The 72089-nt window shown below is 38.5% G+C and overlaps 2 protein-coding genes, 1 long non-coding RNA gene and 3 pseudogenes across 3 annotated transcripts; all 6 read left to right on the top strand.

The window, feature by feature from the left end:
• Positions 1 to 23654: 23654 nt before the first annotated feature.
• On the top strand, positions 23655 to 24811 carry LOC120566553 (annotated as a pseudogene).
• A 125-nt stretch (positions 24812 to 24936) lies between these two features.
• On the top strand, positions 24937 to 25416 carry LOC120566468. Its single transcript, XR_005640408.1, has 3 exons — positions 24937 to 25024; positions 25170 to 25228; positions 25318 to 25416. It is a non-coding gene; the product is annotated as an uncharacterized LOC120566468 (long non-coding RNA).
• Positions 25417 to 27175: 1759 nt separating this feature from the next.
• LOC120566276 lies at positions 27176 to 47274 on the top strand (annotated as a pseudogene).
• A 5224-nt stretch (positions 47275 to 52498) lies between these two features.
• LOC120566552 lies at positions 52499 to 54975 on the top strand. Its single transcript, XM_039813075.1, has 4 exons — positions 52499 to 52543; positions 52689 to 53018; positions 53580 to 53936; positions 54893 to 54975. Exons 1-4 carry the CDS (start codon positions 52501 to 52503, stop codon positions 54973 to 54975), a joined length of 813 nt encoding a protein of 270 aa, XP_039669009.1. The 5' UTR covers positions 52499 to 52500.
• A 1430-nt stretch (positions 54976 to 56405) lies between these two features.
• LOC120566275 lies at positions 56406 to 58301 on the top strand (annotated as a pseudogene).
• Positions 58302 to 63539: 5238 nt separating this feature from the next.
• On the top strand, positions 63540 to 70767 carry LOC120566551. Its single transcript, XM_039813074.1, has 5 exons — positions 63540 to 63580; positions 63794 to 64140; positions 64226 to 64564; positions 65022 to 65138; positions 70748 to 70767. Exons 1-5 carry the CDS (start codon positions 63540 to 63542, stop codon positions 70765 to 70767), a joined length of 864 nt encoding a protein of 287 aa, XP_039669008.1.
• Positions 70768 to 72089: the final 1322 nt, after the last annotated feature.

Genomic DNA, 72089 nt, shown 5'->3' with positions numbered 1-72089 from the left:
TATTCAATAAAGGACAAAAATTCCTCCCCAAAAATTGCTAAAACGGAAAATGGCAAAGTAATTAGTGTTTTCCAGCAAAATCTGTCTATGACAACTAGGACAGTCTCAATTTTGCAACAAAAGATAAAAGAAACTAAGTTTCCGTTAAGATGGACATTACATATAAATAATAAGGTTTCTACTGTAACTGGGAGTAATTGTAAATATGGAATTTTCCACTGGAAAGAACACTGATTTTGGACTAGTGCTCTGTATCAGCCTGTAACCTGTATTTTTGTTGTTGCTGTTTAACTATTTGTAAACATGATTTGTAACTCTATCAAACAATGTCAATAAAGAAAACACTGCTTTTTTTGCCAAACTGTTGCTTTTGGTGTGATCTCTCCAAAAAACAAGTGTTGGTTCTGCTGCAGATTCTCTATCATTTGCCAGAATCACTGAAAACCCTCCAACATTTATTAAATGATAACAAAACTGAATTTACCAAGTCTCTAACCTTAACAACCTAATAGCTACAGTATTTCACCGGCAAACTGCTGCTCTTAAAGTGATGAGTGAAGATGCGGTTACTCCATATGAAAAGACAATATAAATATACATTTTTATGTCAACAAAACAACAAAAGCAAACACAGACATGTTGACAACAAGCACCATCACCCTTCTAAAAACTACGTATAATCCCACCCAAGATGAAGCTCTCTGTAGAGACTCAGGAACCGTAGAGAGCCTGCTCTGTCTACAGCAGAGGTCTCAAACTCAATTTACCTGGGGGCCGCTGGAGGCAGAGTCTGGGTGAGGCTGGGCCGCATCAGGTTTTCCACAAGAAAAGCTTTGTTAAAAAAATTCCAATCTTCTCAAATCTCTTTATTTTTATTATTTATATTCTTTTATCCCGCCGCGTACGCATCACTTTGATTTACTTTGTCAGAGAGAGAGACCTCATATTAACTCTCTAAGTGCCATTGACGTGTTTGTATAAATATATATATATATATATTCTAGGGGGGTCCGGGGGTATACCCCCCCCCGTGAAAAAAATTGAAAAATAAACCGTTAAATGGCAGTTTCTGGAGAGTTTTGGAGAAATTGAGTCTTACATGATATGTGCAAAACTGCAAGGTTAAGAGCCTATACTCTGCATTGTTGTAGTATCAACAGGTATTAGGGCATTTAGCATTTGCATTACTGTTAATTAGTCATCACTTGATTACACATTGTATTACCTTGTTATGATATAAGAAGTGACCCATACAATGTGCCAAACATAATGTGCCACATGAAGAGACAGTGCAGCATGACAGTAGCAACAGCTGAGAAGATTTGGGTCTGTGGTGACCAGGTCCACCTCACACAAACTTCTTCTCCCATTCTCTCTCTTTACACACACACACACACACACACACACACACACACACACACACACACACACACACACACACACACACACACACACACACACACACACACACACACACACACACACACACACACACACACACGCGCGGCACCGAGTGGGGCTCTCTGATGCTCGGAGGCGAGCCGTGGCCGGCTCGGAGCCCTACCGCTGGCGGAGATGCGACAGTGAGGACTGGTTCAACGGCTTGGTCAGCGACATGAACTCGTAGCGGCCGGTGGAAGTTGCGAACGGGGTTTTTAGCTTTATGAGAAGGCATTTTATCTGTTAATCCTAACGACGTAGACACTTTGGCGTTATGTAGTTGACCCGCGGTGGTGAAATGTCTGCAGTTCTGGGCTGGTTGTTGCCTTGTTCTGATTGTTCTCATCTCAGCTCCGCCGAGACAAAATAGACATGCCATTTCAAAAAAATTTCATTTATTCATGTATCATCATCATTCAAATATCATGTTTTCAAAAGCATCACTTTCATCAAATTTTTTGGACATATTTAGACTGCAAGCAGGCACATCTGGACAAACTAGCAGGCTTATGTGCGGGAGCTGAACCCCAGGAGAGCCACGGCCCAATTTAACCCCTCGTTATATATATATATAATATATACATATATCTATATATATATATGTATATATCTATATATATATATATATATATATATATATATATATATATATATATATATATATATATATATATATATATATATATAGATATATAATATATATATATATATATATAGATATATATATATATATATATAACGCGAGCTATATAAATGTATATACATATAGGCTACGTATAATTTCCTGGGCGCAACTTAAAATAAGTGAAGTGTTGTGAACGCAGCGCTGGGACGAATGACCGCTGTGCCCAATAGAAACGAGGCAGCCAGCCAGGCACGGAAGAAAACACTTCATGGCAACGCGGCTGTAACTTTCACTCATTGAGGAATGTTTCTCTGCTTGCATCAAGCCCGGCCGATGTCCCGCCCCCGGAGGCCATATACCCCACCGTGATTGGTGGGTTCGTTCAGCTCCGCACACAACACTGTAAAGTACCATACATATCAAGCTCGCGGGGCGCACTAACATTAAACTTTCATATTAAGGCGGGTGCCACAAACTATCGTCCCGCGGGCCCGCAATTGGCCCGCGGACGCGGAGACCCTGCTCTACGGTGATCTTAACATAGTTTCTTTTATGTCATTTCTCAGTCATCATCTTTTTACTTTAAACCCATTTATCATGCAGTAACAGATGTACCAGCTTAATAGTCAGTTTTATATTTATTTTTCTTGTGTTATGAGGTATAATATATTTCATGTCCAGAGAATCTGATAAATACAAATAGTAACGTTCCTTCCACACTGAGTCCGAAATTTTCACAATATATAAAAAAGAAAATATAAAATATAGGCTGAAATGTGTCCGTTATGAGATGAGGTACTGGGGATATTTAGATCCTCACCCCTGGCTGGGACAGTTGGCAGGTGGTAATGTCTGGCAGGGTTATCAAGGTTGACATAACATGGGCGAGGGAACAATATAGATACTTTATTGATCCCCAAGGGGAAATTCAAGGTCCCAGTAGCTTACAGACATCACACACAAACATACACATACATCATAAACAGAATGATAAAATAACAAATAACAAAAAAGAAAAAGAAAAAAACAAATCCACATGAATAATATGGACAATAAAAGAAAAGATACTAAATAAAAAATCCACATGAATGTACTAAAGGATGTATAAGCATGAGACGCTTGCAGTTACAGGGCAGGTAAGGTGCTCTATGGTAAGGTGCTCTATGAGAGTGTGTTTCATGGTGGTAGTGAAAATAAGTCCAATAAGTGCAAGGAATGTAGACATAGTAATATAAAAACTATATAACAGTGCAAGGATAAAGTTTAAAAACAGACAGCATTAAATATGTGCATTCTATGGGAATAAAGTGGACAGTATACACAAATCAACAGTCAATATTAGAGGTTTGAAGTAATAGGGTTACAGCCATTGTTCAACTATTAACTATTTTCTATACAACACTGATTCTTGAAACTTTGGAAAAACATGTCCCACTAAGAAAAGTGCCAATTCTGTTGGACATTAATAACATTTTCATTAATAAAAAGAATCAAGGTTATAATCAGGGGTCCTTTGCACATATGTAAGGTTCTTTTATAGGTTTATTTAAAATTTTTATTAATTTAATGATTATTTGCTGCGCGATTGCCTACAAAAAGCAGTTGTCCTCAGATAGGAGATAATCATTTCAACTTGATTACAAAAACTAAAAGTAATAATTGAATTGAAAAATATCTTTACCACATGAAAGAGTATTGTAATATGTTTTCAAAACTACAAACAGTGAGTTTTTAACAATATTTACTATTATTTTGTGGTTGCTCAAAATGTGTCCCACATATTCGTCACCACTGTCAGATATTTTAAAAAAGCAATAAAATCAGGCAACTACAAGGTCAACTATATTCCTGAGGACCCCATTTTCAAACCTTCAGCTCTACTGCATGCTTCAAGAGATCACCCAAGCTTCCTTAAGTTTGCTATTTTCTCTTAAATTTGTTCATATTTTGGACACTGCTACTGTTGCAACCATAACATGTCAGCACCGTGTCTTTTGTATAACAAATATTAGATTAGATTATGACATAAATGTATACTTTTTAAGAAGAGGTCTGAAGTAGCTAGCAATAGAGGGGAAACAAGATGGCTAATGTGAACAACTCATGCATATCATGTGAAAGAGTAGGTTTTTGTCACCACCGTCAGACGTCACCACTGTCAGGTTTTGGGGTGTGGGGGTTTCACGGGCTGTGGTTCAACCTCCAGGTTGCGGCCGAACCACAGCCGTGAGCCCGTATTTATTGTGATCAACAATTATATTCTAGCCTCCGTAAGGACTATTTGGAGGTTTTTGTCACCACTGTCAGACTGTACGTCACAGAAAACCTGGTGGTGATATCTGATGGTGGTGACAAAACTTACTCTTTCACATGATATGCATGCTCAGGATTGTTATTTTTGGACCCAATAGTTAAATTAAGTTGTTAAGCAAGAAGCCATCTTGTGTGGTATACATTTTGGAATTGTATGTTGTTATGAGGCCACTGTCACCAGATTAGTGTCACTACCCTCAGTTCTAAAGTCATCAGAGGGAGTTTTATTTGTTTTAAATGAATATGCTTACAATATGTTTCTTCAATGCTGTTGAGTTATTAAAGTATAATAGTCTCTTTTAATACAAATATATGTTTGTTAAATAAAAAAACATTACTTTTTTTATTTAGGATTGAAGTAAACTTATGATGTTAGATATTTTAAAGGAGTACCACGTGAAACGGTATAAAAAATTAACAAATGTGAATATTCAACATTTAACAGCATATATGTGTACTACGTATTAACAGATAATGATTTAAAAACTCTAAATACATATTAGACCAAATAAATAAAACATAATTTTCTTTTATTGTGTCTGACGGTGTTGACAAAAACAAAGTAATAACTGGAAAACGTCTATTTTATGAAAAAAACACAAAATGAGGAGGTTGCACCAGTATATTGCTGAACAGCCAAGACTTTGGTCTATAATGATATACCTTCAGATTTTGTAATTTAACTAACTTTTTATTTTCAAAATTAAAACCTGTTTTATCCAAATTCCCAAGAATCAGTAAGTGTTTTGTAAGCTGGAATCTGCTACTGGAAATCCAATTTCCTTGCGGAGTCATCCCAAAAAGATCAATAAAGAGAAGTCTAAGTCTAAGTCTAATATAGCCAGTAAACAGTGTAAGCAGTAAACAATGGGCCAGTGGACAGTCAGTACATAACTTTTGTTATAGGAGGTAGTGGAAGTGGTGGAGAGGGGAGGAGAGGCAGAGAAGTCTATCTCTTCCTCAGCATTGTAGGGTTGTATGGCCCTTGGGACAAATAACTTTCCCAGTCTGTCAGTTGTGCATAGAAGTGTGTGTAGTCTTGAGCTGATCATGCGCTTCTGCTTTGTGATAGTGGAGTGGATGACGGTCATTGTCCAAAATATTGAGCAGTTTGTTCAGGGTCCTTTTATCTGATATTGAAGTGATGCACTCCAGTTCAGCGCCGCATAGAAGAGGACGCTGGCAACACCAGACTGGTAAAACATCCAGAGGAGCTTGCTGCAGACATTAAAGGACCGCAGCCTCCTCAGGAAGTACACCGCGCTCTGCCCTTTCTTGAGTGCTTCAGTGCTGGCTGACCAGTCCAGTTTATTGTCCAGGTGTATCCCCAGATACTTGTAAGTGTTTACCACCTCCACATTGACCCCCCTCAATGGAGACTGGCAGCAGAGCAGGCTTAGACCTACTGAAATCCACCACCGTCTGTGAGGGGTGTCTGGTGGCTCAGGTTGCAACCCAGTCTCATGTCAGTTCGTGATGGCATCATGAAAATAAATCTATTAGAACGTGATACCATCATCAATTCCGGGGTGCAGTACCCTTGAACACAGCAACAAATTTGCAGTCTGTAACATAAACCGTGATAGGATTTGGTGAATAAATGTTGATTAAAACAGCGTTATTGTGCTAAAAATACCAATAATATCAAAGCTGTATACAGCTTCTCTATGGGATTAGTTTTGTGACTTTAATTCCAAGCAAAACTTCTTCAGTATCAAACAAAAACACTAACTCAAGCAAAAAAATTGTCACCTCAAAGGTAAAACTTAAAACTTGCAAACAAAACATTTGTGTAGTTGTAAACTATTGGTCTTTTATTTGTTTGATATTATGTCCTTTTGTTTACAGTTCTCTCTGCTTTTTTCTCAATGATCAGTCTTTTGCTCTCTCCATCACGTTTGCAGTCATGCTCCCAGCTTTCGTTTAGCTCCCTGAGTTTTTGCTTGCGATTCTGACACAAATATCTCGCGTGGGCGGTCTTACAGGGTGCGTCCCCATTGGCTAATGAGAGTTAAGGGGAAAGTTTGAGTACAGCTCAGCCTCAGTGCAGGTAAACTAACGTTAGAGACTCAGAGTCTGGTCTGGAGGACACACAAGCCACTCCACAGGGGATTCCTACAAGATTAATAAAGTGTAAGTATTATTAATATATATATTATCTGTGATTTACGTTCAAGCATGGTTGCCGAGACATTTGTTGTTTCGTTGTGTTAAGTGACTAGCTAGCTAGCTAGTAAAGCTTTTAAGTTAGCATTTAACATTAGCTATAGGCTACTTCTCTCTGTAGAGACCTGCAGGACCCGAGCAGAGCTACGATGCTCTCCCAGGTAACCTTAGGTAACGTAGCTATATTATGGTCTATTAGGAAAAATTATTATCCAGCTAACTACTAATTGTTGTGGTTGCTATTGGCCTGATAATACACAATGCTAGGGTATTGGTTAAGTTGTACAATGTAGAAGCTGTGAATATAATGTATTATATCTAGAGGTCGACACATACTGTACAGTACAAATGCAGTGTTAGCACTGCTTAACTGGTTCATCTTTATAGTTTTGTGCTCATCTGTACTTTCCTAGTTAAGACTGGCTATCCTAACTCTAATTACATGTCTTCTGTTGCATTTGCAAGCAGGTCAGCATAAGGAAAGTGTTCATAGTGTTTTTAAAGCCTACACATTTGCTAATGGCTACTTAGAAGCAAGTTATTTTAATTGTAAATCACACAACCTTGGAAGCCTCAGTTATCAGTAAGAACTTTGTTACCATTTGATTTGTGTAAGAAACTTTGTTATAATTTTTCTATCACAGCTCACGTCAGGCAGCAGGCAGACCAACCAGGAGGACGTGGAGCAGCAGAGGGAGAGGAGCCTTTAGTCTCTCTGTGGAGGAAACACTGTGTGAAGGCTTCAAACAGCCAGGGTATAGACCAATAGTGTATGTATTGATCATATTTTGCTCAGATACTCAATTAACACTTACAATAACCTTTTTCTTAAGTTTTCATTGGTGTACTTGTAGTTTCTTAGTCCATTGTATGTCAATATATCCTACTACAGTATACTGTCCTGTAATTATATTTTAAAATGCACATAATATATTAAAAAAAAATTACATTCACCCTTGTCTGTTTGGTTCATTATATAAAACAGGAAATAAGGTTGAGACTATTATAATGCTTTATTTTTAGTCCAATATAAAACTTCACATACATAATGGATATTTGAACATATTTAGCTGGGGCTCGGTGGTAGAAGAAGCTGGAACTCAGTGTCAGTCATTATTTGCAGTACATCACAGGTCAGGGTCAGTTTTTCATCACCAACAATACACAAACATACTGAGTAATTGGGTTATGTATATATTTCACATATTCAGTTTCACCTAAGGCAAGCTGTATTTCTCTGCTGACTTGTGTCTGCAACAACACTTCTGAGGGTGGTGCAGGAATATCACACAACTCCTGGACGCCTGGGATCATCTGGTCTCCTGAGCTCACTGAGGGCCCACCGCTCCAGTCTGGACGACAGCCTTTTCTGCAGGACAGTTCTCTGAAGGGCTGGGATGTGGCTGCGGTCCTTCACTTCCTTGACTTCTTATTGTAAAGCTTGAAGTACCTTATTGGATGATAAAAAAGTGTTTGAAATTAGCTCAATAATAAATAATTGTAATAAAGCCTGCACTCTAGTAACATTTTTCTAGCTTTCTGAACACTACTGGAACACTTATTTCTGGAATATTATTGATCACACTTTCTAGATTCCTACCTCCACGTTGACTACATGTGTAAAGTAAGATATGGCCAGCCACCAGGACACATATGCACATCACATCAAACCATAAGGATCACTAAGCAAAGTATTTGTCAAGGGCCTGGTGTGTTAGTTAAAGTACATAGTTTGGACAGTAGTAACACTATGCATTAATTCTAAATATTGTTGACATTTACAGCGCAAAAATACAAAAAAAACGTCCGTCGTATCTGCCATCTTACGGTAGTGCAAAGAAAGAACAGTGTGTACAGATGGAACATTATCTAATGTATGTGTCGAACTCTATATACTGTATATTACATTCACAGCTTCTACATTGTACAACTTAACCAATACCCTAGCATTGTGTATTATCAGGCCAATAGCAACCACAACAATTAGTAGTTAGCTGGATAATAATTTTTCCTAATAGACCATAATATAGTTACTAACCTTAAGGTTACATGGGAGAGCATCGTAGCTCTGCTCGGGTCCTGCAGGTCTCTACAGAGAGAAGACGATAATTAATACAGCTCCATTGAGTAAGGCCGCCCCGACTAAAGAATACATGATTCCCATGGTAAATTAGCTCAGTAAGGTAGCCGGGTGCTACAAGTTTTAGATAACGTTTGCAGTAGCTATAGCTAACGTTAAAGCTAACTTAAAAGCTTTACTAGCTAGCTAGCTAGTAACTTAACACAACAAAACAACAAATGTCTAGTAACCATGCTTGCAACGTAGATCACAGATAATATATATATTAATAATACTTACACTTTATTAATCTTGTAGGAATCCCCTGTGGAGTCGCTTGTGTGTCCTCCAGACCAGACTCTGAGTCTCTAACGTTAGTTTACCTGCACTGAGGCTGAGCTGTCACTCAAACTTTCCCCTTTTAACACTCATTAGCCAATGGGGACGCACCTCCTGTAAGACCTGCCCACGCGAGATGTTTGTGTCAGAATCGCAAGCAAAAACTCAGGGAGCGCAAAACGAAAGCTGGGAGCATGACTGCAAACGTGATGGAGAGAGCAAAAGACTGATCATTGAGAAAGAAGCAGAGGGAACTGTAAACAAAAGGACATAATATCAAACAAATAAAAGACCAATAGTTTACAACTACACAAATGTTTTATTTTCAAGTTTTAAGTTTTACCTTTGAGGTGACAATTTTTTGCTTGAGTTAGTGTTTTTGTTTGATACTTGAGAAGTTTTGCTTGGAATTAAAGTCATAAAACTAATCCCATACTTCTCTGCTGCAGCCCGACTGGCTGAAATATTTGTGCTGTGATCAGGTAAGATGCTTCCCATTGAAATACATTAGTTTAAAAAACGTGACTCCACCCCAACACGTAAATCTTCACAATATCGTGATGGTATCACGTTCTAATAGATTTATTTTCGTGATGCCATCACGAACTGACGAGACTAGGTTGTCCTCCCACAGCACAGATAAAAGCTGACTTAAGTAACTTAACAGCAGAGACATTACTGTACTGTGTTATCACAGGTTATTTCAGTGCAGTGATGTCAACTGTTACATGTTAAGACTATGGACATGGCAGATTTGTACTCATTTAAAACACACATCCCCTTACGGCTATCCAAAATACTCAGGGTTTAGATAATAAATAATGCGTGATTAAAAAACTTGATTTATGAAATAAGGGAAAGATGGCGATGAAACAAAGAGATAGAAAGATTGACAGTGGTTTTAAGCAGCTGTATGTATATTTGTCTACCAACATTTCCCCCAATTACAGATGAAAGATAAATAAGCAGGAGGATTTTTTATGTTAAGTAAACCCAGTCTTTCTTTCTGGATTGTTTGAAAAATACAGTTTAAAATAAGATTGACCATAGATGACTACTTTGCCTTTCTTGCCTCGAAGTACTTCATAAAGGCAATCATAATTTGTGTCTTGAAAACATGCAAAGCCACATGAAGAAGCTACACTGACTGTGGTGGGCCATTTCTCTCGCCATTTCACCAATCACCAAGGCTGTTTACTCAGAACAGACCTGATGATGGGCTTCAACAGGATATGGTGAGGTTAGGTAGGAAGAGCTCCTGTAAGCTTTTATGTTGAAAATAATAATAATTAGTATTCCACTTGCCTCGCTGAAAAGGTAAAAAACACCTTTCAAAATGGCAGAAATATAAAGAAAATGTTTACATTATGAAAATTAGCAAAATCTCATTGTTGGCTTTATAGCTTACGGCTTTTTGGCATTGAGTTGTAAATCTGTTTCAAATTTCAAGTCAGTCGGACTCACGTTGTGAGGGGCATGGCCTTTCAAAATTTTCACTTTTTCATCAGTTAATTTAAGCGTCACCATCAGACAGTTTGGGATCATATTTTATGAAAGTAATAAAGTTATTTCCAGTTATGATGACATTTATTTTTATCTCTCTAGCTCATTCCAACTCACAGCAACTTGAGCAAAGGCATAATAAGGCATATAACAAGGACAAGTTAGTGCAGTGGCAGATTATTGATATTAAAACAAATTTAAAGCAATATTATGTGTTATGCTGACGGAAGGATAACTCACTTTCTCAGCTTGTACAATGCAAACACTCAGCTCATCGTTTAAATTTCTTAAAAATAAATGCTTTTGGTCGCCCTTTACGTCTGTAGGTTTTAAAAAGTGCCATGGTGATTTTGTTTGACTTTGAGAAAAATAGCTTCATAATATTTAATATTTATTAATTTAATAATAATAATTTAATTTATGTCAACATTTCCTGAAAAGCAAAGATTTTGTACATACAAGGTTTTTGCCCCACGGCAACGGTATAATGTTTTTGTGTATCTTTGAAGAAATATAATTCCAGCCTTAAGTGTAAATTAACAATCCAACATCCAATCATATTTAAAGTTAGCATTAACACACATTTTATCCATGCAATACATACTGAGATGGCTTCCTTACATATAAAGAGCTGAACTCCTTTTCTTGACAATCGGTGGATTTCACCCAAACAAAAAGAGTACTGTTTCTCTTTTTCATCCCTCAATTCCAGTGATCCAGTAGTTCAATGCCTCTGCATCACCATCCTTAAATAATATTTTTTATTGTCAGAGAACAAAACAATCTGTGAATACATGATATGTTACTTGTATATATTTTAAATATTTGTTCTTGTATTCAATCCTATTATTATTTCATGTATATTCTGTATGTGTGCTGTGTGTCTGATATTTTGCTGCTGTAACACTGTAATTTCCTATTTTTGGGATCAATAAAAATCTATCTATTACGGTGGCCCTGAGAGGCCACAGCACTAAATAAGACAACACGTGCAAATAAGACAACACGCGCGTAAATAAGACAACACGCACTAATAAGACAACACGCACTAATAAGACAACAAGCACTAATAAGACAACACGTCGAAATAAGACAACACGCAAATAAGACAACACACACTAATAAAGACAACACGCACTAATAAGACAACACGCACTAAATAAGACAACACGTGCAAATAAGACAACACGCACTAATAAGACAACACGAATAAAACAAACGAAGTACAATAAGCACAACAACGCAAGACAACACGCACTAATAAGACAACACGTGCAAATAAGACAACACGTGCAAATAGAATATACGCACTAATAAGACAACACGTGCAAATAAAGACAACACGCATGCAAATAAGACAACAACGCACTAATAAGACAACACGTTGCAAATAAGACAACAAGTTGCAAATAAGACAACAACAAGACAACCGCACTAATAAGACAACACGTTGCAAATAAGACAACACGCGTTACCAATAAGACAACAGCAGCACTAATAAGACAACACGTGCAAATAGAGAAAAAAAAAAAAAAAAAACCACGCAAAAAAAAAAAAAAAAAAAAAAAAAAAAAAAAAAAAATAAAAAAAAAAAAAAAAAAAAAAAAAAAAAAAAAAAACAAAACCAAAAAAAAAAAAAAAAAAAAAAAAAAAAAAAAAAAAAAAAAAAAAACAAAAAAAAAACAAAAAACACCCAAAAAAAAAAAAAAAAAAAAAAACTAAATAAAAAAAAAAAAAAAAAAAAAAAAACAAAAAAACACAAAAAGGGGACACTTTTAAAGTGATGCACATGTGCCTCAACCATTGGCTTGCGGTACATAGACAGACCAACAACAGGACAATTTTAACAATTTTCGCCATTTTATTCATCACTAAATTCACTTCTGAATACGTTTAGGCGAGAAATGAACTCTTTAGATTTCGATTATAGGCAGTCTTGCGAAAATCGTTGCCGAATTGACAATTTGTTTCAAAGTTTTCGGAATTGAGGAGCTCCATAAAGTGACAGCGACAGCCAGCTAGCGCCTGCCGGGTCCGGCTAGCTCGCTCGAACAGTCCTGCTCAGAGACCCCGTTCTAAGATGGAGGTCTCTCAGACCGCTCTCATAAATAAGAGGCTTTTATTTCGCCCGTTGATGGATTATTTGTTTAAGTATCACAACACATGTCCATTTTAAGAGTAATCTGTGGTTAGCTGCATTTTCGAGTTAAACTCCACAAGCGCTTAGGTAAACTTAACAACCTCGCCGCGGCCGTCACACACACGCACACACACACACACACACACACACACACACACACACACACACACACACACACACACACACACACACACACACACACACAGCCATAGCGCGGGAGATACCGGTTTCTCTTCAGGAGAATTGTTTAATTTATTTATTATTAATTAATATATTATTAGCTTTAATTTTATTGTTTATGGTTTAGCTCTAACACCCCTAACTTATTCAAAAGAGTGGAACACGATCCGACTAGTGTATTAGTTTATGTCAGTTTAAATTATAAAAAGAAGTAGGCCTATGCACTGGCGTGTCCTAGGTGTCCCTATTAGTGTTATGTGGAATTATCATTTATATATTATTGTAGTGCACTGTAAATGCCTAGGGACAACAGATGGAAATTAGCAATTCAAATTATAAAGGTTGGTGTCTCCCCTTTAGTCTACATAACATGTCATAGCATGTTACCACTTTATGTACAACTGTTCATTTATCATACAGACTGAAACTCAACTTCTAATAAATCAGAAAACAAATACACCAACAAAAAAGTATGAGCTAAATACCAAATCTAATGTATATAGCCTATGTCATAATTTAAACAAGTCTCCCGCATCTGCCTGCTGCGCTCTGGCCGTGTGTGTGTGTGTGTGTGTGTTTCTGCATAGGCGCGGATTTATGTTTTCCAAAGTGGGTGCTCCGCGGTACACGCCCTTCAAAAAAAAGGAGTCAAAAATTGTTTCAAATTGTTTGAACGTTAGGAAATGGACAGCGACGTCACGAACACACACACCTATTAACTTCGATAATAAAGCCTTAAAATAGGCTTTCAACTCAGGACAGCGCCACTTCTCACAAATACAGATAGGATTGGAGATGAGTAGTTAAACTGGCACGTAACGCGATCAGCCGTTGGGAAATTAAGAATCAATTCCACCAACATAACCAATCACACCATGACTCCACTCAGCACCAACTGCTATGTTTAATTTTAAATGAATGTAGCCTACTGGTAGTCTGGCACATGTAGGGTGCTCAGTATTTTATTATTATGTATCGGTGGTGTGTGTGTGTGTGTGTGAGTGTGTGACGGCCGGCCAGCGAGGTTGTTAAGCCTACAAGCGCTTGGAGTTTAACTCCGAAAATGCAGCTAACCACAGGTTACTCTTAAAATGGACATGTGTTGTGATACTTAAACAAATAATCCATCAACGGCGAAATAAAAGCCTCTTATTTGAGAGCGTCTGAGAGACCTCCATCTTAGAGCGGGTCTCTGAGCAGGACTGTCTGAGCGACGAGCTAGCGGACCCGGCAGGCGCTAGCTGGCTGTCGCGTCACTTTATGGAGCTCCTCAATTCCGAAAACTTTGAAACAAATTGTCAATTCGGCACGATTTTCGCAAGACTGCCTATATTCGGAAATCTAAAGAGTTAATTTCGCCTAAAACGTATTCAGAAGTGAATTTAGTGATGAATAAAATGGCGAAAATTGTTAAAATTGTCCTGTTGTTGGTCTGTCTGTACCGCGAAAGCCAATGGTTGAGGCATCACTGATGTGCATCACCAAAAGTGTCCCCTGGAAACACTTCCGTTGTGGTGTGGGCTATTTGCATGTGTTGTCTTATTAGTGCGTGCTGTGGTTTATTTGCAGGTGTTGTCTTATTTGCAGGTGTTGTCTTATTTGCGGTTGGTCTTCTATTAGTGCGTGTTGTCTTATTTGCGTGGTTGTCTTATTAGTGGGTTTTTTTATTGCGCTGTTGTCTTATTCGTGTTGTCTTGTTTACGCGTTTGTCTTATTAGTCGTGTTGTGTTTATTTTACGCGTGTTGTCTTACGATGCGTTATTATGCGTGTTGTCTTATTAGTGCTGTTGTCTTATTCGCGTGTTGTCTTATTAGTGCGTGCGTTTATTAGTGCGTGTTGTTTTATTAGTGCGTGTTGTCTTATTGCCGCGTGTTGTCTTATTAGTGCGTGTTGTCTTATTAGTGCGTGTTGTCTTATTTGCGCGTGTTGTTTATTAGTGCGTGTTGTCTTATTTGCGTGTTGTCTTATTAATGCGTGTTGTCTTATTGCGTGTGTTGTCTTATTTGCGCGTGTTATTTGCGATGTTGTCTTATTAGTGCGTGTTGTATTGATTACGGTGTTATCTTATTTGCGCTGTTGTCTTATTAGTGCGTGTTGTCTTATTGCCGTGTTGTCTTATTTGCGCTGTTGTCTTATTAGTGCGTGTTGTCTTATTTGCGTGTTGTCTTATTAGTGCGTGTTGTCTTATTAGTGCGTGTTGTCTTATTTGCGCGTGTTGTCTTATTAGTGCGTGTTGTCTTATTTGCACGTGTTGTCTTATTAGTGCGTGTTGTCTTATTAGTGCGTGTTGTCTTATTTGCACGTGTTGTCTTATTTGCACGTGTTGTCTTATTAGTGCGTGTTGTCTTATTAGTGCGTGTTGTCTTATTAGTGCGTGTTGTCTTATTAGTGCGTGTTGTCTTATTAGTGCGTGTTGTCTTATTTGCGCGTGTTGTCTTATTAGTGCGTGTTGTCTTATTAGTGCGTGTTGTCTTATTTGCACGTGTTGTCTTATTTGCACGTGTTGTCTTATTAGTCGTGTTGTCTTATTAGTGCTGAGTTGTCTTATTAGTGCGTGTTGTCTTATTAGTGCGTGTTGTCTTATTTGCACGTGTTGTCTTATTAGTGCGTGTTGTCTTATTTGCGCGTGTTGTCTTATTAGTGCGTGTTGTCTTATTGTTGCGTGCTGTGGCCTCTCAGGGCCACCGTAATCTATCTATCTATCCATCTTTGCCGGGTACCAAAGCTTACCTTCAGTTTCGGTGAGAAAATAAGAACGGCAATCACAATCATGCAGAGAGCCAACAGTATCCCTAGGATGATGACAACTGGGTCCCATTCTTGTCCTGAAATTTAATTTAAAAAGTCAGTAGACACTTAACTCTCCTTCTTTTACTTTGAGTCAAAACCTCAAGATGTATTCCACTTTTATGTTTTTCAGGTTTTCAAGTCTAAATGTTGTGCACCTTTCAGGTTAATTTGAGAAGAGAACAATAGCAAGTTGTGAGATGATCCATGAATTTAAAAACTATGGTTTAATTTTGGTAGTTCTGGACTTTTTTTCTATCAGTTATGATACCATTGTACTTAGCACAGTAATAGATCTCTGAACATCCCAACATCACTTAAGATTTAACGGGTCAAGAACCATGAGCGATCAGACCGGTTGTAAACATGCCGACAGTTTAATCAGATGAACTACCACTTTATTTGGAATTAAAACCAAAACTGAGTGCACCTGTAATGTTGCTAATAATTTTACATCACAGTACCATGTTTTCCTAATTGACAGAACTGTAACAGTCCGACAAGATATTTTAAATGACTAAATGACTTGGAAATGATTGGAACAACCATCATCATATAAATTATATATAAAAATGTCGTTATTAATATAACTGTAAAACATACTTGTCTCCGATTTGGTTCCTTCACCAAACAGGATCTCTCCCACCGTGACCACAGCACAGTAGTCTGGACACTGATCTATGTTTCTTTCGTTCTTGGAGAGTAGTGAACACTGGAGAGTCACTGAGTCGCCCGGCTGGACTGACTCAATATCTGGGCTTTGTTTTACGTAGACAGATTTCTGCAGAATTTTATGATGATCTGTGTGATTCACAAAAAGGGGTTCATTGTTGGATTGTTTGGTATCGACAAAGCAGCAAACAAGGTCACTGAAATGAACATACTTTACCATTCACAGCCAAAAGTGTGACGTTAATAAATTCCATTTCGTATGCCGATCCTGCTTGACACAAGTATGTTGCTTCATCTTCTTTGCTTACATTTGTGATGTTGAGAACATGCTGAGCATTCACAGTTGTTGCTGTGAATCTTGAGTTGGTAAATGGTTCTTGAAGTGTTATTTTGTCAAACGTTCCTGCTGCAACTGTTTGGACCATATGTCCAAACTTCAGCTTATACCAGTAAAAACAACCCAGCTTCAATCCCAGAGACTGAACATGTCAGAGACAAACTATCTCCAAGTTCACCCACAGTCAAAGAGATCTGATCAGGAACCTCTGAAGTTTGAATCAGGGCTAAAGAAAAGAGACAAAAACTATGAAAATTGTAACAGAAGACAATTAAACAGAAATGTAAAGAAAATGTTTACATTATGCAAATTAGCAAAATCTCATTGTTGGCTTTTATTGCTTACGGCTTTTTGGCATTGAGTTGTAAATGGGTTTCAAATTTCAAGTCAATCGGACTCACGTTGTGAGGGGCATGGCCTTTCAAAGTTTTCAGTTTTTCAACAGTTAATTTAAGTGTCACCATCAGACAGTTTGGGATCATATTTTATGAAAGCATCAAATTATTTCCAGTTATGATGACATTTTTGAAATAAGAAAGTACATAAATACAATCCAAAAATAGCATTTTGTCATATTTGTACACATTATTCAAAACAAACTTTTTGACAGTAGTACTCATCTTAGAGTAGAAAACTAAAGTTCCACTTACACAATGTACTTAGAAGAATCAAAGCAGCCAGTCTTCCGATCATTGTGGTACAGAGCTCTTCTCTTGCACAACTGATGTCTTCCCACTCAAATGGAAGCTTTAGTTACAAGGTGATCAAAGTTTACAAAGTGGAAATCTTACTGATTGGCTGAAACATAGAAAATGCACTTCCTGTCAAATTTTTAGTGAATCTAATATGTACAGTTTGTTGTTTTACACGGATAGACTAGCTAATAAAGCAACATAAGCAGGGATGCACCAAATCCAGGAATATTGGGCTTTTTGACAGTGTTTGATTTCTGCCGAACCTTTGAATTGTTTTCCACCGAACCGAACCCTACGCTTGCACTACGTGAGCTACACTGGTCAACGTAATGCGCACGCCGTTCATCATGGGAAGTTGTTTACGTAGGTGGACCGTTCAATGCAGTAGGCTGTGAGAAAGTGAAAATGGAACAGAAGTATTATTTGGCAGTACTTTCAGTCAAAAGAATGCGATTCAAGTCGAGCTACATGTTCAATTGACTGAAAAGTGTATTATATATGAGTGTATATAGTAAAACAATCATACATAAATACAGATAAAACAGTACATTAAAACTAAGTTTTAGTTTCTGTATGATTTTGTGATGCTAATAGCAAATGGAAAATAGCCTGGAGATGTAAACACTAGAGACGTCTGCTTGCATTCATATTGTATTATATATGTATAACACTAATTTCATTATCATGTTGTGTTTTTAGTCAAACCAATGTGATGGGGTTTAGAGAGCTCAGGGTAAAAAAAGCACAAAGCCGCCTGGAAGAATTAATGGTGTGTATCCAGCCATGAGACCGGGCTGGTGTATCAGGGCTAAAGAACAAAGACAAAAACAATGAAGACCATTAAATACAAATAGTTTGTCTCAAAATCTGGATGACCTAAAATGTTTTTATACATTTTACAACATTTTACAGCAGTACTCGTCTTACAAAATGTACTTAGATAAATCAAAGCAGCCAGTCCTCCCATTGTGACACAGAGCCCTTCTCCTGCACAATGTGTGATGTCTTCACACCCAAATGAAGGATGTAGTCACGAGGTGATCGTACTGTGGCCTTGAAGTGCAAACCCGGCAGCAAATCCCACAACTTATAAATCCTATAAAGTTAGGTTAGGAAATGTCACAACGCGACAGCAAATCCCACAACACAACAGCATTTCGCCACAATATGACAGCATTTTGCCACGGACCCATTTGTAAATTAAAGGCAATGGAACCAATCAGGACGAGGATCAGTGTCCAATATTTACCTAGCCTTTCCATTTCAGTCTTGCTGATGCTGTCGTGTTGTGGCGAAATGCTGTTGCATTGTTCAGATTTGCTGCCGTGGTTTGCACTTCAGGACCACAGTATGATCAAAGTTTACAAAGTAGAAGTCATATTGATTGGCTCAAATGCAGACATTGCACATTGCCCTAAATTTACCAAAACCATGATCATAATAAACTGAATCAGACACAGTTTTAAAAAACTAATTAGCAATATTGATGAAGCTATATTCAAAAATACCTTTTCTTTTTATTTATTTTTTAAAACTGTATAAAATTAACATCTACTAAATGGACCTTTAGTGAGATGGCTTTCTTATCCTCAGGGGGAGCAAAAGACTCCGTATATGCAACCAGGACATCAGTTAGGCCTGGGGGGGGTTGGGGTTGGGCAGTGATGGGTTACTTAGTAATGGAGCTTTTTATGTTGTAAATACATTTTAATTTCAGAATGTTTGCAAAATAATGTATTATAAAACTTGTTTGGGGGTCTCTTTAGTCTCACAGCACTTTGTAAAGGCAATTTGCATTGAAAACAACAAGCAAGGCCATGGCGTAACCGCGCTGCACTGACAGACAAAAGTTGTGGCGGGCCATTTCTCTACCTTTGACCAACCACTGAGGCTGTTTACTCAGAAGAGATCTGCCTCTGCGTATCAACAGGATATGTAGTGAGGTTAGAAGTGCAAGAAGGGAAAGCGCTACAAGAGGAAGCTAATTTTAGTTTAACCAGTATTGATAGGTGATGGCGACCACAGGGTCATCTCCACCCTGGCCCCTTTTGTCACATTCTTGCTTTTCAGTCTTGGTACTGAACTGCAACTCCAGTTCATCTGTTGAATGTTTCACCAAAGTACTTTTCGGACATGAGTGACATTATTTCCTTAATGTCAGTCGCTGATCATGCTTCCATCATGTGCAGTTGAAAATCTGCGGCCCCTCTCTCTCAGCTGAGCCCAGGATTCGTAGTTCCAGTTCAGCTTGTAATTGGTCCTGCAGCTTGGGGAACTGTGACGGCCCGCTCTGACGACACAGAGGCCCTCAATAAACACAAAACACAACTCCTCCAGAAGCATTATTTGTACTTTAATCATACTCATTTTAGTTTTCTTGATTCTCTTTTTACGTTGTGACCTATGACATTGATTCAAAATGTTGCAACAAAACAGTAATATTAATAGGAACTTCATTATGCTAATTCAAAAGTACATTTATCTCTCTATGGCCTATAAAGCTGTTAATCATTCACCTTCTTTTTTCTTTTTCTTTTTTTTTTTGTTTCCCCCAGGCCTGAGCCTTGTTTCACATACTTTATCCTCAAATATTTCTCCTTCTTAACTTATGCTTCAGAAGCAAACATAATTAAGGCACATCTTGTTCTGGTTTTCTTTGTAATGTTAGGGTCTGGCACAATGGCTTTCTATAATTTTGATCCATTTTCAAATTGCAGACACACAAAACAAATAAACAAGACAAAACAAAACTCACAAACAAGTATGCTGCACCTGATCCGAATTTGGAGTGGGTAATGGTCAGTTTTGAATCTTTACTGGCTATGTCCCCTCATCAAATTCAACTCCTAAACGTCTATTTTCCTGTGTAACTAAACTAAACATGCACCCAAATTCCCCTGTCTTCTTCTTCAACTGTCTACAGGGCATTTCGAAAATAATCTTCTTAATCAAATCTGCTCTTTATCTCATTTCCATATATTTCCCCATATATAAAGTATACCTGGTTGTTTTCATTTTACTTGCCTTTTGGTATCTTACTCCACCAATGCACTTTTTTTGAACAAAAGTATAGGTTCGTTACATGCACTGTGCATCACACTGCTAAGGAAAGGAAACAAGACATTTGAGTCCACCACACAGCGATAATGTATTGATAATGTTTCCTGCTCCCTGCAGGCACATTGTGTGCCTCTGAGAACGATATATACCAAAGATCAGTTACCTTGCTGTCTTTTCCTTAAACTGCATGTTGGACTCTGAAAAATATGTAAAGGCCAAGGAAATTATGAAAGTCATTCTAGGAAGACACATCATATATTTGGGTTGTCTTTGTGGCATGAATAATTGATGTAGAGTAAGAGATCAGGATTCTGCAGCAATAGAGTAAAAAAGATTTTCTGCACCTTTTATAAAGCTCTGGATTAAAACATTTAATGTGTAGCATTCCCCTGTCTCTCCACAGCAACCAGCAAAGACAGAAACCTGGTGCACTGAAAACCACAGCTCACGCTCCACTGGCAGTGCTCGACTAAAATACTGTACCACTGACCAGGTGTGGGTTTGTGTAACCCGCCTGCACAATGAAACTATTACTATTGCACACGCTTTGCTGTCTTCAAACCCCCCTCCTAAGACTAAAATGGTGAGAATGACAGGAAGAAAAAGGGCTTTTGAAATCACACCTTGTTTTGGCAGCCCAACCACAACCAAGCTGAATTTTCCACGCATCATTTGTTTGTCAGTGGCGATTGTTAATGTGTGTCTGTACACACACATTCAAAAGAAAATAAAGGGCAGCATACAAATGTATTTATCGTTAGTGTTTGAATTATATTTTACAGTTTCCATCCCGGTTCTTCCCCAGTACTTTTCATGTAGTGATAGATACAAGATCAACAATACAATACAGTATCAACAGACTCCTATGCAATGTTATAATCTTTTGATGAGTTTGAGGTTGTTTACTGGATTGCTTTTAGTGTTATGAGGGTGTCCCTATTACTTCCTCCCCCCAAGAACACACATGAATCTCAGGTGAATCTGAAACTAAATTGCACATAGTGTCAACATAGCGGACAGTTTAACAGCCCTGCTGTACTCTTCCTGCTGATATGATTCACAACTGATGACTGACAGAGTGGGCGAGGACATCACTCATGATGTGGAACCTCTCGTTTTGTCCTGGGTTATTTAAAATGGCTCTCTTTCAATGTGACAATCTCTGTCTTTTTATTTAATTCACACAAATGAATCTGATAAATTTAAATTAAATTTATCTCAGTGGTAGTGACAACCCGTTGGGTTTTAAATTGTCATAAGAAAAATAGTATTTATAATTAGGTTATATGAGCTAATGAACAAAAAAAGTATGTAAATCTATTCTGCTGTTAAACGAGTCATGTAGTTTTCACCAGCAGATGGCAGTGATGTGAAGATGATTTGTAGTACCGTCCAGTGCTTTAAAGGTGCCCTGTCACACAAAACCGTTTTTCCTTGTATTTTTGAAATATGTTAGGTCCATATGTGTTTGTGTTATGTGGTGAATGTGAAAATGAACTGCTACCTTCTGTGTCAGCTCTAGCCACTGAAAATAAATAAGCAGAGAAAGCAGGACAATTACAAAGCTGGTCAGTCTGACATCATGTTGCCTGAGCTTATTACTATTTATGATCTCATCCAGTTGCGCGGGTAAAGGGATGCTGACAGCCAGACTCTCATTGGCTAGCTGTTAGTCAATCAGATTCAAACAGCTTAGCTTGTTGAATATTAATGAGAACTGGCAGAAATCGAGCTGAGTCTTCCTGCAGGCTGTCTATACCAAACTAGAATGGCTTGAAACAAGGTAACCAAGGCATTTTTTCAACAAACAATGTTACAGAGTCCATGGTAGAACTTCAGACATCACCACAAAGTAATGAAATACATGTGGCAGGGCACCTATAAAGGCTCAATATACAGACAAGTGACAATGTGAAAGACCACAAAAAACAGACAAGGGCAGGTTAATGGTATTACATGTAAATTAATGGAATTACTGACTTTCTGGTTTAGCATTGAATTTTAACCATTAATAGCACCACCCCAGTATAATTCTCTCAGAAACTGTGTCTTGTAACAGTGGGCTGCACACATACCTAGATAAGTGGAATTCCTTGTAATTTGCTGAATGGAAGACTACTACCAGGCAGTTGTAGGGTGCGGCGCAGTGAGCAGAAGGTTTGTGGTGTCACTGCTTTGATAAATGTGTGAGTGAAAAAGGTGTAGAAAACTTTAACTGACGGACTGACCGCACGAAAGTCCAGACCAGACCAGATGATACCATTACCTAAACATAGCCATACAGAGAAATACAGAGAGTTTTGTGGAGCCGATTGTCTTAAAGGTGCTCTAAGTCATATGACGCGTTTTTCAGGCTACAACATTGTTCGTCACATACAGCAAACATCTCCTCACTATCCACTAGCTGCCTGTCCCCTGAACACACTGTAAAACAATGCAGTCTCTGAAGACAGCTCAGGCTCTACAAATGGCAACATAAACAAACTGCGCCAACCTGCCCCACGAACCATAACAAACAGTGTTCCAGCAAATAACCGACAAGAAGGAGCTGGTTGAGCTGTCACTGCAGCAGTGTTAGCACGTAGGCTACTTCCACAATGCCTATGACTCTACCAGCTCTTTCTTGTCGGTTATTGGCTGGAACACTGTTTTAATTGTGGTTGTTGCAGCTATTGAAACTAGGCTGTCTACAGAGACGCATATATTTCGTACAGAAACCCCTTTAACTAGCTTTGAATCAACTCATTTGGCAATGGCTTGAACGTAACGGACGTTCATTAATATGAAAAAAAGTTAAGCTCTAAAGCTTTAATCATACTGTAGCTGCCAAGCACAGATATTGTAGAAACTGATTATTTCAAACCATTGATATTGAACTATTTATTTTAAAATCAAACAATTCTGGGTTTTTCCGAATCCAGCATGAGTATTGTGTCTGGAGATTGTTGGTTTCGTAATATGGACCAATCTGCAGATGGAAATCAAATTATGTTATGTCGAGTGTGAGAAATGAGTTCACTTCAAGATCAAATGACATTAGGGCCATGAGAAATTTGCATTTGCTGTTGTTGATTTTCTTCAAAGGAGAAATGTTGTAAATAAAATATGTGTTTTGTTTACTGTAAACGTCCACCCTGAGAACCAAACATGAGATGACAGAAGCTGGTGTTGTTTCATGTCTTTAAGTTGGAAAGTTTTGGTTGACACTGTGGTAGTACGGTTAACGCCAACACAAGGAAAGGCCAATCAGATCGCTCTGAAAAAGTTCCCTCCCATTTGATATAATTACAATAAGCTAAATCATCTTTTGATATGATCTAAAATAGGTGCAGTCTCTCATGTGGAAAGAACAGAAAATGCTTATCATATGTTATATGCTGCTCTTGCTCAAAATTGGACGTAAGTATTAAGGTCACATTGAATTCAAATATATATTTAAAATACATTTGTTATCTTCATAGAGAGGGCATATGAATGTATCTCTGTTGTTAATCATTGTCCTGATTTTATTTCTTTTCAGGATGCACAGACGATCACACTTTTGAGACAAAGACTGTTGGTGTTGGACAAAATGTGACTCTAACATGTACCCGCCAGAAAAATTGGCATTCAACAAACTTATTTTGGATCAGACTTGCTTCTGGAACCTTTCCAGAATTTTTAGGAGGAACAATAGCCTATGATTTTGATGTTTTTGAGACTCGTCGCATTACAGCAAAACAAGAGCCTGGCGCATTTGTTCTACACATTACCAACACACAGATAAGCGATACTGCAGTCTACTACTGTATCAAAGTCAGAAAAAGCAACATGACATTTTCAAAAGGAATATTTCTGAGAATCAAAGGTAAATACAGCAACAGAAACTCCAGATGATAAATCAGTGTTACAGAATTATACATAATTTTAAACAGCAATTACATTTTAATGTTTTCATTTTTCTCACTTGTACATATTAAGTTATTGTATGCTTGCATGATGCATATATTCACAAGACACTTATTACTATTTATAAATAGATAATTGTAACTTACATCCCCCTCTTTGTAATGTAATTGAATTGAGAAAAACTTGTTTATTATAGTGTATGTTGTTTTTATTTTCTAGGACCAGAACCTGATATCACTGCCATCAATCTGGACTTTCCATCTGTTCCAGTCGGTCCACGGAACTCATGACTCTCCAGTGTTTAGTCCTCTGGCTCTGCAAGAACAAGAGCGTGTCCAGAAGAACACAGTGTGTTCTGGTTCAGAGCCGGATCAGATAAATCTCATCCCAGTTTAATTCCCCCAAGGAAACAATAATGATGGATGTGAGAAGAGTCCCGAAGCTCTCTCTCCACAGAAATGTATCTACAGCTTCTCCAAGAACGTCAGCTCTTCTGACGCTGGGACTTATTACTGTGCTGTGGCCACATGTGGAGAGATATTATTTGGAAATGGAATAAAACTGGACAGTGAAGGTAATGGCAACTATTTCTATGTTATGGTTTAATTACCACCATTTTATCTAATGCGCAAATTATTTACTACTATTTCTTAACTTTGATAATGTGTTTCTCTTCATTAAGTTTCAGTTGTTGCGCGTGTGATTCACAGAACAACAACACAATTCTCTTTCTGCTGTGTGCTGCTTTGGCTATAGGTCTAGTAGTTATAGCCTTCCTTGTTTATGCCATCAGGAATAAATCCTGTAATTGTTGCAACGGTAAGAGACATTACTCATCAATCTATTAAACTGTTTTTCCCAAACATAATTGGATTCACATTTGTGCTGTGTATAAGACAAGTACAGTATTGTGTATCTTCAAGAACAAGAGATCCAAATAATACTTATTGTTTTAATATTACAGCTGCCGTGACTCTGCAAACAAATGCTGCAACAGCCAGCGATAATCAGCAAAGTGAGCAGGTGAGGACTTTAAAGATGCTGCTATACTGTATATGTGCATGCATTGGAATCTGCTCTCTCATTTTAAATTTTGAACTTTCTTTCGTCAGAGCCATGATGACTCTTTGGTTTATTGTACACCGGAATTTACCAGGAGAAAAGCCGGCAACGCAGGGAGAAAAAATGCAACAGCAAAGGATGAGACGATCTACAGTGATGTTAGGGCTTTTGCAACGATTAACAATCAACATAATGAATTTTCTCATTGATGCTAATGCTATTTTTCTGTGGCACAATGTGTGGAAAATGTACTGCTTTAGCAGCACTGGCGCTTGCATTTCACCTTAGAATATATGGGATATACCAAATAATATAGCAATGTATCCATACACTTAAAGATGTTTTATGCATAATATGCATACTATCAATATATTTTGTCCAAACTGTTTGCAAACATTTAATAATATGTTTGAGTCCTGTTACTTCAGAAAAGAAAATGAAACAGTATCATGCAAAAATAACCTCATTTTGGATATACTGTAGGTTGTAGAATTGTGTTCCTAGCTATTACATTTATTATTTAGTTTTTGTGCAGTTTATTATTAAAACTCAAAAGGGTTATGATGCATCTGACCTAATCTGGCTTTTTGGAAGATTCATCTTGAAAGAGAACTGTGAGAAGGTTGACGGGGCAATCACATCCCTAAACACTGTTTAAAATGGAGTATTTGTTAAGCTCAAATAAACTTGAGATCTAAATAGCGTTTGAATCAATCAGGGCAACAACAGATTCCACCGAGCACAAACAAAGTTTATTTTGTACAGACATTCATGGCCCCCCAGAGGATGCATTATAAATTTGGTGTTCCCATTACTTTTCATCTAGTGCCACTAGCAGGTTAACATGTATGGTGTAGTGTAAAGAGACTGTCCTCATACAAAAAACACCCAATGGGTACAACCAGCAATTATGACCCAAATTTACGTTTTCCAGGTGTATTGTTGGGTGTTGCCCTTTAGTGGCCATTAATTATGACAGGAGCAAAGCAGGAAGTCATGTAACGTGGTTAAAAGGCTGAGAAAGTAAGAGTGGGCAACAAACAATTCCTAGAACTCTCGTTGACTCCCTCAGTTTATCTCCTGACTTGAAGAACTGAGTTCCCTTCTGGACTGCTCCACTTGACTCTCCTCCCTTCCTGTATCTCTTTTAAATTTGTCTATCTTTTTACTTTTATCCTTTGGATGTTGTGTGCCCTTACCGGTGTGTGTTTGTCAGTGTGCATGGATCCGTGTTGTGTGTCCCCATCTGTTTTTAGACCTGAACTGGGTTGGTTTGTGGGTGGGTAGGGGACTTGAGGGGAAGTGACACACAGTTTTCACTATGCTTTGTTGTGTGCTGTTTGTCACTTGTTGTAAAAATTTTAATTAAAAAGTAAAAAAAAAAAGAAAAAAAAAAAGGTGGGCAACACAGGAGCCTGGCGTTACGCGTCTCCTATACACATTAAACAGTGCTGTGGTTCTGAAAAAAACGCGAATGATTGTCAGATATCGTCCGATGATGTCATTTAGAGGGCAGTGAAATGTCCATGCTGGTCTCTAAATCAGAGAAAAATAATCATTCCTGGTTGCAGATTTGCAAGATGTTAGCAGCTGATCAGGTAGGAAAAGGAAAACAAAATGATAACTCCAGAGTCAAAAGTTTCTCAAAAGGTAACTGAACTAAAAAAACAAAACAAAACAGGCATGTGTATTAACATCAAATAGTTTAGTGAACTGATAAGAATGAGAGGTGATACACTTCACACAGAACAGGAAAAACCCAGTGTGGCAGTAAATGCACTTTGATTGTATGTTTGTGATAACCAATCAGATGCAAGATGCATTGATGATCTGACCTATCAGGTTCATCTCACCTCCTTCACTCATAAAATAACCAACAAGTCTCCTCCCACAAGACACAATGTCAAGATGATCCTGTTATGGGTTACACTTCTTGTTCTTCATCAAGGATGTAAGTGCTATTTTATTCTGTGCAAGTATTCAGTTAAGAATTTGCATGCCAACTAGCTACTGCATATGGAGGTTTTGCATGATAAATATTATGCATAATACACTAATTGTCATTTACTTTTTGTGTATTGTATGTTTTCATTTATTTTAGATCGCTAGTTCCAGTTAACACAGTTCGACTTGGTGAACCTGCAACCTTCACGTGTGCTCTCCATTATAAGGAGACTGGCCGTCCACCAGCTCGACTGGTACAAGCAGAGTGCCGGGGAAACTCTGAAATTAATTGTGACAAAGCGTGAATCTACAAAACCTGAGTATGCACCAGAGTTTTCTGAATCAAGAATGAAAATTAACAATGACAACAATTTTAGCAACCTGACCATTTTGAGGACAATCCAAGAAGATGAGGGAATGTATCACTGTGCATCCACGGGCGGTATACAAGTCCTGTATGGAGTGGAACATATTTGTTAATAAAAGGTAATTATGATCTACTTTTATAGAGTTTGGCAAATGCCTCAGACACTGATCCAAACCTTCACTGCGGTAATGTTTAAGAAAAATATTTGTTTAAGGATCACAAACCTGTTTTGAAAAAATCTAAAAACTTCCCATGTCAGTCCAATTAAATATACAGACACAGGTCATCTAATTATTACCAAATATTTGTGAATACCTGATTGTCGCTGTGTATGTGTTGTCTTAATTATTTGACAAAATAATCTTTTCAACCACTTAACACTAAACATGTTCCTGTGTTTTGTCCAACACATCCTCATATCTAAACCTAAAAATCATATCTAGGTTGATTGTCAATGACTCCCGTGGGGTCCAATCAATGTTTCAACAACTGTATTTTACTCTGAGAACACATGCACTGGACTAAGTTGGCCTACATTTCAGCAGAGTATCATGTCAAACTACTAAAGTTGCATTTTGAGATATACTTAAATTCTACTTTGGCTTTCGAAATGTGCTTTGAAATCCTTTTAACACAGTTTTGTATGACGCAGGAAACACTCAGAGGACATCAAACTACACTGTTGTTCAGTGGCCGACAGTATCAGATCCAGTCCTTCCAGGAGACTCTGTGACTCTCCAGTGTTCAGTCCTCTCCGTCTCTGGGAACAAGATGTGTCCGGGAGATGATAGTGTGTTCTGGTTCAGAGCTGGATCGAATAAATCTTTTTACTTGAACTTATTGTTTTTCCATTTGATAATATTGCAGGAACCAGCGTGTGGTCACATAAGGCCAACACAATTATTTTCTTGGTTATCTCGCCCCATAAGTCTGATTGTTACAGCCTTCCTCATTACGCAATCCAGAGAAACAACGGTAATGCAACCTACTCATAGTTCTCTGTCCAACAGTATTACATAATAACTACTGCATCTGTATTTATTATCTATATGTTTTCTGTTTCATGATTTCAGCTGTTGTTGCCGGGCAAAAACACAGTGGTGGTCAGAAAATTCCACAGGTAAAAAACATAACAGTACAGTAGAAGTAACCTTATTAAAATAGTTACTTTAGTTATTTGACTTTGTCATCTCACATTTCCTCAGAGAAATGAAGACACAAGTATATATTCTGCTGTCGTCTTCACTGTGATGAAAACTGGAAGTGGTGCGATAAAGGATTCAAAAGCAGCAGAGAGACAGAGGAGCTACGCTGCTGTCAAGGCTTTTGGGTTGGATTAGTGAGTTAACAGGTCTGTTTGACATCAGTTGGTACTGTATGTTATTCTGTTTGGAGCTAAAGGGTTTATCTGAGGTAATGCTGTAAGCATTAGGCTATATATCACTTTGACTAACATTTTAACTTGTGTCTCTTTCATGCAAATGTGCACAATTAAAAGTTACATAGCAGGGTGCCCTGATGACATATGGATCAGGTAAAGAACACGAACAGCAACAGCCCTGATTCATGTCCAGCTGGAAAACTTTTTTTAAATGTCAATATTAATCTCTCCCTCATTTTCTATCCTCTCGCTACTATTGCTATTCAATAAAGGACAAAAATTCCTCCCCCCAAAAATTGCTTAAACAGAAAATGGCAAAGTAATTTGTTTTATTTCCAGTAAAATTTGTCTATGACAACTAGGATATTCTCAATTTTGCTAAAAAAGAAAAAAGAAACTAAGTTTCCGTTAAGATGGACATTACATATAAATAATAAGGTTTCTACTGTAACTGGGAGTAATTGTAAATATGGAATTTTCCACTGGATCAGTGTTGGCACAGATATATCACAAATTCTAAACTTCGAAAAAAAGAACACTGATTTTGGACTAGTACTCTGTATCAGCCTGTAACCTGTATTTTTGTTGTTGCTGTTTAACTATTTGTAAACATGATTTGCAACTCTATCAAACAATGTCAATAAAGAAAACACAGCTTTTTTTGCCAAAAGTTGCTTTTGGTGTGATCTCTCCAAAAAACAAGTGTTGGTTCTGCTGCAGATTCTCTATCATTTGCCAGAATCACTGAAAACCCTCCAACATTTATTAAATGATAACAAAACTGAATTTACCAAGTCTCTAACCTTAACAACCTGATAGGTACAGTATTTCACAGTATTTCACAACTGCTGCTCTTAAAGTGATGAGTGAAGATGCAGTTACTCCATATGAAAAGACAATATAAATATACATTTTTATGTCAACAAAACAACAAAAGCAAACACAGACATGTTGACAACAAGCACCATCACCCTTCTAAAAACTACGTGTAATCCCACCCAAGATGAAGCTCTCTGTAGAGACTCAGGAACCGTAGAGAGCCTGTTCTGTCTACAGAGAGGGCTGGTGCTGGTTGTGGTAATCTGCTCTAACACACTCTGCTGGTGACTCTCTCTTCTTCCTCGTCCCTCTTTTCACTTTCCTTGTTGAGAACTTCAGTGCTGCAGAGTTCATTCTTTGCTTTAGCATCTGGCAAGATTAGGTCTGTTAACATCAAGACCAGATCTAGAGTATAAATTGCTCTACATGAGGGGTCTCAAACTCAATTTACCTGGGGGCCGCTGGAGGCAGAGTCTGGGTGAGGCTGGGCCGCATCAGGTTTTCCACAAGAAAAGCTTTGTTAAAAAAATTCCAATCTTCTCAAATCTCTTTATTTTTATTATTTATATTCTTTTATCCCGCCGCGTACGCATCACTTTGATTTACTTTGTCAGAGAGAGAGACCTCATATTAACACTATAGTGCCATTGACGTGTTTGTATAAATATATATATATATATATATTCAAGGGTCGGGGTATACCCCGGTAGAAAAAAATTGAAAAATAAACCGTTAAATGGCAGTTTCTGGAGAGTTTTGGAGAAATTGAGTATTACATGATATGTGCAAAACTGCAAGGTTAAGAGCCTATACTCTGCATTGTTGTAGTATCAACAGGTATTAGGGCATTTAGCATTTGCATTACTGTTAATTAGTCATCACTTGATTACACATTGTATTACCTTGTTATGATATAAGAAGTGACCCATACAATGTGCCAAACATAATGTGCCACATGAAGAGACAGTGCAGCATGACAGTAGCAACAGCTGAGAAGATTTGGGTCTGTGGTGACCAGGTCCACCTCACACAAACTTCTTCTCCCATTCTCTCTCTTTACTCACACACACACACACACACACACACATACACACACACACACACATACACACACACACGGTGCACCGAGTGGGGCTCTCTGATGCTCGGAGCCCTATCGCTGGCGGAGATGCGACAATGAGGACTGGTTCAACGGCTTGGTCAGTGACATGAACTCGTAGCGGCCGGTGGAGGTTGTGAACGGGGTTTTTAGCTTTATGAGAAGGCATTTTATCTGTTAATCCTAACGACGTAGACACTTTGGCGTTATGTAGTTGACCCGCGGTGGTGAAATGTCTGCAGTTCTGGGCTGGTTGTTGCCTTGTTCTGATTGTTCTCATCTCAGCTCCGCCGAGACAACATAGACATGCCATTTCAAAAAAATGTCATTTATTCATGTTTATACCATGGTCTGGGTGAATACTCGATTCTGATTGGCTGCAGGGTGTCCATTAAAAAGTGATGTAGGACACCTAGTAAAGGAGTTCGGACGGTTCACGCCTCGCCGTCGTCCATTAATACCTGACAATGGACACCTCGTCGGGCATTAACCCTTACTTATACCATGGTCTGGGTGAATACTCGATTCTGATTGGCTGCAGGGTGTCCATTAAAAGTGATGTAGGACACCAAGTAAAGGAGTTCGGACGGTTCACGCCTGCCGGTCCCATTAATACCTGACAATGGACACCTCCGTCGGGCATTAACCCTTACTTATACCATGGTCTGGGTGAATACTCGATTCTGATTGGCTGCAGGGTGTCCATTAAAAAGTGATGTAGGACACCTAGTAAAGGAGTTCGGACGGTTCACGCCTCGCCGTCGTCCATTAATACCTGACAATGGACACCTCGTCGGGCATTAACCCTTACTTATACCATGGTCTGGGTGAATACTCGATTCTGATTGGCTGCAGGGTGTCCATTAAAAAGTGATGTAGGACACCTAGTAAAGGAGTTCGGACGGTTCACGCCTCGCCGTCGTCCATTAATACCTGACAATGGACACCTCGTCGGGCATTAACCCTTACTTATACCATGGTCTGGGTGAATACTCGATTCTGATTGGCTGCAGGGTGTCCATTAAAAAGTGATGTAGGACACCTAGTAAAGGAGTTCGGTGAAACTGACTGTTTACTGTTCTAAATGAATGCGCTACATTAAATCAATAAGGAAATGTGGATTTATTATTTCCAACTCGTCCTCTGAACACCACATGATGGCGCTAAAACACACAGGCTGCAAGAAGTAAGTTCTACTGGCCCTCTGGACTGACTTTGTTTCACAGCGAATAACGTTATCTCACATCCCGTTCACTGTTCAGGTCGCTGCTTCAGGCTGCGCCGCTGCAGCCGACAGTAGCCTAACGTTACACATCGCGGATCAAATTCTTCGTAAAAGTCGTTATATTGTTTTGGGGACAATGACATGGCTGGATAGCTAGCTTGTCTTGTTGTTCAACATACTGTCAAATTATTTTTACTGATTGCCAACTGTACACAATGTTATTGACTTTGGATCTTGCTAGCATAGCGTTAGCTTTCTGGCTCGTAGCTAAACTGAAGGGTTCTACCAGCTGAGCGGACTATATAAATATCTCCGGTCGCTAAGGGAAGCAAGTCGTATCTAAGGTTCTTCCTAATTCCTGGTGGAGAGAACATTTGCATTGCATAAGAACCTGATGGATGGGAATGATTGTTCCAGGTATTAGTCAAACCGTTACCGGCGTAACCAGGGAAACGGAGTTATTGTTTGGATTAACTTTAGATTTTGATTGTAAAACTAATTAAAATATGAACTAATGTTTTAAAAATGTGTTATTTGGCAAGTGACCATGGTATAAGCGGGTTAATGGCCTTCGAGGTGTCCATTGTCAGGTATTAATGGACTTCGGCGGAGGCGCGTCGGACGGTTCACGCCTCACCGTCGTCCATTAATACCTGACAATGGACACCTCGTCGGGCATTAACCCTTACATCATCATCATTCAAATATCATGTTTTCAAAAGCATCACTTTTATCAAATTTTTTGTGACATATTTAGACTTCAAGCAGGCACATCTGGACAAACTAGCAGGCTTATGTGCCGGAGCTGAACCCCGGAGAGCCCCGGCCCAATTTAACCCCTCGTTATATAACGAGAGCTATATAAATGTATATACATATAGGCTACGTATAATGTCCTGGGCAGCAACTTAAAATAAGTGAAGTGTTGTGAACGCAGCGCGCTGGGACGAATGACCGCATGTGCCCAATAGAAACGAGGCAGCCAGCCAGGCACGGAAGAAAACACTCCATGGCAACGCGGCTGTAACTTTCACTCATTGAGGAATGTTTCTCTGCTTGCATCAAGCCCGGCCGATGTCCCGCCCCCGAGAGCCATATACCCCACCGTGATTGGTGGGTTCGTTCAGCTCCGCACACAACACTGTAAAGTACCATACATATCAAACTCGCGGGCCGCACTAACATTAAACTTTCATATTAAGAAACTATCGTCCGCGAGTTTGAGACCCCTGATTTAGATAATAAATACTCGTGATTAAAAAACTTGATTTATGAAGTAAGGGAAAGAAGGCGATGAAACAAAGAGATAGAAAGATTGACAGTGGTTTTAAGCAGATTTCTATATTTGTATATTTGTCCACCAAAATTTCCCCCAATTACAGATGAAAGATAAATAAGCAGGAGGATTTTTTTATGTTAAGTAAACCCAGTCTTTCTTTCTGGATTGTTTGAAAAATACTGTTTAAAACAAGATTGACCATAGATGACTACTTTGCCTTTCTTGCCTCGAAGTACCTCATAAAGGAAATTATAATTTGTGTCTTGAAAACATGCAAAGCCACATGAAGAAGTTACACTGACTGTGGTGAGCCATTTCTCTGCCATTTGACCAATCACCAAGGCTTAAACCACCTTTCAAAATGGCAGAAATGTAAAGAAAATGTTTACATTATGCAAATTAGCAAAATCTCATTGGTGGCTTTTATTGCTTAAGGCTTTTTTGGCATTGAGTTGTAAATGTGTTTCAAATTTCAAGTCAATCGGACTCACGTTGTGAGGGGCATGGCCTTTCAAAGTTTTCACTTTTTCATCAGTCAATTTAAGCATCACCATCAGACAGTTTGGGATCATATTTTATGAAAGCATCAAGTTATTTCCAGTTATGATGACATTTTTTTTTTTATCTCTCTAGCTCATTCCAACTCACAGCAACTTGAGCAAAGGCATAATAAGGCATATAATGCTAAATAGGCCCAGCCAACATGCACCAATCAATATGACACTTAAGATCCTGGTTAATACTCAACCTCAGAGCATTTGCACCAATGTTGGTGAAATTCTAAACACAGGGTTTTGAGGTAAATATTTGTGGCGCCCCCTATATGTTGAGCTTAAAATGTTTTGATTAGCCCATCCCTCAAGACGGACTGAAGATACATTACAAAATATATGATGATTGGAAAAATTGCTAATGAGTTATGGCCAATTTCCTGCTGAGCCCCACCCTTTGCAAAATATTTTTTGTTAATGGCGGCCATGTTTTTTGACCAATCTTGCTCATTTATAGTAGAAATGCTTTGCAATGCTTTACAAAAAATGGTGTTGATGGCCTCAAAGTCCTAAAACAAGATGTCATATTACGTTTTTGACATTATGCAAATTAGAAAAAAATCCATCATGCCGGACTTTTATGGTCCAGGAGGTTTTTTGGCAGAGCACATTGGATGTGTGAGAAATTTCAAGTCAATCGGACCTACGGTTTAAGGGGCGTGGCCTTTCCAATATTGTGTTTTTGGCCGTTAGCTACAGCGCCCCCATGTGGCTGATTGGAGTCACATTTCTTGTGAAACATTTCCACATCATTTCCATTTATGGTGACAAGTTTCATGTCTTTAAACCTCTAGTACACATCAATTTAAGCCCCGGCAAAAGACAACATATTTGATAACAAACCGGCACAAAATCAATAAGGCTCCACCCCTTCGGAGTTTGAACCCTAAATATAACAAGGACAAGTTAGTGCAGTGGCAGATTAATAATATTAAACACAAATTTAAAGCAATATTATGTGTTATGCTGACAGAAGGATAACTCACTTTCTCAGCTTGTACAATGCAAACACTCACCCTTTTCTCAAAAATGACAGTGGAAGATTTCTTACATTTTCCTTTCTTTTTTTATTAAAACTTTTATTAATGATTGAAGATGTGGTCAATCTTCCAACCATCATCAGAAATTTCCATTCTATTTTTCAACAAAGCAACATCAGCAAACACATCATAAGGATGTAGATGATTCCACAGCCACGCAGATGTACTGGGGTCATTCTGAGACCTTAACATGGTTATGTCTTTTGTAATCGCGTGGATTTTGAGCATCGTTGCTCTCGGGCAGAAACCTTGTATTTCCCTATTTCATCGTTTACATTTTTTTTAAATAAATGTTTTTGGTCGCCCTTTACGTCTGTAGGTTTTAAAAAGTGCCATGGTGATTTTGTTTGACTTTGAGAAAAATAGCTCCATAATATTTAATATTTATTAATTTAATAATAATAATTTAATTTATGTCAACATTTCCTGAAAAGCAAAGATTTTGTACATACAAGGTTTTTGCCATACGGCGACGGTATAATGTTTTTGTGTATCTTTGAAGAAACATAATTCCAGCATTAAGTGTAAATTAACAATCAAACATCCAATCTTATTTAAAGTTAGCATTAACACACACTTTATACATGCAATACATATTGAGATGGCTTCCTTACATATGAAGAGCTGAACTCCTTTTCTTGACAATCATTGGATTTCACCCAAACAAAAAGAGTACCGTTTCGCTTTTTTCATCCCTCCAATTCCAGTGATCCAGTAGTTCGATGCCTCTGCATCACCATCCTTAAATAATATTTTTTTATTGTCAGAAAACAAAACAATCTGTGAATACATGTTATGTTACTTGTATATATTTTAAATATTTGTTCTTGTATTCAATCCTATTATTATTTCATGTATATTCTGTATGTGTGCTGTGTGTCTGATATTTTGCTGCTGTAACACTGTAATTTCCTATTTTTGGGATCAATAAAAATCTATCTATCTATCTATCTATCTATCTATCTATCCATCTTTGCCGTGTACTAAGCTTACCTTCAGTTACGTGAGAAAATAAGAATGGCAATCACAATCACGCAGAGAGCCAACAGTATCCCTAGGATGATGACAACTGGGTCCCATTCTTGTCCTGAAATTTAATTTAAAAAGTCAGTAGACACTTAACTCTCCTTCTTTTACTTTGAGTCAAAACCTCAAGATGTATTCAACTTTTACGTTTTTCATGTTTTCAAGTCTAAATGTTGTGCACCTTTCAGGTTAATTTGAGAAGAGAACAATAGCTAGTTGTGAGATGATCCATGAATTAAAAAACTATGGTTTAATTTTGGTAGTTCTGGATATTTTTTCTATCAATTATGATACCATTGTACTTACCACAGTAATAGATCTCTGAACATCCCAACATCACTTAAGATTTAACGGGTCAAGAACCATGAGCGATCACACCGGTTGTAAACATGCCGACAGTTTAATCAGATGAACTACCACTTTATTTGGAATTAAAACCAAAACTGAGTGCACCTGTAATGTTGCTAATAATTTTACATCACAGTACCATGTTTTCCTAATTGACAGAACTGTAACAGTCCGACAAGATATTTTAAATGACTAAATGACTTGGAAATGATTGGAACAACAATTTCCAAAACAATTATATATAAAAAATGTCATTATTATTATTATAACTGTAAAAACATACTTGTCTCCAATTTGGTTCCTTCACCAAACAGGATCTCTCCACACGTGACCACAGCACAGTAGTCTGGACACTGATCTATGTTTCTTTCGTTCTTGGAGAGAAGTGAACACTGGAGAGTCACTGAGTCGCCCGGCTGGACTGAATCAATTTCTGGGCTTTGTTTTACATAGACAGATTTCTGCAGAATTTTATGATCTGTGTGATTCACAAAAAGGGGGTTCATTATTGGATTGTTTGGTATCGACAAAGCAGCAAACAAGGTCACTGAAATGAACATACTTTACCATTCACAGCCAAAAGTGTGACATTAATAAATTCCATTTGGTATGCCGATCCTGCTTGACACAAGTATGTTGCTTCATCTTCTTTGCTTACATTTGTGATGTTGAGAACATGTTGCGTTCACAGTTGTTACTGAATTTGAGTTGTAAATGTTCTTGAAGTTATTTTGTCAAATTCCTGAACTGTTTCCATTATCTAAAACAACCCGCTACCAGAAGAAAGTCAAAACACACAAATGGAAAAAAAAAAAACACAAAAATGTCAATCGGACTCACGTTGTGAGGGGCATGGCCTTTCAAAGTTTTCAGTTTTTCAACAGTTAATTTAAGTGTCACCATCAGACAGTTTTGGATCATATTTTATGAAAGCATCAAATTATTTCCAGTTATGATGAAATTTTTGAAATAAGAAAGTACATAAATACAATCCAAAAATAGCATTTTGTCATATTTGTACACATTATTCAAAACAAACCTTTTGACAGTAGTACTCATCTTAAAGTAGAAAACTAAAGTTCCACTTACACAATGTACTTAGAAGAATCAAAGCAGCCAGTCTTCCGATCATTGTGGTACAGAGCTCTTCTCTTGCACAACTGATGTCTTACCACTCAAATGGAAGCTTTAGTCACAAGGTGATCAAGGTTTACAAAGTGGAAATCTTACTGATTGGCTGAAACATAGAAAATGCACTTCCTGTCAAATTTTTAGTGAATCTAATATGTACAGTTTGTTGTTTTACACGGATAGACTAGTTAATAAAGCAACATAAGCAGGGATGCACCAAATCCAGGAATATTGGGCTTTTTGACAGTGTTTGGTTTCTGCCGAACCTTTGAATTTTTTTCCACCGAACCGAACCCTACGCTTGCACTACGCGAGCTACACTGGTCAACGTAATGACGCCGCCGTTCATCATGGGAAGTTGTTTACGTAGGTGGACCGTTCAATGCAGTAGGCTGTGAGAAAGTGAAAATGGAACAGAAGTGTTATTTGGCAGTACTTTCAGTCAAAAGAATGCGATTCAAGTCGAGCTACATGTTCAATTGACTGAAAAGTGTATTATATATGAGTGTATATAGTAAAACAATCATACATAAATACAGATAAAACAGTACATTAAAACTAAGTTTTAGTTTCTGTATGATTTTGTGATGCTAATAGCAAACGGAAAATAGCCTGGAGATGTAAACACTAGAGACGTCTGCTTGCATTCATATTGTATTATATATGTATAACACTAATTTTATTCCTACAAAGTCATAGAGTAGTATCATAGCAAAGGCAGCACTGGGATGAATTAAAAATTTAAGACAGGATATTTATAGTACTCATAATTATTTCAACTGATTACATTAAACTTCATGTTGTGTTTTTTAGTCAAACCAATGTGATGGGGTTTAGAGAGCTTAGGGTAAAAAAAAGCACAAAGCCGCCTGGAAGAATTAATGGTGTGTATCCAGCCATGAGACCGGGCTGGTGTATCAGGGCTAAAGAACAAAGACAAAAACAATGAGGACCATTAAATACAAATAGTTTGTCTCAACATCTGGATGAACTAATATGTTTTTATACATTTTACAACATTTTTACAGCAGTACTCGTCTTACAAAATGTACTTAGATAAATCAAAGCAGCCAGTCCTCCCATTGTGACACAGAGCCCTTCTCCTGCACAATGTGTGATGTCTTCACACCCAAATGAAGGATGTAGTCACGAGGTGATCGTACTGTGGCCTTGAAGTGCAAACCACGGCAGCAAATCCCACAACTTATAAATCCTATAAAGTTAGGTTAGGAAATGTCACAACGCGACAGCAAATCCCACAACACAACAGCATTTCGCCACAATATGACAGCATTTTGCCACGGACCCATTTGTAAATTAAAGGCAATGGAACCAATCAGGACGAGGATCAGTGTCCAATATTTACCTAGCCTTTCCATTTCAGTTCTTACGCATTGCTTATGGTGTTGTGGCGAAGCTGTTGCATTGTTCAGATTTGCTGCCGTGGTTTGCACTTCAGGACCACAGTATGATCAAAGTTTACAAAGTAGAAGTCATATTGATTGGCTCAAATGCAGACATTGCACATTGCCCTAAATTTACCAAAACCATGATCATAATAAACTGAATCAGACACAGTTTTAAAAAACTAATTAGCAATATTGATGAAGCTATATTCAAAAATACCTTTTCTTTTTTATTTATTTTTTAAAACTGTATAAAATTAACATCTACTAAATGGACCTTTAGTGAGATGGCTTTCTTATCCTCAGGGAGCAAAAGACTCGTATATGCAACCAGGACATCAGTTAGGCCTGGTGCAGTATTGGGCAGTGATGGGTTACTTAGTAATGGAGCTTTTTATGTTGTAAATACATTTTAATTTCAGAATTTTTGCAAAATAATGTATTATAAAACTTGTTTGGGGGTCTCTTTAGTCTCACAGCACTTTGTAAAGGCAATTTGCATTGAAAACAACAAGCAAGGCCATGGCGTGCAACTGCACTGACAGACAAAAGTTGTGGCGGGCCATTTCTCTACCTTTGACCAACCACTGAGGCTGTTTACTCAGAAGAGATCTGCCTCTGCGTATCAACAGGATATGTAGTGAGGTTAGAAGTGCAAGAAGGGAAGCGCTACAAGAGGAAGCTAATTTTAGTTTAACCAGTATTGATAGGTGATGGCGACCACAGGGTCATCTCCACCCTGGCCCCTTGCATTGTCACATTCTTGCTTTTCAGTCTTGGTACTGAACTGCAACTCCAGTTCATCTGTTGAATGTTTCACCAAAGTACTTTTCGGACATGAGTGACATTATTTCCTTAATGTCAGTCGCTGATCATGCTTCCATCATGTGCAGTTGAAAATCTGCGGCCCCTCTCTCTCAGCTGAGCCCAGGATTCGTAGTTCCAGTTCAGCTTGTAATTGGTCCTGCAGCTTGGGGAACTGTGACGGCCCGCTCTGACACATTGAGGCCCTGAATAAACACAAAACACAACTCCTCCAGAAGCATTATTTGTACTTTAATCATACTCATTTTAGTTTTCTTGATTCTCTTTTTACGTTGTGACCTATGACATTGATTCAAAATGTTGCAACAAAACAGTAATATTAATAGGAACTTCATTATGCTAATTCAAAAGTACATTTATCTCTCTATGGCCTATAAAGCTGTTAATCATTCACCTTCTTTTTTCTTTTTCTTTTTTTTTTTGTTTCCCCCAGGCCTGAGCCTTGTTTCACATACTTTATCCTCAAATATTTCTCCTTCTTAACTTATGCTTCAGAAGCAAACATAATTAAGGCACATCTTGTTCTGGTTTTCTTTGTAATGTTAGGGTCTGGCACAATGGCTTTCTATAATTTTGATCCATTTTCAAATTGCAGACACACAAAACAAATAAACAAGACAAAACAAAACTCACAAACAAGTATGCTGCACCTGATCCGAATTTGGAGTGGGTAATGGTCAGTTTTGAATCTTTACTGGCTATGTCCCCTCATCAAATTCAACTCCTAAACGTCTATTTTCCTGTGTAACTAAACTAAACATGCACCCAAATTCCCCTGTCTTCTTCTTCAACTGTCTACAGGGCATTTCGAAAATAATCTTCTTAATCAAATCTGCTCTTTATCTCATTTCCATATACAGTGCCTTGCGAAAGTATTCGGCCCCCTTGAACGTTTCGACCTTTTGCCACATTTCAGGCCTCAAACATAAAGATATAAAACTGTAATTTTTTGTGAAGAATCAACAACAAGTGGGACACAATCATGAAGTGGAACGAAATTTATTGGATATTTCAAACTTTTAACAAATACTGATATTGGGTCAAAATTATTCAGCCCCTTAAGTTAATACTTTGTAGACCTTTGCTGCGATTACAGCTGTAGTGGTTGGTTGTTCTATCATTTAGCAATCAGACTCTTTTTGCCCATTTCTTGCAAAACAGTCGAGTCAGTGAGGTTGGATGGAGAGGTTTGTAACATTTTCATTCTTTCACAATTTCGATTGATTCAGTTCTTTGACTTGCATTACACCTGTATTTTATTTGTGACCATTCATTGTGTTTTGTTTTTTTTGGATCTTGTTTGTTGACAATCTCGTCCGTCCTTGCAGACTCCATCGGTTTCTTGATGGTTTATTTGCTCCATCATCTTCCATCAATTTTAAGCTCTTCCCGTCCCTGCTGAAGAAAAGCAGGCCCAAACCATGATGCTGCCACCACCATGTTTGACAGTGGGGATGGTGTGTTCAGGGTGATGAGCTGTGTTGCTTTTACCCAAACATAACGTTTTGCATTGTTGCCAAAAGTTCGATTTTGTTTCATCTGACCACAGCACCTTCTTCCACATGTTTGGTGTGTCTCCCAGGTGGCTTTTGGCAAACTTTAAACGACACTTTTTATGGATATCTTTAAGAAATGGCTTTCTTCTTTCCACTCTTCCATAAAGGCCAGATTTGTGCAGTATCACTGATTGTTGTCCATGGACAGAGTCTCCCACCTCAGCTGTAGATCTCTGCAGTTCATCCAGAGTGATCATGGGCCTCTTGGCTGCATCTCTGATCAGTCTTCTCATTGTATGAGCTGAAAGTTTAGAGGGACGGCCCGGGTCTTCGTAGATTTGTAGTGGTCTGATACTCCTTCCATTTCAATATTATCGCTTGCACAGTGCTCCTTGGGATGTTTAAAGCTTGGGAATCTTTTTGTATCCAATCCCTTTAACTTCTCCCCAACAGTATCTCGGACCTGCCTGGTGTGTTCCTTGTTCTTCATGATGCTCTCTGCGCTTTACCGGCCTCTGAGACTATCACAGAGCAGGTGCATTTATACGGAGACTTGATTACACACAGCTGGATTCTATTTATCATCATTAGTCATTTAGGTCAACATTGGATCATTCAGAGATCTCACTGAACTTCTGGAGAGAGTTTGCTGCACTGAAAGTAAAGGGGCTGAATAATTTTGCACGCCCACTTTTTCAGTTTTTTATTTGTTAAAAAAGTTTGAAATAGCCAATGAATTTTGTTCCACTTCATAATTGGGACCCACTTGTTGTTGATTCTTCACAAAAAATTACAGTTTTATATCTTTATGTTTGAGGCCTGAAATGTGGCAAAAGGTCGAAACGTTCAAGGGGGCCGAATACTTTCGCAAGGCACTGTATTTCCCCATATATAAAGTATACCTGGTTGTTTTCATTTTACTTGCCTTTTCGTATCTTACTCCACCAATGCACTTTTTTTGAACAAAAGTATAGGTTCGTTACATGCACTGTGCATCACACTGCTAAGGAAAGGAAACAAGACATTTGAGTCCACCACACAGCGATAATGTATTGATAATGTTTCCTGCTCCCAGCAGGCACATTGTGTGCCTCTGAGAACGTATATACCAAAGATCAGTTACCTTTGCTGTCTTTTCTTTAAACTGCATGTTGGACTCTGAAAAATATGTAAAGGCCAAGGAAATTATGAAAGTCATTCTAGGAAGACACATCATATATTTGGGTGTCTTTGTGGCATGAATAATTGATGTAGAGTAAGAGATCAGGATTCTGCAGCAATAGAGTAAAAAAGATTTTCTGCACCTTTTTATAAAGCTCTGGATTAAAACATTTAATGTGTAGCATTCCCCTGTCTCTCCACAGCAACCAGCAAAGACAGAAACCTGGTGCACTGAAAACACACGCTCACGCTCACTGGCAGTGCTCGACTAAAATACTGTACCACTGACCAGGTGTGGGTTTGTGTAACCCGCCTGCACAATGAAACTATTACTATTGCACACGCTTTGCTGACTTCAAACCCCCCCCTCCTAAGACTAAAATGGTGAGAATGACAGGAAGAAAAAGGGCTTTTGAAATCACACCTTGTTTTGGCAGCCCAACCACAACCAAGCTCAACTTTCCACGCGTCATTTGTTTGTCAGTGGCGATTGTTAATGTGTGTCTGTAAACACACATTCACAAGAAAATAAAGGGCAGCATACAAATGTATTTATCGTTAGTGTTTGAATTATATTTTACAGTTTCCATCCCCGTGTTCTTCCCCAGTACTTTTCATGTAGTGATAGATACAAGATCAACAATACAATACAGTATCAACAGACTCCTATGCAATGTTATAATCTTTTGATGAGTTTGAGGTAGTTTACTGGATTGCTTTTAGTTGTGAGGTGTCCCTATTACTTTCTCCCCCCCAAGAACACACATGAATCTCAGGTGAATCTGAAACTAAATTGCACATAGTGTCAACATAGCGGACAGTTTAACAGCCCTGCTGTACTCTTCCTGCTGATATGATTCACAACTGATGACTGACAGAGTGGGCGAGGACATCACTCATGATGTGGAACCTCTCGTTTTGTCCTGGGTTATTTAAAATGGCTCTTTTTCAATGTGACAATCTCTGTCTTTTTATTTAATTCACACAAATGAATCTGATAAATTTAAATGAAATGTATCTCAGTGGTAGTGACAACCCGTTGGGTTTTAAATTGTCATAAGAAACATAGTATTTATAATTAGGTTATATGAGCTAATGAACAAAAAAGGTTTGTAAATCTATTCTGCTGTTAAACGAGCCATGTACTTTTCACCAGCAGATGGCAGTGATGTGAAGATGATTTGTAGAACCGTCCAGTACTTTAAAGGTGCCCAGTCACGCAAAACCGTTTTTCCTTGTATTTTTTAAAATATGTTAGGTCCATATGTTTGTGTTATGTGGTGAATGTGAAAATGAACTGCTACCTCCTGTGTCAGCTCTAGCCACTGAAAAGAAATAAGCAGAGAAATCAGGCCAATTACAAAAGCTGGTCAGTGTGACATCATTTTGCCTGAGCTTATTACTATTTATGATCTCGTCCGACAAGAAGGAGCTGGTTGAGCTGGTGCAGCAGTGTTAGCACGTAGGCTACTTCCACAATGCCTATTCATGACTCTACCAGCTCCTTCTTGTTGGTTATTGGCTGGAACACTGTTGGTTATGGTTCGTTGTGCAGGTTGGCGCAGTTTTTTTTTTTTTTACGTTTGTGGAGCCTGAGCTGTCTACAGAGACCGTGTTTTTTTTACAGTGTGTTCAGGGGACAGGCAGCTAGCTGATAGTGAGGAGATGTTTGCTGTATGTGACAAAACATTTTGTAGCCTAATAAACGCGTCACATCACCTTTAACTAGCTTTGAATCAACTCATTTGGCAATGGCTTGAATGTAACGGACGTTCATTAATATGAAATGAAGTTAGGCACTAAAGCTGCCAAGCACAGATACTGTAGAAATTGATTATTTCAAACCATTGATATTGAACTATTTACTGTAAAATCAACCAATTCTGGGTTTTTCAGAATCCAGCATTTAGTATTGTGTCTGGAGATTGTTGGTTTTGTAATATGGACCAATCTGCAGATGGAAATCCAATTATGTTATGTCGAGTGTGAGAAATGAGTTCACTTCAAGATCAAATGATATTAGGGCCATGAGAAATTTGCATTTGCTGTTGTTGATTTTCTTCAAAGAAGAATTGTTGTAAATAAAATATGTGTTGTGTTTACTGTAAACGTCCGCCCTGAGAACCAAACATGAGATGACAGAAGCTGGTGTTGTTTCATGTCTTTAAGTTGGAAAGTTTTGGTTGACATATTTCCACTGTGGTAGTACGGTTGAACGCCAACACAAGGAAAGGCCAATCAGATCGCTCTGAAAAAGTTCCCTCCCATTTGATATAATTACAATAAGCTAAATCATCTTTTGATATGATCTAAACTAGGTGCAGTCTCTCATGTGGAAAGAACAGAAAATGCTTATCATATGTTATATGCTGCTCTTGCTCAAAATTGGACGTAAGTATTAAGGTCACATTGAATTCAAATATATATTATATATATAAATACATTTGTCATCTTCATAGAGCGGGCATATGAATGTATCTCTGTTGTTAATCATTGTCCTGATTTAATTTCTTTTCAGGATGCACAGACGATCACACTTTTGAGACAAAGACTGTTGGTGTTGGACAAAATGTGACTCTAACATGTACCCGCCAGAAGAATTGGCATTCAACAAACTTATTTTGGATCAGACTTGCTTCTGGAACCTTTCCAGAATTTTTAGGAGGAACAATAGCCTATGATTTTGATGTTTTTGAGACTCGTCGCATTACAGCAAAACAAGAGCCTGGCAAATTTGTTCTGCACATTACCAACACGCAGATAAGCGATACTGCAGTCTACTACTGTATAAAAGTCAGAAAAAGCAACATGACATTTTCAAAAGGAATATTTCTGAGAATCAAAGGTAAATACAGCAACAGAAACTCCAGATGATAAGTCAGTATTATAGAATTATACATCATTTTTAACAGCAATTAAATATTTTAATGTTTTCATTTTTCTCACTTGTACATAATAAGTTATTGTATGCTTGCATGATGCATATAGTCACAAGACACTTTTGTTTATAAATAGATAATTGTAACTTACATCCCCCTCCTGTAATTGAATTGAATTGAGAAAAAACTTGTTTATTATACTGTATGTTGTTTTGATCTTCTAGGACCAGAACCTGATATCACTGCCGTCAATCTGGAGTTTCCATCTGTTCCAGTCGGTCCAGGAGACTCAGTGACTCTCCAGTGTTTAGTCCTTTCTGGCTCAGAGAACAAGACGTGTCCAGAAGAACACAGTGTGTTCTGGTTCAGAGCCGGATCAGATAAATCTCATCCCAGTTTAATTTACGCCCAAGGAAACAATAATGATGCATGTGAGAAGAGTCCCAAAGCTCTCTCTCCACAGAAATGTTTCTACAGCTTCTCCAAGAATGTCAGCTCTTCTGACGCTGGGACTTATTACTGTGCTGTGGCCACATGTGGAGAGATATTATTTGGAAATGGAATAAAACTGGACAGTGAAGGTAACTGTCATTGTGCTGTTAATTAGGACATTTTCTTACTTAAGTGCTAGATTGTCAGGTAATCTATTAAAATCAAGTATTGTGTTTTTAATTTATTTTACCAGCGGGTGACATAAAACCTCTTTTAATTTTACCTATTGTTTTTTCCATTTGATAATGTTTCAGGAACCAGTGTGTGGTTACAGAAGGCCAATACAATTATCTTTCTGCTGTGTGCTGTCTCGGCTATAAGTCTGATTGTTATAGCCTTCCTCATTCACGCCATCAAGAGAAACAACGGTAATGGAACCTACTCATAGTTCTCTGTCCAACAGCATTACATAAAAAAATACTGCATACTTATTTAATGTCTACATATTTTCTGTTTCATGATTTCAGCTGCTTTTGGCGTGATAAAACACAGTGGTGGTCAGAAAATTCCACAGGTAAAAAACATAACAGTACAGTAGAAGTAACCTTATTAAAATTGTTGTGACATTTTTATTTTTTATTTGTCATCTCATTCATTTCCTCAGAGAGAGGAATACACATGTATATATTCTGCTGTCGTCTTCACTGTGATGAAAACTGGAAGTGGTGCGATAAAGGATTCAAAAGCAGCAGAGAGACAGAGGAGCTACGCTGCTGTCAAGGCTTTTGGGTTGGATTAGTGAGTTAACAGGTCTGTTTGCCATCAGTTGGTACTGTATGTTAATCTGTTTGGAGCTATATGGTTTGCTATCTGTGGCTTTTAGGTAATGCTGTAAGTGTTATATCACTCTAAATAAGTTTTAACTTGTGTCTCTTTTATGCAAATGTGCACCATCAAAAGTTACATAGCAGGGTGCCCTGATGGCTTACTGATGGGTTTAAGATGGGTCCATGAACAGCAACATCTCTGATTCATGTCCAGCTGGGAACCTTTTTTAAATGTCATTTTCTTTCTTTCTCCCTCATTTCCTGTTATCTCGCTACTATTGCTATTCAATAAAGGAAAAAATACTTACCCCCAAAAATTGTTAAAAAAGAAAATAGCAATGTAATTAACTTTTTCCAGCAAAATCTGTTTATGACAACATAACATTTAAATAATAAGGTTTCTATTGTAACTGGGAGTCACTGTAAATATATAAAGAACACTGATTTCAGACTAGTACTCAGTATCAGCCTGTAACCTGAATTTTGTTGTTGCTGCTGTGTAACTCTTTCTAAAAATAATTTGTAACAGTATCAAACAATGTAAGTAAATAAAACGTATCTATGACAACAGGGTTATTCCTAATTTGGAACACATGGCCATTACTAAAATTTGGTTTTTACTGTAAGTGGAGTAATTGTAAATATGAAGGTTTCTACTGGAGCAGTGTTTGCATTGATACATAACAAATTCTAAAAAGAGAAAAAGAGTTCTGAATTTGCATCCATTATCTGTTTGTTGTTTTGATGTAGGTGAGTGCAATTATTTTGTAAACATGATTTGTAACTCTATAAAACAATGTGAATAAATGAAACACACTGCTTTTTAGTGCCAAACTGTTGCTGCTGGTGTAGTCTATATCGACGACGATTCATTTAGGGGATTGCTCTGGTGACGCCGGAAATTCCGTGGGAAGTCCATTTTTGTCCAGATGTCCGTCACCTTCCGTTTTCTTTGTGTTGGCATTCTAAACTCCGGTGGATTTCTGAGGACTATGGTTAACTGCTCCTCAGATCTCTGCAGGGTAAATCCAGACAGCTAGCTAGACTATCTGTCCAATCTGAGTTTTCTGTTGCACGACTAAAACAACTTTTGAACGTACACATGTTCCACCAAAACAAGTTCCTTCCCGAGGTTATTTTAATCTGTCAAATAAAAACAAGTGTTGGTTTTGCTGCAGATTTCTGCGAAAGCAAACAGACATGTTGACAACATGTCCTCTTACAGAATACAGGCACATATACTTTGACATTAAAGTAAAAAAGCAAATGAAAATCTGGTGATCTTTCACAAAATCAGCTGAATGCAAAACTTCTTAAAGTGATGGTTCGGAGTAATTTCACTCTGGGGTCCTCTGCACCATGACCTCGAGCCAAACACCCCCCCAGAAGCTTTTTTCACCTGGGTCTAACATTGGGAGAGTTAGCGTAGAGTAGCGTTATCAGCTGAATAGCTTAGCGCAGGGGCTAATGGATCCAGTGATGTATCTCGTAAATGACCCCATTAATAATGCCCGAAATGATACCAAACTTCTACACTAGTACAAACTGGTTTTGCACTCATAAAACGATGGATTGGAAAGTTTGTAAGTACACCAGAAGTTTATGAACACTTGCCTACTCTCTTCTGCTAGCTGCTGCTGCTGCTGCTGCTACCTGCAGTGAGCCGAGTGCTAGGGCCGTCTACAAATTACAACACCAAAAAGAGATGCAACAAAAATATTTATTAATTAAACTTTTTTTTTTTAAGTAAATGCTGTAGAATAACTAGCAGGAGACAAGTTATAATTGAGGTAAGTTTGGAGACATTACCTTATTTAATCATTAAATTAATAAATATTTTTGTTGCATCTCTTTTCGGTGTTGTAATTTGTAGACGGCCGTAAGCACTCGTCTAACTGCAGGTAGCAGCAGCTAGCAGAAGAGAGTAGGCAAGTGTTCATAAACTTCTGGCGTACTTACAAACTTTCCAATCCATCGTTTTATGAGTAAATAACCTATTTGTACTAGTGTAGAAGTTTGGTATCATTTCGGGCATTATTAGTGGGGTCATTTACGAGATACATCACTGGATCTTGTTAACATTCTCCAGCTTGATTTTTTTCACTCTGTCACTAGAGGACAGAGATAAATGAACAACATATTTGAATCACTTTTTCAGTTTTTGGCTTTGCAGTTAAACATATTTACTCCTGTAATGTGTTCAATACACCTTCAGTGTTATAATGATAAGCACTGATTAACTTCACTAGAGCTTTGAGCAGTCGCGGGTGAAGTGATTTGTAGACTGTTTACATATTTGTGCTCATCATCTGTACATTTCATGTTCTGGTGTTATTGTTGAATACATTGTGAATACATATTTGTAAAATTGTATGATGTTTTTGTTGAGTTATTATTACACAATAGTTTTTCTGACCTTTTTTTCTGGCAATGTAACTCATTTGACAGCTAATCTATTCTTTTGTAAATCCAGTTTCCTTTTTACACATTTTGCAATACCTTCCGTCCATTACCTTTAAAGGGGTGATAGAATGCAAAACCAATTTTACCTTGTCATAGTTGAATAACGACAGATCGATGGGTAAATAGGATATACATAGAAGCTCAAAATCCCATTGACACCCCTTTATTATGAAAATCTCATATTTTGAAAACGGGCTAATCTCAACAAAGCTGGAAGCTTACGTAAGCATCCCAAGACCTGTACCTTTGTCACGCCCATGGATGTATTAAGAGAATGGTCACGCCTCAACATTTACATAGGCTACACAACTGACCCGAGATCAGGTAGTCTTCTGAATCTAGGTCACACAGATCTCTGTTATTCCATTACAAAATTCACTTCTGAAACTTTTTTATGCGAGAAATCAACTATGTAAAGCTCAAATATTGGCCGTTTTACGAAAATGGATGGCTAATTGCAAATTTTGTTCGACTGTGTGTCGGAGTTCAGCAGCCGGTGCTACCTGGGTTGCTACATCGCCGCCCTGCCTGTCCTCCTTCACAGACCCCGGCCTGCTGTGAGCTTGATTGAGCTCCGTTACTGCTGGCAGCCCGCGGTTCTCCATACCCGCGCATACTCATCGTTTTCTGGTTGACTGGACTACCAAACGCCGCTGCCCTGACAGAGCTCCAGGGCCTGCAGCTCGCTGTTCTCCCTCCCCTCTTCCTGCTAAACGGCGGTGTGTGTGACTGAGAGCGTGGTCAGTGAGCTTGTTATGCCTGCAATCTCTTACCGCAGGTTCAGTTAATCTTATAATAGATGTGTGTTGAGTTATTTAAACAAACGATTGGGGAAATAAACGCTCTTGTCCGCGAGTCTCCTTGATAGAGCCCGCGGTGAGCTGGAGTCCATCAATGAAAGCTAGCTAGCCTCCTCCTAACGAGACCTCTGAAATTCACAAAAATGCATTAAATCTGAAATCGGACAAGTGTTAGCTAAGCTTTTTAAGACCTTGGGGAACCTGTAATATACATGCCGTGACGAAATTCAAACTGTAAATATACTATAGTTATGCCGAAAGTGTAGCTAGCTAGCCACAATCGTTTCCCATTGTATTCAATGGGACACATAGCTAGGTAGCTGCTCCTCCTAACAAGACCCTCGGCGTTCACAAAAATGCCTTATATTGAAATCGGACACAACAGTTAGCTTTATAAGACATTGGGGTAGATGGTATATAAGTGGCGTGACAAAATTCAAACTGTAAATATGCTATAGTAATGCCGAAAGTGTAGCTAGTTAGCCGTGATATTTTCCCATTGTATTCAATGGGACATATAGTTAGCTAGCTAGCTGCTCCTTCTAACAAGACCCCTCACCTTCATAAAAATGCCTTAAATTCAAATTGGACTGTTAGCTTTTGTTAGCTTTGTAAGACCTTGGGGTAGCTGTGATATAAGTGCCGTGACGAAATTCAAACTGTAATTAAAGCTGCGAGCAGCGATGGACGGGCCCTTGCGCCTCTGAGCGCGTCAGGGTTACCGGCGGACGCCGCTTCTTGCGACCGTGCATTCGCGCGGCACTCAGACGCCGCAAATCGTCAACAATGAAAAGGGAACTCCCCGCCGAGTTCAACGATAGCTCACACAAGACTCTACATCATACGGTTCTTTAGCTGTGAAAAGGGGCGTGGCAAAAGTGTAGGAGGCGGGTCAAACCATCACCAATTAAAAAGGAAGTCTCTGCTGAGTTCAATGATACCTCACATAAGACTCTACCTTAAACGGGTCAAAAGTTATGAAAGGGGGCGTGGCTTAACCATAGGGGGCGGGTCAAACCATCAGCAATTAAAAAGGAACTCTCTGCTGAGTTCAATTATACCTCACACAAGACTCTACCTTAGATGGGTAAGGTTTTATGAAAGGGGGGGGGTGGCTTAAGCATAGGGGGTGGGCCAAACCATCACCAATGAATAAGGAAGTCTCTGCAGAGTTCAATGATATCTCACACAAGGGTCTACATCAAACAGGTCATTAGTTATAAAAGGGGGCGTGGTTAAAGCATAGGGGGTGGGCCAAACCATCACCAATGAAGAAGGAACTCTCTGCTGAGTTCATTGCTACCTCACACAAGGGTCAACCTTAAATGGTTCAAATGTTATGAAAGGGGGCGTGGCTTAAGCTTAGGGGGCAGGTCAAACCATCACCAATTAAAAAGGAAGTCTGTGCTGAGTTTAATGATACCTCACACAAGGGTCTGCATCAAATGGGTCATTAGTTATAAAAGGGGGCGTGGCTAAAGCTTAGGGGGCGGGCCAAACCATCACCAATGAAGAATGAAGTCTCTGCTGAGTTCAATGACACCTCACACAAGACTCTACCTTAAACGGTTCAAATGTTATGAAAGGGGGCGGGCCCTGAGTAAGTGGGCGTGGTCATATTATAGGGGGCGGATCAGTATCACATGTAGACCACACATTCTGAGTTTCATTTAAATCGGATGATGTTTGTCATATAAGGCGCATTTCCTGTGGCCAGGGGGGGGGCGCTATGACCAAAAGTCAGTTTTGGCCTGTAGGTGTCCTCAGGCATGGACCCTTGTCCATCGTGAGAAATTTCGGGCAGATACGACAACGTACACTCAAGTTACAACAACTTCTTTGTTCATCGCTAAACACTCAAAATGGCCGCCACGCCACGCCCACACCGTCTGACGAAAAGTTTTTCTTTTAATAACTTTTCATCGTTAAGGTGTTGAGATGGTACAGACCAAGTTTGAAGTCCATCGGATGAAATCTCTAGGAGGAGTTTGTTAAAGTATAGCCCCTTGACTTTTAGGCCTACTTCCTGTTGCCACTAGGGGGCGGTATGACTTTAAGTAAATATCGGCCTTTATTTGTCCTCAGGGTTGGACTCTTATGAATCCTGAAAAGTTTCGAGCCAGTTGGACAACGTACACTCGAGTTACACCCACTTCCTGTTTCGGCGGCAAAATGCACAAAATGGCTGCCCCGCCACGGCCACGCCCTATGACGAAAAGTTTTTCTTTTAACAACTTTTCATCTTTAACGTCTTAAGACCATACCATATTTGGAAGAAAAGCTTTTGTTGCAAATAGGGCCAAAACACAGGGATGCATAAGGGCAAATAAAATATCATCCAGGCCATTTTCAGCCCAACCAATGTTACATAACCTATTAGGAGACCTTAAGGAACAGCGTGAAATACCCTATATAATCATTCTATCACCCCTTTAAATGGAATGTCATCCTTTTTTATTTGTTATACCTATCATGGAATTTGTTGTCCAATACTGTTGTCACAATTTCACAATTGTATCCAGTAAAAACTGTGAAGTGTGTGAAGAGAAGAATGAGGTGAAATGCTTCTCAAAGGCCAGGATGAGACAAATGTGACAGGAAGTGCACTATTGAATATTTATTCTGTAATAACCAATCAGATTCATTTGACAGTGTGACATTTTCATGGCCCTGTGACATCACCCCTTTTGTCACTGAAATGCCAACAATTTTTCTAACAAGACACAATGTCAAGATGATCCTGTTATGGGTTACACTGCTTGTTCTTCATCAAGGATGTAAGTGCTACTTTATTCTGTGCAAGTATTCAGTTAAGAATTTGCATGCCAACTAGCATATGGAGGTTTTGCATGATACATGTTATACATCATACACTAATTGTCATTTATTTTTTCATGTATGGTATGTTTTCATTTATTTTAGATTCACTAGTTCCAGTTAGCATAGTTAGACTTGGTGAACCTGCAACCTTCACGTGTGCTCTCCATTATAAGAAGATTGGCCGTCCACACCTCGACTGGTACAAGCAGAGGGCCGGGGAAACTCTGAAATTAATTGTGACAAAGCGTGAATCTTCAAAACCTGAGTATGCACCAGAGTTTTCTGAATCAAGATTGGAAATAAAAAATGATAACAATTTTAGCAACTTGACCATTCTGAGGACAATCCAAGAAGATGAGGGAATGTATCACTGTGCATCCACGGAGCTGTATACAAGTCCTGTATGGAGTGGAACATATTTGTTAATAAAAGGTAATTATGATCTACTTTTATAGAGTTTGGCAAATGCCTCAGACACTGATCCAAACCTTCACTGCGGTAATGTTTAAGAAAAATAACTGTTTAAGGATCACAAGCCGGTTTTGAAAAAATCTAAAAACTTCCCATGTCAATCCAATTAAATATACAGACACAGGTCATCTTATTATTTCCAAATGTTTGTGAATACCTGATTGTCGCTGTGTATGTGTTGTCTTACTTATTTGACAAAATAATCTTTTCAACCACTTAACACTAAACATGTTCCTGTGTTTTTTCCAACACATCCTCATATCTAAACGACAGAATAGGTTGATTGTCAATGACTCCCGTAGGTCCAATCAATGTTTCAACAACCGTATTTTACTCTGAGAATACATGCAAATGTAGCAAATTTGGAGCCCTTTTAGCTGGACTAAAAGGGCTCCAAATTTGCTACATTTCAGCAGAGTATCATGTCAAACTACTAAAGTCGCATTTGAGCTATTCTTAAATTTTACTTTGGCTTTCAAAATGTGCTTTGAAATCCTTTTAACACAGTTTTGTATGACGCAGGAAACACTCAGAGGACATCAAACTACACTGTTGTTCAGTGGCCGACAGTATCAGATCCAGTCCGTCCAGGAGACTCTGTGACTCTCCAGTGTTCAGTCCTCTCCGACTCTGGGAACAAGACGTGTCCAGGAGATGACAGTGTGTTCTGGTTCAGAGCTAGATCAAATAAATCTTATCCGGACATCATCTACACTGATGGAAGAAGACATAATGAATGTGACAAGAGATCTGACACTCAGAAGAGTTGTGTTTATCGTTTCTCTAAGAACATCAGCTCCTCTGATGCCGGGACTTACTACTGTGCTGTGGCCACATGCGGTGAGATATTATTTGGAGATGGAACTAAAGCGGAAATTGGTATGACCTGGCATTTAGTAATGGAAGTAATCCTCAAAATATGTCAATTACATCAGGATTGATATGTTTTTTCTTTTCTTTTCTAGTGCAAAGAACACATTCCGAATTTGTTGCAATGGGGATGTTAATAGTCTGCTTGGTCATTTCTGTTGTTGGAAATGTTGTCCTCGCTCTGTAACCGGAAATGTACATGAACAATATAAAGGTAAGTCTTGTAAGAGTATAACATTGTTGCAAAAATCAATGCAATCAAGTAGTGGCATGGTTCTATGGATGGCAGTGTCAAACTTTGTTTTCACAGTATAGACTAGCTATATAAAAAAGTGGACGTGGTCACCGTGAGGTCACCCATTGGTTTGTGGACTACTGTTTTTAAGCCTTGTATGCCATTATTGGCGGTTTAAAGACGCATACTCACTTTTTAGTGTGTTTTATCACCGCCTTTGGCCTCCATTGACTTACATTACTCTTGCGTTTTGCATGTGAATGTAGTAGTATGAAAGGACACAGGACTTTCACCCCGGAGAGACGGGATTGCGTCCCCGCATGTGGCATTTCCTCGCTCTGTTGTTTGTGTAAACCCAACCCCGTTCTTCTTTTCTTAAACTCAACCCCATTCTTCTTTTCCTAAACCTCAACCGCCGCTTTCTTCTTATTAAAGCCAACCCCGTTTCTTTTCCTAAACCCAACTGGTTCTTCTTTTCCTAAACTCAACCATAGCTTTCCTCGCGATAACACGTTGTTCTCCGATAACACGGCAAGACGGCGATAACACGCCACACGGCATGTATGTTTATGGCCACTGTATACAGCGTGACATACACACGGATAGCTCAAAAAGCGTACAGATAACACGCCACTTGGCATAAGAAAATCAACGGTGTATGTTTACACGAAGTCATGATGTCATGTTGTGAGTTTAGCATTTTGCCGGTCACCATCTTTTTTTGAGCCAGAAGAGGCCATATTTGGACGAGAGGGTGGAGCTCGAGGAGGAGCAAGGTGTGATCTGGTTGGGAACCCAAGGACACGTGAGTGACTTGTCACTAACAAAGTAGCCACGCCCTAAAACATACCCTGCTATATTGCATATTTTACTTTTAAATGGGAATTATAATTTACAAAATGGTCATCATGCATTTTTTAAGACTTCAAATTAGAGATTAAAACCATAAACTCATTAGGAAAATGTTTACTAAGGTAATAAATCAAGTGAGAAGTAGTATCATTTTCTCGTAGATTTCTACTGTATACAATCAGACTTTTTTTGCACAAAGTCCTTCAAAGCACACATCAATATAGGTTGTTTATTCCTCCCCCTCTAAAAACGACCCATAGGAGCGTTTCATAAATAAGCACCCTTAGAGGGAACAGGAAATACGACTGACAGGAGCACCTTTCATCCTCAACCACAGAACGTAACGGCTTTTGAACGCGTCATTAGCGTGGATTGTGGTTGGGTTAAGGCACAAAAAAATCATGGTTTGCGAAATCATTGACATTTATTACGTTACTTTACTTCAGGTTATGCACTTTACGCAGAACGTGACAAAGTTTCCTTTTTCTGTAAAGTAAAAAATGTACTGTTCACAGGAATTAAAACCCGTCTCTCCTAGGTGAAATTCCCGTTATCACTGCCCCAACATACCTTATGCAGAATTGGGCACGCTTTACTCGCCACCCACGTCTTGTTGCTTTGCTCCCATCATAATTACTTTGTCACTGGAGGGCCACCACCGGGCAGTCTCTTTTGCAACAAGTGGAGTTGCTCCTTGCTGGCCATTAAAAAGAATGCAGCAATAGCGGGACATATTAGCAAGAATTGGTATATATTGATTTGTACTGGGTAGGTAGGCAGTAGTATCCACGAGTGACTACCTTTTAAAGGGTGTACGATGCAGTTGGTATACAGCCACAATATATATAAACAGCATGCCAGTAAGAATCATACATGCTGGTCAATCTTGGAGCTGATGCTTAATAGAGATGCAACAGAGGATACCAAGAAAAAGCTTTAAATACGTCTTGCAACAGTCAAAGTCAAAGTCGATTCAGAAAAAAGAGAAGAAGCACTTGGTACCACAAGCAGTAGCACAACTGTCACGTTAGTGCTGTTAGTGCACCATACATAATACTACATTTTATTAACACTAAAGGAAAGGAAAATTATCGTTTCAGATTCAAAATGCTAAGTGACTATGCCTTCTAGAAATAAAACGCGAAATAATGTTGAATGTTAAATAAAGAAAACATTTACATCAAACAGTTGATGGATGAGAATGAGAGGTTACAACTTCACACAGACCAGGTCAAAGCCAGTGTGGCAGGAAATCCATTTTGATCTTATGTCTGTTATAGCCAATCAGACACAAGATGCATTTGATGAACTGACCTATCAGATTCATCTCAACTCCTTCACTCATAAAATAACCAACAAGTCTCCTCACAAGACACAATGTCAAGATGATGATGATCCTGTTGTGGGTCACACTGCTTCTCCTTCACCAGGGATGTAAGTGCTATACAATAACTGAATATTTTATAATTCATCTGTATCTACATGCAATCTATGTACAGTATTGTACTTTGTGTATGAACACTTTAAATTTTTTTAGATCTTTACACATATCATTTACTGTTTAATGTCTTGTACATTTTAATTTAATCTAGATACGCTGACTCCAGTGACCACAGTTCATCTTGGCGAACCTGTCACCTTCACATGTGTTTTCTCTAATAAAGAGTTGAGCAGCAAAAACTCCACTGGTACAAGCAGAGTGCCGGGGAAACTCTGAAAGCTATTGTGACACTGTGGAAATCTACACAACCTCAGTATGCACCAGATGTTTCTGAATCACGATTGAGGTACATTATGAGAAGAATGTTAGCAACCTGACCATTCTGAGGACAACCAAAGAAGATGAGGGAATGTACCACTGTGCTGTAAATGGAGTGGAATGATAATCAGTGGAGTGGGACATATTTGTTAGTAAAAGGTAATAATGTGATCTACTTTTAAAAAGTGCCATCAAGCGTGTTGGATTTATATTTGAGATATACTGTACCTCAATGCTTCTTAAGCTTTCAAAAGAGATCCCAAACTTTTAACACAGTTTTGTATTACACAGGAAACACTCAGAGGACATCAAACTATACTGTTGTTCAGCGGGGACAGTATCTGATCCAGTCCGGCCTGGAGACTCTGTGTCTCTTCAGTGTTCAATCCTCTCCGACTCTGAGGACAAGACGGTGTCCAGGAGATGACAGTGTGTTCTTGATCAGAGCCGGATCAGATAAATCTCATCCGGACATCATCTACACTGTTGGAAGAAGACATAATGAATGTGACAAGAGATCTGACACTCAGAAGAGTTGTGTTTATCGTTTCTCTAAGAACATCAGCTCCTCTGATGCCGGGACTTACTACTGTGCTGTGGCCACATGTGCGGGAGATATTATTTGGAGATGGAACTAAACTGGACATTGAAGGTAACTGTATAATAAGTGTTTTATTTAAAAATATTATTTTTTATATTATTTTACAAGCAAAATGATACAACCAGGAGTTGAATTAAACACCATTTAGTTTTACCTTTTTTTTTTTTCCATTTGATAATGTTTCAGGAACCAGCGTGTGGTCACATAAGGCCAATACAATTATTTTCTCGGTTATCTCGGCCATAAATCTGATTGTTACAGCCGTCATCATTTACGCCATACAGAGAAACAACGGTAATGCAACCTACTCATAGTTCTCTGTCCAACAGCATTACATAAAAATGACTGCATCTGGATTTATCATCTATATATTTTCTGTTTCATGATTTCAGCTGTTGCTGCCAGGCAAAACCACAGTGGTGGTCAGAAAATTCCACAGGTAAAAAACATAACAGTACAGTAGAAGTAACCTTATTAAAATAGTTATTTTAATTATTTGACTTTGCCATCTCACATTTCCTCAGAGAGATGAAGACAGAAGTATTTATTCTGCTGTCGTCTTCACTGTGATGAAAACTGGAAGTGGTGCGATAAAGGATTCAAAAGCAGCAGAGAGACAGAGGAGCTACGCTGCTGTCAAGACTTTTGGGTTGGATTAGTGAGTTAACAGGTCTGTTTGCCATCAGTTGGTAAAGTAATTAGTTTTTTTCCAGCAAAATCTGTCTAGGATATTCTCAATTTTGCAACAAAAGATAAAAGAAACTAAGTTTCCCTTAAGATGGACATTACATATAAATAATAAGGTTTCTACTGTAACTGGGAGTAATTGTAAATATGGAATTTTCAACTGGATCAGTGTTGGCACAGATATATCACAAATTCTAAAATTCGAGAAAGAGAACACTGATTTCGGATTAGTACTCTGTATTAGAGCTGAAGATTTTGCCGCGAACCCCGCACGGGACCTCCACGGGACCCGATGGTTCGGTCTTAATTTCTATTATTTTACACGCTCGGGCTTCGCGCTTCGGGTTGTAGGGTAAATGAGGGTCAGCTGATGCGTTTCGATTGCATGAAAAATGGATCCTGAGGAGGTGAAACAGAGGCTGGTCTCTGGAGGACTTAGCCTGTTTCTTTGTTCCAACTTCCAAGTGGCCTATAGCCTCCGTTAGTCATGAATAAATTATGTTAAAATATGTATAAATGACAATTTTTTACAAAGACAAAAGGAGCTGTGTGCGGCGGGCGCAGTCTCTTTCTTTCTCTCTCTTTTCCGCTGAGTGGTGCGTGTGCCCGCTCGCGGTGTGAAGCGTGTCCGCGCTATTCTCCGACACTCTAATGACTGTTGATAGACGGCCTTTTGTACAGTCGGGCTGTAAACGGGTTCGGGCTTTTAAAAAGCTGTCAATCAAAATGTACTTTGTCGGGCTCGGGCCTTTTCGGGCCGTACTTTTAAGGCCCGATTACAGCTCTACTCTGTATCAGCCTGTAACCGGTATTTTTGTTGTTGCTGTTTAACTATTTGTAAACATGATTTGTAACTCTATCAAACAATGTCAATAAAGAAAACACCACTGTTCACTGTTGCTTTTGGTGTGATCTCTCCAAAAAACAAGTGTTGGTTCTGCTGCAGATTCTCTATCATTTGCCAGAATCACTGAAATCCATCCAACATTTAAATAACAAAACATAATGTATCAAGTCTCTAACCTTAACAACCTGATAGCTACAGTATTTCACAGGCAAACTGCTGCTCTTAAACTATTTGTGATGAGTGAAGATTCAGTTACTCCATATGAAAAGACAATATAAATATACATTTTTATGTCAACAAAACAACAAAAGCAAACACAGACATGTTGACAACAAGCACCATTACCCTACTATTGGATGGCAATTGGGAATAAAAAGATATGTGTAATCCCACCCAAGATGAAGCTCTCTGTAGAGACTCGGGAACCGTAGAGAGCCTGCTCTGTCTACAGAGAGGGCTGGTGCTGGTTGTGGTAATCTGCTCTAACACACTCTGCTGGTGACTCTCTCTTCTTCCTCGTCCCTCTTTTCACTTTCCTTGTTGAGAAATTCAGTGCGGCAGAGTTCATTCTTTGCTTTAACATCTGGTCTGTTAACATCAAGACCAGATCTAGAGTATAAATTGCTCTACAGTGATCTTAACATAGTTTCTTTTATGTAATTTCTCAGTCATCATCTTTTTACTTTAAACCCATTTATCATGCAGTAACAGATGTACCAGCTCAACATTCAGTTTTATATATTTTTTTCTTGTGTTATGAGTATAATATATTTCATGTCCAGAGAATCTGATAAATAAAAATAGTGTAGATAGTGTAGAATAGAGTCCAACATTTTCACAATAAATAAAAAAGAAAATATAAAATATAGGATGAAATGTGTTCGTTATCAGATGAGGTACTGGGGATATTTAGATCCTCACCCCTGGCTGGGACAGTTGGCAGGTGGTAATGTCTGGCAGGGTTATCAAGGTTGACATAACATGGGCGTGGGAACAATAGATAGATACTTTATTGATCCCCAAGGGGAAATTCAAGGTCCCAGTAGCTTACAGACATCACACACAACATACACATACATCATGAACAGGATGATAACATAACAAATAAAAAAAAATAAAACATCCACATGAATAATATGGACAATAAAAGAAAAGATGCTAAATAAAAAATCCACATGAATGTACTAAAGGATGCATAAGCATGAGACGCATGCAGTGACAGGGCAGGTAAGGTGCTCTATGGTAAGGTGCTCTATGAGAGTGTGTTTCATGGTGGTAGTGAAAATAAGTCCAATAAGTGCAAGGAATGTAGACATAGTAATATAAAAACTATATAACAGTGCAAGGATAAAGTTTAAAAACAGACAGCATTAAATATGTGCATTATATGGGAATAAAGTGGACAGTATACACAAATCAACAGTCAATATTAGAGGTTTGAAGTAATAGCGTTACAGCCATTGTTCAACTATTAAGTTAGACCTCAGTCCAGGCTGGGGGAAGGAGGGAGGGAGGGAATGTGCATATGGGCTAATATAGCCAGTAAACAGTGTAAGCAGTAAACAGTGGGCCAGTGGACAGTCAGTACATAACTGTTGTTATAGGAGGTAGTGGAAGTGGTGGAGAGGGAGGAGAGGCAGACAGACTATGCAGAGAAGTTGATCTCTCCTCTTCCTTTTTGTGCAGCATTGCAGAGGTTTGTATGGCCCTGGGGACAAATTACTTTCCCAGTCTGTCAGTTGTGCATGGCAGTGTGTGTAGTCTTGAGCTGATCATGCTCTTCTGCTTTGTGATAGTGCAGTGGATGACGGTCATTGTCCAAAATTTTGAACAGTTTGTTCAGGGTCATTTGATTGATCTGATATTGAAGTGATGCACTCCAGTTCAGCGCCCACGACAGAGCCAGCTTTCCTTACCAGCCTGTCCAGTCGCCCAGCATCCCTCTTCTTAGTGCTTCCTCCCCAGCATACCACAGCATAGAAGAGGACGCTGGCAACACCAGACTGGTAAAACATCCAGAGGAGCTTGCTGCAGACATTAAAGGACCGCAGCCTCCTCCGGAAGTACAGCCGGCTCTGCCCTTTCTTGAGTGCTTCAGTGCTGGCTGACCAGTCCAGTTTATGGTCCAGGTGTATCCCCAGATACTTGTAAGTGTTTACCACCTCCACATTGACCCCCCTCAATGGAGACTGGCAGCAGAGCAGGCTTAGACCTACGGAAATCCACCACCGTCTCCTTGGTCTTAGAGGTGTTGAGTTGTAGGTGGTTGAGTTTGCACCATTGCACAAAGTCCTCCACCAGGCCCCTGTACTCCTCCTCCTGCCCATTCCTAATACACCCCACTTGCAGTATCGTCCGAAAACTTCTGCATGTGGCATGACTCTGTGTTGTAGCAGAAGTCAGACGTGTGCAGGGTAAAAAGGGCTGGTGTGAGCACAGTTCCCTGTGGAGCTCCAGTGATACTGATCACAGTGTCAGAGAGGCAGTTCTTCAGTCTGACGAACTGTTTGGCAAAGCATACATAATTACAAGGAAAAATATTACTGAAAATGCGCTTCAGGTGTTTGGATAGATCAGGAGGCACTTTACAGTACAGTCTTCAAAAAGTCGTAGCATTCTTTGTGGCTTGTTGTGTTTTACACATTTCCATGAATCATGGATGTGTTGATGACATAAATGAGGAAATATTAGAGGACTTAAGGAGACGTGATGTTGAACTACGGCCGGATTGGACACTCCGGCGGAATCTGGTCCGGGAGTGGCAATGCACGATGTGCTCCTGATGGAGCGGGTGAACGGAGATGGAGTGGGGGAGGAGGAAGGGGCACAACAGGTGCAGGTGGTGCGTTTGGAGGCCCACGCTCCATGGCTGCAGCAATCCTCTCCAGACTTGAGGAGATGCGCCCGAGAGGCCGCAGCAAAATCGCCAACCGGCCAAGACGGGCATTTATTACTTTGCCGCATTTCGGACAGCTCCCGCTGGCGTGTGCCAGGCAAATCCGCCGTCAAAATAGCAATCCGCCATGGAACAAGCACGCCTGCTCTTAAAGGGAATGAGAGATGACGCTCTGATTGGTTATTTTCACGTTACGCCCAAACCACACCTTGCTACTTCAGACCGACCCATTTTAGATTTGCGTTGGGCGCAAGAGTCATTTATCCCTCCGGTATAATAGCAACAGCGCCCGAGATCCGCCCACAAAGCTACTTGCGTTTCACATTTGATACTTGCATTTCAGATTGTTAAAATAGGGCCCTATGTCTTCCACAGCGTTGGGACTCTTCCGAGACAGAGACTCAGGTTGAAAAAGTATTATTTCACAAATCTAATCAAGAAAACGTAATTATGTGGGGGAAACTGCAGCTATTTTATCAGAATGACATAAACAAACTTTACTCAACGTAATGTGGATAAAACTGTAATGGATAAACCCTTCCATGAACAGATATATTTGACTCAGCAATTTTGTTAAACAATGAAAACTACAACTCCCATAATGCCACTTCACGACATCATCAAAAGTCTGTGTTTACATCCATTGTTTTGATTGAAAATAGCAATACCACACTGTAAAAATACTCCATTACAAGTAAAATCATTATCAAATAGGACTTATTAGCAACAAAGGGTACTGTATTGTTGGGTCATTATTATAGATGCATTACCTGTAAATAATATAATAGATGATCAAGCTGGATTTTAACTGCTACTTATTAGTAGTTTATTTTATATCAGAGCCCCTAATTTCTAAACTGATCAAATGGTTTGTATTCAAAATCTTAATCTGTAAAGTAACCAGTAACTATAGCTGTCACATACAGTAAATGTAGTGGATTAAAGATATTAAGTAACATGCAGAGCAGAGCAGAGCGTTACTCTAAATGTTAAGCATTTCTTCCAGGCGGCTTTGTGCTTTTTTTTACCCTGAGCTCTCTAAACCCCATCTGATTTGACAAAAAAAAAACACTCAAAACAAAACCTCAACATGAAGAATATGCACCATCCATATGTTGTTTAACATAATCAGTAGAAATAATTATGAGTACTATAAATATCCTGTCTTTAATTTTTAATTCATCCCAGTGCTGCCTTTGCTATGATACTACTCTATGACTTTGTAGGAATAAATCATTATTGTTATTCATCTATAATACAATATGAATACAAGCAGACGTCTCTGGTGTGTACAACTCCAGCCTATTTTCCGTTGTCTATTAGCAGAAAAAAATCATAGAGAAACTAAAACATAGTTTTAATATAAAGTTTTATATGTATTTATGTATGATTGTTTTACTATATATACTCATATATAATACAGTTTTACTATATATGATCATGTATAATACAGTTTTACTATATATAATCATATATAATACAGTTTTCAGTCATGCTTATGTTGCTTTATTAGCTAGTCTATCCATGTAAAACAACAAACTATACATATTAGATTCACTTGTGGTGACCAACAAGTAAGACTGAAAGAGACACTGAAAATTTGACAGGAAGTGCATTTTCTATGTTTCAGCCAATCAGTAAGATTTCCACTTTGTAAATCTTGATCACCTTGTGACTAAATCTTTCATTTGAGTGGTAAGACATCAGTTGTGCAAGAGAAGAGCTCTGTACCACAATGATCGGAAGACTGGCTGCTTTGATTCTTCTAAGTACATTGTGTAAGTGGAACTTTAGGTTTCTACTTTAAGTACTATTGTCAAAAAGTTTGTTTTGAACAATGTGTAAAAATATGACAAAAATGCTATTTTTGTATTGTATTTATGTACTTTCTTATTTTCCTTTTTTGTATATGTATTTGTACTGTAGGTTATATTTGTTTTTAATTGTCTTCTGTTACATTTTTCATAGTTTTTGTCTCTTTTCTTGGAGGACCCTGATTCAAACTGCAGAGGTTCCTCATCAGATCTCTTTGACTGTGATTGAACTTGGAGATAGTTTGTCTCTGACATGTTCAGTCTCTGGGATTGAAGCCGGGTTGTTTTACTGGTATAAGCTGAAGTTTGGACATATGGTCCAAACAGTTGAAGCAGGAACTTTTGACAAAATAACACTTCAAGAACCATTTACCAACTCAAGATTCACAGTAACAACTGTGAACAATTGGCATGTTCTCAACATCACAAATGTAAGCAAAGAAGATGAAGCAACATACTTGTGTCAAGCAGGATCGGCATACGGAATTCAATTTATTAACGGCACACTTTTGGCTGTGAATGGTAAAGTGTGTTCATTTCAGTGACCTTGTTTGCTGCTTTGTCGATACTAAAATACCCATTAACCGCCTTTTTGTGAATCACACAGATCATAAAAACCTGCAGAAAGCTGTCTATGTGAAACAAAGTCCGGAGACAGAGTCGGTCCAGCTGGGCGACTCAGAGACTCTCCATTGTTCCCTTCTCTCCAAGACAAAAGGAAACATAGATCAGTGTCCAGGTGAACACAGTGTGTACTGGTTCAGATCTGGATCAGGAGAATCTCACCCAGGCATCATTTACACTCACAGTGATGAAGAAGAGGAAAGAAGTTGTGTCTACAGTCTGTCCCAAACTATACAGAACTCCTCTGATACTGGGACTTACTACTGTGCTGTGGTCACGTGTGGAGAGATCCTGTTTAGTGAAGGAACTAAAGTGGAGACAAGTATGTTTTTAAAGTCTTTTATGTTGAATTGTGATATCTTTAATACAGCTTAACTTTAAAAGCTGGTCGGACTGGATTACATTTTTTTGTATAAAAGAACATACATTATTGTGTACTAATACTGTATAAGTGTACTCTGCATATATTTATGGATACATATATTTTATGTCCCTTTCATGTTGCATATTTAAGTCAAACAGATACACAGCTCTCTGACAAGATAAATGTTAGTAAAAGAAGAAATGTTCTTTTTGTCCCTTTCTTGTATTGTTTTGAAAATGAGGTGAAAGGAAAGAGTATTAGTTGGTTTATTGAAAATCTCTTACTACTTCTAAAGGAGGGTGACTACATTAGAATTGTTTCAAAGTACTTTAATATTTTTTACTTTACTGTTTCGGCAAGTCATTAAAATAAACAAACATAAATGAGGTGTCTGTTGACATTTCTCTAATTGCAGGATCAGAACTGGAGCCAGTAGTCCTTGTTCTTGGAGTCATGTTGGCCTGTTGTGCGACTGTGATAGTCGTCCTTATTTTCTACGTAAATCGAAAGAGAGTTTGTAAACATTGCAAAGGTAGGTTCCTCAAATATACAAGGGTTTCGGCATGGATTTATGATTGTGTTCCAACATTTAGAATATTTTTTTTTCTCATTTCAGTAACTGTTTTGGAGACTCAATAATAAAAGACATGACATCACATTGGGCCTAAACACTAGCCTATAAAATCTCCCTTATGTGTCTTCTACAGTTGCATTTGTTAAAATGAACTATTTAATTATTCAGTTCTCTTCTATCGTCTTTTATTTGTCCCAGTCAACCAATTATAGGTAGTAATTTTTCAGTTTTAGCCCAAAGGATATAAATTGTGAGCCTCTGATTAAATGGTTGCCACTTTGAGTCTTGGGTTATTCCTTCTTTGAGGCAACGTACATGTATTACTTTACATAACCATCTGTCAAAAGTGGAAATGCAACTTAAATATTTTACTAGGGAAAAGTGTCAGCACCACAGGCTAATACTTGCTAAACATAACTGCCCTGTATGCAGATTTATTGTATATAAAAGATGGCTTTGCAACAATCATAGACTGTTAACAATAATGGACAAAGCATCCGGTTCTGCGAAGTGTTGCAAATGCGGAAGTGCCTTAAACCTGCATTCTATCTGAATTCCAGCAGGGGGAGAGACGTGCAGTTGCAAAAGGTTGTTTTCTGTAGAAGTCTATGAGAAAGTGACCCACTTCTCACTTGATTTATTACCTTAGCAAACATTTTCATAATGAGTTTATGGTCTCAATCGCTAGTTTTAAGTCTTATGCAATACAGAATGATGTTGATTTTTTAAATTATGGTCTTGTTGATTTTAAAATTGGCAATAAAGCAGGGGGTGTTTTAGGGCGTGGCTATGATGTGATTGCCAGTGAACCAACTGGGAAACTCGGTTAGCAAAATCGAGCCCGAGTTTCCCACCTCTGATTCCCACAGGAAGTTACCTGAATGGTAACATTTTCACTCGGATCCAATCAGGGGCCCGCATCACTGGAAGATATTGATTGACACTCGGGGCACCCTATCGCGTTTTCATTACTCGGACAATTCCAGCAGTCCCACGTGCAGCCACTGACCAAGCGATAGTGAGAACGGGTCAAATTCATTTCCTTGTTTCTGTTATGAAGACGAGACGTGTGTGTGACTCGAACATCTCACATTTACCAACACAACATACAGCGAAAGACCGTGCAAAACTTTTCAGACCAACATACATTTTTACATCAATGTACGCTGTAACGATTTTTCACTATAAAGTCAGCGGCTGCTGTTTCAATACTGTCGGCTCTCTGCAGCAGGCGGGGCTGCTGCTCCATTTCCCCCGCGACTGGCGTACGCACACACACACACACGGCGGATGCAGGAAAAAATGCAGATGAGACGACACGATGACCTAAATTGAGGACAGCTACGCTCTTTATTGTAAGTGCAGTGATAAAGTCCAATAAGTACTTTATCAAACCGTATGAATGTGTGTGTGTGTGAGTGGCCAGGATAGGAAATTAATGAGTGACAGATATGTTCATATTTGATTCATTCAATAAATTATTATTTTTTGTCTTAAATCCACCAGCCATTTTCACATTATACCAACATTTGCAGCATCTTGAGCCTTTTTGGTAAGATTCCTAGGAAATCTCAGCCCAGAGTAATGAATTAATAGTAAAAATTATTATTCTCCCCAAAACAACTTTTTTTGCAACTTTCACTGTTTTCTGCAACTTCATTGCAACAAACATACAAAAGACATTGCAACTTTTATCAAATTTTTTTACAAAAGCTCCCTTGAAATCAGGCATTTTGGCATTTGACATTGCGCCATCATCACGTGCTGTAGTAGGGGGGGCCCGCCTTGATAATCCTGCATAGGGACCCAGTGTTGACTTGTTATGCCACTAAAGTGTGGGATAAAAAGGATGCATTATTTTCTAAAATAAATTCAAACCGCCAAGTCCCATAAAAGGGAAAAAGTCGAAAGGTAAAATTTTAAAACTTTTTAAAAATTCCACAAGACATTTTGACAGTGTGCCTACTACTTGGTGCACATTTGAAAAACACTGGCTAACAGTTTGACATGTCCTGAAAAGGGAGGATAACACGGTCTACAGTAAAGAATCTCCATGACAGGAGGAGGAGTTGTGAGTTTGGTTATTCAGAATTTTCAAGACACTCTATTCAAACTTTAAAATGTCCCACATCTTAAATACATGGGTATTATTCAACTTTCAAATCACATTAATACTTTTTAAAATATTCAACCTTTGAAAAAAAAACTTCTGACATTTTTACATTAGTGTGTATAGGCTAGAATGTTCAGACTCAGAGTAGGTGATCCAACTGACAGAGTGAGAAATTTATTTTTACTTTGCTATACCATCCACAGTTTTAACTCTAATTTATTTTACATCAAAATGTAGGAAATGTCGTGCCCTTTCTAACACTGGCTTAGGGCATTGTGCGACAGCACATCAGCACACTGAACTACTCCTAATTCTCTGTCCAGCAGTATTACATAAAAACTACTGCATCGGTATTTATTATCTATACATTTTCTGTTTCATAATTTCAGCTGTTGTTGCCGAGCAAGAACACAGTGGTGGTCAGAAAATTCCACAGGTAAAAAACATAACGGTACAGTAGAAGTAACCTTATTAAAATAGTTATTTTAGTTATTTTACTTTGTCATCTCACATTTCCTTAGAGAGATGAAGACACAAGTATATATTCTGCTGTCGTCTTCACTGTGATGAAAACTGGATGTGGTGCAATAAAGGATTCAAAAGCAGCAGAGAGACAGAGGAGCTACGCTGCTGTCAAGGCTTTTGGGTTGGATTAGTGAGTTAACAGGTCTGTTTGCCATCAGTTGGTACTGTATGTTAGTCTGTTTGGAGCTAAAGGGTTTATCTGAGGTAATGCTGTAAGCATTAGGCTATATATCACTTTGACTAACATTTTAACTTGTGTGTCTCTTTCATGCAAATGTGCATAATTAAAAGTTACATAGCAGGGTGCCCTGATGGCATATGGATCGAGTAAAGAACACAAACAGCAACAGCCCTGATTCATGTCCAGCTGGAAAACTTTTTTTAAATGTCAAAATTTATCTCTCCCTCATTTTCTATCCTCTCACTACTATTGCTATTCAATAAAGGACAAAAATACCTCCCCCCAAAAATTGCTAAAACAGAAAATGGCAAAGTAATTAGTTTTTTCCAGCAAAATCTGTCTATGACAACTAGGATATTCTCAATTTTGCAACAAAAGATAAAAGAAACTAAGTTTCCGTTAAGATGGACATTACATATAAATAATAAGGTTTCTACTGTAACTGGGAGTAATTGTAAATATGGAATTTTTCACTGGATCAGTGTTGGCACAGATATATCACAAATTCAAAAATTCAAGAAAAAGAACACTGATTTCGGACTAGTACTCTGTATCAGCCTGTAACCTGTATTTTTTGTGTTGCTGTCTAACTATTTGTAACATGATTTGTAACTATCAAACAATGTCAATAAAGAAAACACTGCTTTTTTGCCAAACTGTTGCATTTGGTGTGTCTCGATCTCTCCAAAAAACAAGTATTGGTTCTGGTGCAGATTCTCTATCATTTGCCAGAATCACTGAAATCCATCCAACATTTAAATGATAACAAAACAGAATTCATCAAGTCTCTAAATTTAACAACCAAATAGGTACAGTATTTCACAGGCAAATATAATTGATTTCGAAATATTGCTCACTGTTTACAATCTAATGGCCTAACTCCTAATTACATCTCTGACCTGCTCACCGCTTACAAACCATCCAGAACTCTTAGATCATCCGTCGCTGGTGTCCTTACTGTACCCATGATCAGAATATTATTATTATTATGCAGACACCCCTGCTCAGAACAGACTTGACTATGGGCTTCAACAGGATGTGTAGTGAGGGAACAGCTACAAGAGACTTCAGGAGGCTAATTTGTAGTTTGTCTTGTTAATGTGCTCAGTACAAATCCTGAAGTGCGTGCGTGTGTGCGTGCTTGCATGCGTGCGTGCCCAACCGTCCTGAACCCTTTACTGCTATAAGTTGTTGTGATATTAAAATAATCATAAAAAATTGTGTTATTCCTTGCCTTTAAAAAACAAAGGTCAAACGGCCTGCCTCCTAAGGCCAAAACAAAGAGTGAGAAAAGTAGTTTGTATTGACACCTTAGTTTGAAGTCCAACCACAACAACGCTAAAGTTTCCATGCATTTGTTATGACTGTGAATGTGTGTTTATCGGTTTATGTGTGACAGTACAACGTGTGTTTTGGCAGAGAGGTTGTATCTATTTTAATTCTCTATACATCTCGTTCAGATAAAAAGATGCAGGTCAGAAACTGTAAATCGCCTCCAGGTGAATGTGTTCCTGTGATACTGTGAGAGAGTCTCTCTGCTGCTGCCTTTCATCACCACCACTGAAAAGAAGTGAGTATAGAGGATGGATGGTTTAACAGCCCTCCTCTGTATGCTGTGCGCTTCCTGCTGAAGTGACTGACAGGCAGAGTGGGCGGGTCATCATTGATGATGTGGAGCATCTGAATTGGCTGGCTCTTACAATATTTAAGATGGCTCCTCTGTCTTTGTCATGGTCTTTGTGTGTCACTTCAGCAAATGGCTGGATACATCTTTTTTAAATGCACATAATTCAAACTTAAATTCATGATTAACTGAGTGCTACAGGCACTTTTGTAGGATTTGTAGGACATAGGCCTATATATTTAGAGATACATTACATGTGATGCATTTATATTTAAAAGGTAGTAGTATATTTAGTGTTTAAAAAAAAAAACAGTTAATCTAACACAGAGAAGTCATTGAATGCAGAAAGGGAGAACACTGTATATACTGACCATGTGCACAAATACGGTCACCCAATGGCATGAACACACAAAATGCCTTTTATCGGCAGAAAGCAATTCAGGCTTGGTTCTTTTCCTCAGACAGCATCCCATTCAGATACATCTGAAAAAGTATGTTGATTCAAAATTGTTTTGCATGGATTACACACTGGCAATCTAATACCAAGGCTGAACGTTTAAGAGCCATGCTTTAGCCACAAATTGACTGGATCTCAGGAAGTTTCATTTGACAAGAAACTAAGAAACCATCACTGTACGATTATAAAAAACAAAACCTATTAACCTTTGTAAGTTTTCTCTGTTTTGCAGACATGTGCCTGATGTATAAATTGACCCATGATCTTGCACCACCCCCACTCAAGCAATGTGTGTCATTTTGCAGAGATAATGTAAGGGTCACCAGGGCTTCTGTAAGAGGTGACTTTTACACTCAATTTAGGAAGATTAAATTTGGTCAATCAGCTTTTTCATTTACTGTAGTAGAAAAGTGGAACTTAATTCCACTTCACATTAGAGATTGTGCAAGTCTAAGCAGTTTTAAAATGTCCTTAAAGACTTGGCGGAAGGCGAATCAACTGTGTGATCATTGATCTTTTTATAACATGGAATGTATATTTTGTATTCTGGTTTATATGCGATGTAATGCTTGTCACATGTTGTTTGTTGTTAAGTTTTTATCTGTTTTGATAGTATTGTCTGTATTGTCTATATTGTCTATATTGTCCTTATATTTCCCTTACCCAGGGACCACAGATGTAAATTAGCCGTATGGCTAACTCTGGTACAGGGCCTGAACTGTGCATGGTCCCTGACAAATAAACTAATAAAATACAAAAATACAACATTTTTTAATTCTACAATCGTTAAATTTATATACAAACACATGAACCAAAAAAGAGTGGCAGTAATTCAGCTTGTTCTCCTTTGGAAACAGAATCATATGGGACTTTTCTGCAGTGTCATCTATGTCCTTCAGTGGATTTGGAGACAACAATAGGAACCCTGCATTGCAAACTGGATGTCAAGTTTTACTCTGTGTCAGTTATAGAAACTCACCATGAAACCAAAGTGTGTTGTTGGTATTGTTTCATGTGTTTAGGTTGGAAAGATGGTTGATTTGTTTTCCACCATGGTCATAAACTGCAACACACCAGTCAATCATTTTCATAATGCCATCTAAATTACAACAGTCTCAAGTGGAATAACCAGAAAATGATGATTGTGTTTACTTACTGCTGATGCTCAGAGTGGGGCGTAAGTATATGTTAAAAATATCAGATTTACTCCATATATATATATATATATATATATATATATATATGCTTAAAACTTAAAGCCATTGAGGGGCTGCTATGCGGACTTAAACAATTAAACAAACAAACAAAAAGTCTATGGCTAGTAAACTAGCTGATCACAGACTCCAATAGTCATCGTTGCATTTTGCTGGGCATTTATTGATCACAAAGTTCTTCATATCAACGTGCAAGAAAGCATGTGTCCATCAAGCTCCATCAACAAACATTTCATCATCCACATGAGCGTTGGGCACTGTAGCGATTTGATGCGGTCACAAACTGTTTGTGTTCCTCCGTTTAACAGCACCCCTAGTAACCTGTTGAAAGGTTCCTACCTATATAGACGTGGCTCATATGCCTACTAGTGCCTCCAGTGGACAATTTGTGTCCTACACCCAAACCAATGAAAATGGCTCTTACATACCGGCCCCTAATTGTAATGACATACATGCATGACAATTCAAACATTCATAAAGTAAAGAGCCATGGTAAAAAAAGACAACTAGACACCTTTATCATTTCTCAGAACACACATTTTGAATGCACTGCTAACCTGTACCCTCATGTAGCAGGCACATTTTAGTCACAGGCCTTGTAATTACTCCAGACTTTGTCTGCAGCCGCACTGAGCGGACAAGTCTATTTTTGTCCTGGAAAGCCTCCAACACTCTTCCAAGCGGCCAGGAGCCCTGTGGGGCAAAGGGATCCATTATGACAATAACATTTCCAGGTTTCCTTTGATCCAACATGCCGCCATTGAGAGGTTTTGGTTGCTTCCCTGATTGTCGTGA

Source organism: Perca fluviatilis, chromosome 10 (assembly GCF_010015445.1).
Source record: "Perca fluviatilis chromosome 10, GENO_Pfluv_1.0, whole genome shotgun sequence".
In the NCBI taxonomy this organism is placed as follows: domain Eukaryota; kingdom Metazoa; phylum Chordata; class Actinopteri; order Perciformes; family Percidae; genus Perca; species Perca fluviatilis.
The sequence above is the reverse complement of the archived record's forward strand: the minus strand, read 5'-3'. Positions and strand labels throughout refer to the sequence as shown.

Coding starts and splice junctions, on each gene's coding strand:
- LOC120566552 (XM_039813075.1), top strand. CDS start 52,501: ATGATCCTGTTATGGGTTACACTGCTTGTTCTTCATCAAGGAT. Junction 52,544..52,688: donor GCTTGTTCTTCATCAAGGAT/GTAAGTGCTACT, acceptor CATTTATTTTAG/ATTCACTAGTTCCAGTTAGC. Junction 53,019..53,579: donor AACATATTTGTTAATAAAAG/GTAATTATGATC, acceptor TGTATGACGCAG/GAAACACTCAGAGGACATCA.
- LOC120566551 (XM_039813074.1), top strand. CDS start 63,540: ATGATCGGAAGACTGGCTGCTTTGATTCTTCTAAGTACATT. Junction 63,581..63,793: donor TTGATTCTTCTAAGTACATT/GTGTAAGTGGAA, acceptor CTTTTCTTGGAG/GACCCTGATTCAAACTGCAG. Junction 64,565..65,021: donor AGGAACTAAAGTGGAGACAA/GTATGTTTTTAA, acceptor CTCTAATTGCAG/GATCAGAACTGGAGCCAGTA.